This window comes from Capsicum annuum, chromosome 2 (genome assembly GCF_002878395.1).
Source record: "Capsicum annuum cultivar UCD-10X-F1 chromosome 2, UCD10Xv1.1, whole genome shotgun sequence".
NCBI lineage: Eukaryota > Viridiplantae > Streptophyta > Magnoliopsida > Solanales > Solanaceae > Capsicum > Capsicum annuum.
The window spans coordinates 147,242,984-147,314,900 of NC_061112.1; the positions used below are offsets into that span (position 1 = coordinate 147,242,984).

General features: G+C 33.9%; 7 protein-coding genes across 9 annotated transcripts in view; 3 read left to right on the forward strand and 4 right to left on the reverse strand.

Annotated features, from left to right (window-relative positions):
* The first annotated feature begins 843 nt into the window (after positions 1 to 843).
* Positions 844 to 6,743, forward strand: LOC107860368 (BTB/POZ domain-containing protein At3g50780). The gene is made up of 2 exons (XM_016705703.2): positions 844 to 2,374; positions 5,343 to 6,743. The coding sequence occupies exons 1-2, from the start codon at positions 1,739 to 1,741 to the stop codon at positions 6,315 to 6,317; spliced, it is 1,611 nt and encodes a 536-aa protein (XP_016561189.1). The 5' UTR covers positions 844 to 1,738; the 3' UTR covers positions 6,318 to 6,743.
* Positions 6,744 to 12,673: 5,930 nt separating this feature from the next.
* On the reverse strand, positions 12,674 to 19,915 carry LOC107860369 (BEL1-like homeodomain protein 4). Its single transcript, XM_016705704.2, has 5 exons — positions 19,408 to 19,915; positions 17,873 to 19,192; positions 16,909 to 17,291; positions 15,079 to 15,139; positions 12,674 to 13,536 (listed from the first exon to the last, which is right to left on the reverse strand). The coding sequence occupies exons 2-5, from the start codon at positions 19,145 to 19,147 to the stop codon at positions 12,982 to 12,984; spliced, it is 2,274 nt and encodes a 757-aa protein (XP_016561190.1). The 5' UTR covers positions 19,148 to 19,192; positions 19,408 to 19,915; the 3' UTR covers positions 12,674 to 12,981.
* A 29,338-nt stretch (positions 19,916 to 49,253) lies between these two features.
* On the forward strand, positions 49,254 to 54,650 carry LOC107860370 (protein DA1-related 1). Of its 3 annotated transcripts, none has more exons than XM_047407425.1 (12): positions 49,254 to 49,362; positions 50,261 to 50,532; positions 50,721 to 50,811; positions 51,212 to 51,368; positions 51,859 to 51,979; positions 52,083 to 52,166; positions 52,762 to 52,881; positions 53,077 to 53,289; positions 53,386 to 53,448; positions 53,536 to 53,651; positions 53,773 to 53,831; positions 53,921 to 54,650. In XM_047407425.1, the coding sequence occupies exons 2-12, from the start codon at positions 50,341 to 50,343 to the stop codon at positions 54,256 to 54,258; spliced, it is 1,554 nt and encodes a 517-aa protein (XP_047263381.1). In that variant the 5' UTR covers positions 49,254 to 49,362; positions 50,261 to 50,340; the 3' UTR covers positions 54,259 to 54,650. The 3 variants fall into 3 exon arrangements, with proteins under 3 accessions (XP_047263381.1, XP_016561191.2, XP_016561192.2); XM_016705705.2 differs by having other exon boundaries at positions 49,337 to 49,807; XM_016705706.2 differs by lacking the exon at positions 49,254 to 49,362 and adding an exon at positions 50,022 to 50,135.
* Positions 54,651 to 54,797: 147 nt separating this feature from the next.
* On the reverse strand, positions 54,798 to 58,354 carry LOC107861409 (protein LYK5-like). Its single transcript, XM_016706746.2, has one exon. The coding sequence runs from the start codon at positions 57,059 to 57,061 to the stop codon at positions 55,211 to 55,213; it is 1,851 nt and encodes a 616-aa protein (XP_016562232.2). The 5' UTR covers positions 57,062 to 58,354; the 3' UTR covers positions 54,798 to 55,210.
* A 177-nt stretch (positions 58,355 to 58,531) lies between these two features.
* Positions 58,532 to 61,395, reverse strand: LOC107860371 (lysM domain receptor-like kinase 4). The gene has a single exon (XM_016705708.2). It carries the CDS (start codon positions 60,638 to 60,640, stop codon positions 58,700 to 58,702), a length of 1,941 nt encoding a protein of 646 aa, XP_016561194.2. The 5' UTR covers positions 60,641 to 61,395; the 3' UTR covers positions 58,532 to 58,699.
* A 406-nt stretch (positions 61,396 to 61,801) lies between these two features.
* LOC107860372 (protein YeeZ) lies at positions 61,802 to 67,207 on the forward strand. Its single transcript, XM_016705709.2, has 8 exons — positions 61,802 to 62,490; positions 62,598 to 62,690; positions 63,886 to 63,964; positions 64,448 to 64,526; positions 65,867 to 65,906; positions 65,989 to 66,123; positions 66,276 to 66,413; positions 66,733 to 67,207. Exons 1-8 carry the CDS (start codon positions 62,279 to 62,281, stop codon positions 67,010 to 67,012), a joined length of 1,056 nt encoding a protein of 351 aa, XP_016561195.2. The 5' UTR covers positions 61,802 to 62,278; the 3' UTR covers positions 67,013 to 67,207.
* A 2,155-nt stretch (positions 67,208 to 69,362) lies between these two features.
* LOC107860374 (EIN3-binding F-box protein 1) overlaps positions 69,363 to 71,917 on the reverse strand; it is a 3,878-nt gene continuing 1,323 nt past the window's right edge. Inside the window, exon 2 of the mRNA XM_016705711.2 lies at positions 69,363 to 71,917. This exon is cut by the window's right edge and continues 140 nt beyond it. Coding sequence (XP_016561197.2) covers positions 70,073 to 71,917 — 1,845 coding nt within the window. The 3' untranslated portion in view covers positions 69,363 to 70,072.

Genomic DNA, 71,917 nt, shown 5'->3' on the forward strand with positions numbered 1-71,917 from the left:
TAAAATCTGAAAGGTTTTATTAATTTTAATTTTCCAAATTTACTTTTATTTTCATATTCTAAAATGTCACTTTTTAACAACTCTTTACCCAAACCTCGTATATGACATATTCAAACCACAAATTCAAATAATATTTTAGTATATTACACATAATTTTTATTTAAAATCATAAAATTTTAAAATCTTTATTATTTTCAAAAATTCGTCGGGTCAAATTAAGACAAACAAATTTCATCATTGAAGTATCACTTTCGACGTTTCTATATCAAATAATTATGAAAAGTTCCAATATTGTTATAACTGTTATAAGTCAATTTAAGTATATGACTAGTTTATAGATATTAAATTCAGTTAGGATTATTACATACGGTATTCCTCTTGTAACCTTTACTTTAGGAGATGCTTTGAGGTTAATCTTGTCATTTGATTATTTCATTGAACTTTAACTTTATTTGTTTGAAAATGATAGTAGTGATTTCCTTATCTCAAATTCTTGTTCTTTTCCTAAATAATTCAAGGAGAATCAATTCTGCTAAAACCCATAAAAGCAACAGGAACAATTCCCTTTTCTTTTTGAAAATAAAAATATACTCCTCATCCGTTTTAATTTATTTAAGCTATTTTAATTTAACATGAATTCAAAGAAACTAATTTCTTTTTTAAAGTTTCATAGTCTTAAATTAAATTAAAAATATAAATATATCAAAATATATTTAACTCTTTTTAGTGTTAAACATGTCACGTCAAAGTTTAAATTAACAGTTAGCTTTAAAAAAAAAGAAAATACAGGTAGTATTAAAAAACAAAGAAAGTAAAAGCAAGATTAGGATTTTGAGAAGACAACCCAAATGGCATGCCTGTCTTGTTGATCATTCTCAGTTGTAGAGAGACAAAGAGCTTTCCTTCTTACAGTGAGAGAGAGAAAAAGATAGTAAATTCTTTAGACCCACAAGGCACAGTCATAAAAACAGAAAGCTAAATAAAAGCAAACATCATTGAGACAAAGTGACGCAGCGCATAAACCATCATTTTCTTTTCTGGTTCTTGTTTTCTTTATTTTAAATAAATTCATTTGGACCCCAATTTTTTATATTCCCAAAAAAATAAAAAAAAATCTATTGAACATATAGGAGAAGCTCATCATGCCACTCTGTTAAATCTCTGCTTTGTTGGTTCCCTTGATGCTTGGCATCAAAGCTTCATTCAATCATTTTTAGTGGCTCTTCTTGCACTCTTAAATTCAAGATTTGGGGTTTCGAAAAAATTCCCAGTTAGCTCTTTCTGTTTGTAGGTGAGTCTTTGTTCTTTTCTGTATTTTCAAGAATTTGGGTGTTTCAAGAATCACTTTTTCTTGCTATTTAAGCTCTTTGGGAGTGGTGAGTTTCCTTTATACTGTTAAAGGTTTGATCTTTTTTTGTTTGTTGGCTTCTCGGTGAAAGAAAGATTGGAACTTTTTTTCTTTACTGTTAAAGTTTTGGAGTGCAATTGGTTTAGTAGCTAGCTTTTGTTAGGTAAAAGTGGGAAGTAAAGTTAGGTCTTTGATGTTTTGTCCTAATCAGGATATGTTTATTCTTATGATCAAAGAGTTTCTCAGTTCTGAATTGTTAACCTGATTTCAATTTCATCATCCATGATAATGTATAGTGGATGTTGAAGTTACTGTTTAGTGAGTCCACATTCTTGTTCCAATTGTAAATGCCATATATTGAATTAGTTATGCATTGAGTTTTGTTCAAGAATGTCTGAAATTAGAGTGACAAAGGTAGAACAAGGCCAAACCAAAATTAGGAATGTTCCAATTGCTGTGACCCCGGAGGGTTTCTGGTGTTGTCCTTCTCCCAATGTGTTTCAGAAGAGCCTCAAAACACAGAATACTTTAAATAAGCCTAGAACTCCTCTTCCTACAGCTCAAACCCCGGGTCAGAAGAAGCAAACTTCAGTAACTGAGAAAAGACCAGCTAGTGGTGCACCTAAATCGGGTACGGTTTCTGATGAAAAACGAGGTGTTAGTTCTGATACACCAGCTGTTACTGCATCGGTGCCTGCAGAGAGAACGCCTCGGTCAAAGACTGAAAATGTACCAAAGAAAGTGTCCATTGAGTTTGGTGAACCTGGAACTAGTGATCTCAGGGTGATCTTGCTAGGGAAGCAGGGTTTCACTGTGAAGTTGAATGTTCACAAGAATATTCTGGTAGAAAATAGCAAGTTTTTTGCTAATAAAATATCCGAACAACAGCCAGTTTTTCCTTGCATTGAAATTGATGATTGTGAGGATGTTGAGATATATGTTGAAACCATCGGCCTAATGTATTGCAAAGAATTGAAGCAGCGGTTGATCAAGCAAAGTGTTTCTCGCGTTCTGCGTATTATCAAGGTAATTTGAAAATCTTGGGATGGACTTCTCTTGTATATGTGTTTGACTGTTTCCTCTAGAACTGCTGCTTATATATTAGATAACTGCTTAATGTTTTGTAGATGGAAATAGTCAGTTCCCCATAAAGTTCTGTTTTCTTCCATTGTGTAAATGTAATTCAAATGTGCTAGGTTGCTGTATATAGCTGTAGCTCTTTGTATGTTTAGAGTGATAAATAAATTTATTGAAAGATGCTTAAAGATGAAGGCATAAACTGTTCAAAGCAATTCCTGTGTTTCATGTCTTGTTTCAGTTCAAACTATAGATGTGACCTACATATTAAATGGAAATATCAACTCTAGCTCGCTCATCAGTATATTCTATATACTGTAGAGATTTTAATATGTTAGCTAGTATATTATACTAGTAAGAATTTAGCATGCTGATGATTTCTAGAAGCATCCTTTTCAGTCACCAGCATAATGAAGTGCTAAAGATAATTGTAGACATTCCCTTTGGACAACAGTCGGAATATCTGGTGGACAAGTTAAACTTCAATGGAGAATTCCAACGCTTAAGTTTGTTACATAAATGAAAAAAAAAAAGGTAGAAGGAAAGCTTTAAGCTAAGTTCTCTCTCGCTCGCTCGCTTTCTAGAACTATGTCTTCCTGCCCGTGTGGGAGAGATATAGACTGCCCCATGCTCCCACAACTCCGTCATATGCATGGTACTCTGATCCTGTTTACTGATGCAGGATACCAATTTTTGTTTTGTAGTAAGTGTGACATGGTTGCACATTACATCCAGGTTCATTTATGAAGTCAGTATGAATTCCTTTTTCTCGGGCTAAGCTGATCAAACCTTTTATTGGTTGACCTAGAGAAGGCTTATGACAAATTCCAAGGGTGGTTCTTTGGAGATGCTTGGAGGCTAGAGGTGTACCTCTAGCTTATATTAAAGTGATATGGGATATTATAATGGAGCGAAGACCAGGGTGAGGATAGTGGGAGGTGGTTCGAAACACTTCCAATCATGATGGGATTACATCAGGGATCGACTCTTAGCCCATTCCTATTTGTCTTGGCGATGGATTAGTGCGACATATCCAAAGTGAAGTGCCTTGGTGGATGTTATCCCCAATGACACAGTGTTTATTGACGAGACTCGCGTTAGAGTTAACGTTAATTAGGTTTGGAGGCAAATCCTAGAGTCTAAAGGGTAGATGTTGAGTAGTCAAGACTGATTACTTGGAGTGTAGCCTCTAGTGGGAAAGTGAGGCTTGATACCCTGGACATCCCCAAGGGAGGATTTTCCAAGTATCTAGGGTCTTTAATTGGAAGTAATGGGCAGATTGACAGTGATGTCACTCATCATGTTGAGGTGGGATGGGCGAAGCAGAGACTCACTTCTTGGGTCATGTGTAACAAGAAGGTACCAACTAAACTTAAAAGATAAGATTTGTAGAGTGGTGGTTAGATTGACTATGTTTTATGGACCCGAGAGTTGCCAATCAAGAACTCTCATTTTCAGAAGATGAAAGTTGCGGAAATGTGGATGCTGAGGTGGATGTGTGGGCATACTAGATGAGATAATCTTATGAATGAAGGTATCCAAGACTAGGTGGGAGTGTCCTCCGTGGTGGACAAGATGAGGGAAGCGAGATTAAGATGGTTTGGACATGTGAAGAGGAGAAGCGTAGTTGCGCTTGCCAATGACATGACCTTAGATAGGAGGGTTTGAAGATCGCATATTAGCGTAGAAGGTTGGTCGGTAGTTCTCTCGCTTTTGTTTTGCGTAGCTAGGTGGTGCTATTGGTACTTACTCTCTGACCAATAGTATCAACACTATTCTCATAGTTTCTTGTTCGTCGCTTGTTGCTATCATTTGTGTTTCTTATGCTTCAGTTATCACGCTAGTTCATTTTTGTTATATTTCTTTCTTGTATGCTATGTACCGCTTTCCATTGCGCTATATTTCATTGTTGTTACTGCTTTATTTTCCGTATTCACTTTTTCAAACTACTTTGAGATGCTCTACTTGAGTCGACGGTCTATCGGAAACAACCTCTCTAGAACTTTATATGATAGGTGTAAGGTCTGTGTACACTCTACTGGGTATGTTTTGTTGTTGAGCCAGCTGAACTATGAAAGCCTTTTTCTCAGGGAGGTGGAGGGAGTGGTGTCCCTAATATGGGGTTCTTGCTTGTATGTGTGGTTAAAAATCAGTGATGGTTTTAGTAGGAAGGTCCTAAATAGCGTTGAAGACTCTTTTAAACACCCTCAAAAGTTTTCACAGAGATGTCCGAGTGTTCGGAAATATGGTTGACTAGTTTACTGTATAATGTGATGTTATATTTGATTGAGGTGAAGTTCTTGTATAAACTAACATCAGACAATTTGAATTGGAGTCATGTTACTATGATAGGCTATTAGCTATAAACATATAGACATCCAATTATCAACTACAGTTGAGGTGTATCAAATGCTGAGCTATTAATTATAATTAGATACAATAGGAAGGTCTTAATTAGTGTTAAAAACTCTCTTAATCTTCCTCAGAAAGCTCCCACAGAGATATGAGTGAGTTAGCGCATATCGTTGGTTTTTGTGGAATATGGACATACATTTGATTGAGCCGTTGTAGATGTTGCATGTTAATATTCACGTTTTAAATGGATTTTAATTGAACCAATAGTTTCATAAAAGGAATATTTTCTTCTCCTGCTATTTCATTAATGTTAATATTCACGTTTTAAATGGAGTTTAATTGAACCAATACCTTGTCCAGTGTTTGTAAACTTCTCTACAACACAATCCTTGAAGGATCAATATTTTAGTTTCTTGAATATTCATCTCTGAATTTGTTCACTGTCAAATTTATTTTGTATGCTAATCATCCTTATATCCTCGATTGTCATGGTAATTGGATATTCCTATGATGTTTTATCCTCGAAAAAGTAAACTATCCCTAAATCAGATCCGCACTGTAGGTAGCGGAACAACTTGGATTTAAATCATGCATGCAGTCATGTTTAGAGTATTTGGAAGCAGTACCATGGGTTGGAGAGGAAGAAGAGGAGAAAGTTGTTTCTTCAGTCCGACGGCTGCAGAGTGAGGGAATTGGAGTGATCCCTGTGTTAAAGAGGGTGTCATCTGATATTTCTAAGCCTCACAAGGACACATTCTCGCACATCCTAGAGCTGGTGCTCAAAAGTAATGAAGAGAGAGGCCGCCGGGAAATGAAATCTGTTGTATTGAAGCTCCTCAGGGAAAATAACTGTCTTCCAAGTTCCTCCGACTCAGTTGACAGTTATAATGAAATAATATATGGCTCGTGTAGAAGTTGCCTGGATTCAATGTTGATTCTGTTCAAACAAGCAGCTGAACCTGAGTTCAGTGGGAACTCTATTGATTCCAGAGATCCTGTAGTGAAGCAGATGGTTCTAGAGGCTGATAACCTCTCATGGATGCTTGAAATTTTAACTGACAGGCAAGCAGCAGATGAGTTTGCGGTGATGTGGGCTAGCCAGCAGGAACTGGCTTCTCTGCATACTAAGCTACCTATTGTGTCCCGCCACCACCTGAGCTGCATCACATCAAAGCTATTTGTAGGAATAGGAAAAGGGGAGCTTCTGCCATCAAAGGACACACGTAACCTCTTGTTACAGACCTGGTTACAGCCATTGATCAATGACTACAGCTGGTTGCAGCATGGATGCAGATCATTTGACCGTAAGGTAGTGGAGGAAGGAATTGGCAGGACAATCCTGACACTTCCTCTGGAGGAACAGCAGAGCATTTTACTTTCTTGGTTAGGCAGTTTCCTCAAGTCTGGTGATAATTGTCCAAATCTTCAAAGAGCATTTGAAGTCTGGTGGCGTCGGACTTTTGTCAGACCATATGCGGAGTCAGGAAATAGCCGCCCATTAAACCAAGTGATGACTCCAAAGGTAACGGAGCATTAGAAGTTCAACGTATCATGTAGAGGAAGCCGTTGAAGACCGATGTTTTGTCGGATTTAAGGAGGCTTCTGTAGTATGCAATCAAGGAAGCATGGGGGTGTAAACTCAATGGTCTTAATGGTGGCTTTGTCAAATCAAGGTATAAACTACTCATCCAGATAAGGTCGAACCGATTCCAAGAATTCCTATGTGAATCATGTAAATTTCGAGTATCATTTCAATTGTCCAATTTGGTGTGTTCGTGATTTGCAACAGATAATGTAATACAAGTTGGTCTTGTGAACTTATAGTTGGATCAAATTTTCTGACAGGGCCATGGCTAATGTAACATAATGTTTTAGCTTCCATCCGCTTGTCACTCATGTAGAGATGAATCTGTTATAAAATTTTACAAGTGATATGCAAGTTATGTAATAGTATTTTTTATAAGTATTTGGGTTCTTATATAGTAGTGACAGTTCAAGAATATGAAATCTTGAGTTGAGCATTTTGAAGGAACTGATATTTATTTATGAACTATATTTGAGTAAATCTACATTGAGTTTTTATTTCTAAAAGTATGGGATTTCATGCAAAATGGGATCCTTTTTGTTAGTTGTGAGATAAGGTTAAACAAATAATGAACGAATTGATCGGCAGTGCAATTCGTTAAATTAGTGAGGATACTACCATATAAAAACCATTAACATTTCGATAATGGATGATGTAATACGTACTGCTTAATTCCCATTGGGTGCTAAAACCTATGTGCATTTTAAGGATGAGGGGCCAAAATTTATTCAAACCTATGTAATCGGTCTGTACAATTGGTTCATGTTTTAATGGGCTTGAATTAAAGTACTTTGGGCTGATTCGGATTATGCGCAAGTTCATGTGTGAAAAATCAGCAGCCCACAATAAATGCATTTGTTATGTTCAATCTTGACCCCATCAAAATGCAGTGTCTTTGACTCGTAAAAATGTGTATTTTTGATGTTGATGTAGCGATAACGCATTCAACCATTTTATTTGTGTCATATTTTTCTTATCATGATGTGTAAGTTTGGATGGGTAAAATTAAGGGGGTTAGATCATGATCCATTGTTTGTTAATTAGTCTCCTAATTATAATGGAATTGTAAAAAAAATTGCAAAAGGAAAGAATCATTCTTTTTGAAACAAATGGAATAATTCATTTGTTCTCAAGCAAACTTTGGGTAAGATTTGATAATAACTGGCAATTTGTTGATTCAATCTTGAAGTCATGGATCTTTTGATGGCCGGTAATTGTTTTTTGCCCTCCTTGTTAGTACCAACTCCGCTAGGTATAAGGATGGGGTCTCCTACAAGTCGCATTACTAATTAGTGACCTGATTTTGGAGCAATCGAGATATCTTTTTTAGAAAACCCTTCCTAATTCTAATCCGCTCAAATTCAATCCGACTCGTACCCTAATTTTAATGAGGGTCCTCTTTAGTCAGTCAGTTAGCAGAAGTGGATATTGATTAAAAAGAAATATATAATTAATGTGCACTAGGAGTAAGAGTGAATGAAGGTGGTCCTTGCTAATAATTACACCTATTGGTGGATTGAAATCATGAAAGTTATCACTCATTGATTGCTTTAGTAATGTTTGCATTCAGAGCCATAGTGGTCCTTTTATAACATGTAGCTAGCTGCTATACTACAAATTTAAGTAGCTATGTCTCTTGTCACTATCAATATGCATGTGTTGTCTTAGCTGATCAATCCTCAGTAAGTTTTTCACAACATGAGTGTTCTTTTAACTACAAAACACTTGCATGGTGAAAATGATCGATTCATCATTTTCTAATAGTAGCACTAGTCATTGATCCATAGGAATTCTAGGAAAATGACAGCATTTAATTTTCTCCTAGTTCGCAGTGGCGGATGTATAATATAAATTATGTCTTAATAATACAAGGAAATAAGACCGTCTATTGTACTTTTGCAATTTGAATGAAAGAAAATCATCTTTCAGGTATATTACGTGTAAAATAAAGATACTTTGTAAAAAGTTTTATAACTAAAAGAAATTTTTTTTTATAAACGACTAGAAAGTAATTCTCCCGATTCAATGGTGAGAACTTAAAGATTGAGCTCGTCAAGTAATCAAAATTCTGAATTCGAACCTGCTAGCTCGTGGGCATATGTAGGCAAAATCAACCGTGCATCGATCATTTGAAAGTGACTATACAAAAATTACATAAAAGAAAACCAAAGGGCAACTGCCTAAATGGCCTCGTTTTAGCTCTTACTATTAGTGATTTGACCTATTCTAAGTTCTTACACATTGTTTACTACTATATAATTATCCCACGTATCTTGTGTAAGGACTTCCAAATATAGAAACTTATAATGATTTAAAACTATATTTCATCATTGTCACTTGTGAGTATGTTGCTAGATCAGCCAATAACAAAATAAAGAAGGTGAAACCTACATTGCGGGAATTAAGAAAAAATAACAGTGCAGTATATTAAAGCTTCCACTTTGCATGAGTTGGAGGAAGTTTCTGGAAGAGTCAAGATACTATTTCCACAGCTAGAATCCGTGACTTACTGCAAGGTTTAAAACTATCCGAAGCAAGACAGACCACAGGGGCGGGCCTACATTGTTTTTTGGGGTGCTCCGGCATCCAGTAAACTTGAGGCGGAATAGATATAATTACATAGAAAATATATAAAAATAGGTATAAAAGATATAAAAACACCCACTAAAACAAAAAGTTGGCTGGATGTATTGGCATTTAGATTGATCTTAAGGTTCTCCATTGGAAGGGGCATCCCGGGTTCGAACCTCGTTGTGGCAACTTTTTACTTTTTTCAGCTTTTTAATTTTTTCATCACCCACAATTCTTAAATTTTGGATCCGCCACCGACAGACCACCTCAACCAACATTGAATGGCTTTTGTCTTTAGAGAAAATGATCGGAAAAAGCCAACCACTCACAAGGAGGAAGAAATTGAAGTAGGTTTATTTGTGATTGTCTAGGACTGGGTTAACTCTTAAAAAGCCCAAACATAACCTTGTGTCACATGATCCAAAACTCCTTTAGCCTAACCTGATTAGTGGGGGCCCTTTGAACAGCACATCTTCTTTATTGGTACTAAAACAGTCCATAATTTAGCTCTTGCATTCAATCAGAATAGGGGTCCACCTTAGCCTAACTTTCAAGTGTGTTACAGAACTGCTGCTAGAGTAGCCTCTGCAGACAAATTTTTATTTTCAAAACACTATACATATTTGAAATTCGTACGTACCAACCAAATCGGCATTAATATTACTCTATTAATTGGTCGACACAAGCAGTGAGAATAGTAAATTAAGAAAGAGCAAGACAAAGAAACCATTCTGAGGGGTCACTCCAATTCATGACATTTCCTAATTACTCCCTCTATTACTTGTCAGCTGCCCCAAAAATACTAGTCAACACTCGATCGACATGAAACAAAACTCAAAATATCTCTCGAAATAAAAGTGTGTTCAATTTGTGCGTCTTAGTTTCCTTTTTAGTTTGTTCAAAGAGAGTATTGCTTTCAAAATTTAGTAACTACTTAATTTTATCTTTTCATCTGTCATGTTTATAAAGAACACGCCAATTGTTAATCACCGTATTGGATTAATCAAACTAAGCTACTACATAAAATAAAACTGAGTGAATATTGATCTCTTGGACATTCCATTATGGGCACTCCTCATGTATATTTTGCACAAACGGTAACATACTTTTACTGTTAAGAAACCTATCATGCCTATTTTAGGGTGAAAAATTCTAAATGTACATGTTATTTGTTATATACGCTGAAAGTTATTCTTTCATACATCAATTTCATATATCTGTCCAGCGATGAATTTCAGAATCAAGGATGTTTTAAATTTTGGATAATATAATCAATGCACGGTGGATTAGCTATAGGGTTAAAAGGTGCCTTTAGATCTACTAGCTTAAGATCCAAAAGACATCCGTACTACAAGTGTAAGAGACAAAATTCCAGCAGAACGTACGTTAATGCATCTGTATTTAAAGGAATCCTAAAAGATTTACTGTACATACATAAAGTTTGTGAAGGAAGTTAATTATCTGGAGACTGGACTAACACACAAAGAATTCAGATCTGAAGACTCAGCTGAGTTACGTTGTACTAGTATCTAAGCTAAATGAGAAATCATGCATCATACTACAATAAATGCAGTAAAGAAAGTGTAGATGCCAATACCAATTGCATTTTTATTACAAGAAAGTGACATTTCTTGAAATGGCCAGTAGATGGGGACACTCTTTGTATAAATAGACAAAATCTTCTCCCAAGCATTTTGAGTTTTACACTTGCTAGTTCATACTAATGAGTCTGACATATCACCTTATTGTAAGGACATGCAGAACTGCTCTGCAAAAAAAATTAAAATATAAATTACAAAAGAAAGATAAGGTTATTAGGTGAAGGGTGATTGTAGCTTTGTGTCTAATTCTGTTTGAATCTCAAGAAAAGGGGGAGAAGGTGGACAAAATAGGCAACTTAACCAACATCACCAAAATAGTGAGTTGCAGTTTGTAGTTGTTTCCCTTCGTTTTCATTTACCAAACATTACTGCACATGCAAATCAATTTTCTCTGTCTCAGTTTACGTGGCATCGTTTGACTTGTTATAAAGTCTAACACTGAAAGAAACAATTTATTTGTGTTCTAAAACAGATCTTAGACATTTGTACGACCGTGAATTATTTCATTAATGGTAACCAGAGAATTTTAAAGTTTAGTTGTTTCTAATTATAGAAAGATGACATTCTTTTTTGAGACGAGCGAACTATAAAGAAAAGTGTGTCAGATAAATTAAGATGGAGAGAGTAATAACTAGTATGAAATAAAGTGATTAATTACTGTAATACATTACTGCGACAGTTGGATACGTAGAGATGGCAACGGTGCGGTGCGGTGCGGGTGCGGTGCAGATTTTTTCTAAACTCGCAAGTTTTAAAACCGCATCGCATCACCTTTAAACCCGCATAAACCCGCCCCACATTCATACCCGCGCATAACCGCACCACACCGCCCCATGTTTTATTTTTTTCCTTTTTTTTGAAAAAATCATAACTCCATTGAAAATCATAATATTTTTAAATCTACAACTAGGAAATAATAACTAATTTCTATTATAGCACTTTTCACTAAAATTTGTCAAAAAGTATAACGTGTACAAGTAATGATCAAATAGCATATTTTTATTAAATGAATAGAGATGTTAAAAAAGTTACCATAAAATTATTTATTTGTAGTGTTATACATGTTATTTTAAGTATCATCAATTTTTAAAGTAAAGAATACATATAATTTTAGGTATATTCACGAGAACAATACTAATTTTTAGCTTTTTTTAATTTAAACCCGCATATACCCGCAACCCGCACCGCACCATTTAAAAAAAAAATTACTTTAACCCGCCCCGCACCCGCACCGCATAACTTAAAATTCACACTGCCCCACATAGATTAAAACTCGCACCGCACCGTACTCGCACCGCCCCATTGCCATCCCTATGGATATGTATTGATTTTGCTCACAACAGAAAAATGCCTTTTGATAATAATATTCTAAAATTGTAGAGATCATAGCAATTTGATCAGATAGATTGTTGCTTTCTATCACCATACACGGTAACAAAATAATAATTGAGGAATAATCTCTTGTATGAAAAGTTTTCTAGCTACCTTATGATTGCATTTTATGCGTTCCCTCATTTGTCCCCTTCTTTTCCCCATTGTAGGTCTGGACATATTTGGGGATACTTTGATTGACATATTTCCTAGCTTCCCAACCCCACAAACACAAAAAAGTCTTATTGTTACTAGGCGCTAAGCAAGAATTTTTTTTGATTAATTGATGTGTTTAAAGTGTTCTGCAGTTTGTAACCTTGGTAAATGACATATATGTACTTTTTCTAAATCTGTTCAGGTTCATATATATGTATAGTTGTATACGTATACAATGAGTTTATAATATGAAAAATATATGAGCTATTCGAGTCATGAATCATATTAATTAGTACTACATTAACATGTTACATGTGAAGACTATGTATCCATCAAGTCAATGTAAAAAATTAAATTAAAATATATAGACATGTCGTAGTTGGTTAGGTGCAACGAATAAATGAATTTCCAGTACGTTCACAACATTCTATTGCATTTTCAAATGCTAGTTAAATATTTTTTGTATAAATCTTTTCACGATAATGGAAAGGTTGACCAAAACTTAGAGCGGGAAGAATTTGAACAGTATGAGACTGACAAAGCTTTAACAGTATGAATTTTGCAAGCTTGTATGAGATTCCAAACCCAATAAATAAATAACCGAAAACATATGAAAATACTGTCTCATTGAGACTCTTTTTATTGTCCAAAATCAGCTTTCATGAAGGTACAAGACACTATAAGTACAAAGAAACAAAAAGCTGTTGGGAAAATTTAATAATGTCGTCGTACTACTACTTACTACAACTATACAATTACAGTAAATATCTCAAAGCACTTGCTAACATAAAGCTAATTATGGAATATTTATAACAAAAAGCAAGGCATAAATTATGATGAGCTCAAGCAAATTCAGTTTTTTAATTAATTTACTGTACTATGAGCATGAGGTAGCTAGTAATAAAGTGTATAAGTTATTAACCAAAGAAATGAGTATTCTCTGGTAAATTTCCTGCATGGCGTAACCCTAAGGTGAGTGACACGTCACCTGCGGTGGTCCCAAACCTTATCATGGTGGACCCCATATGATCATGAGTATTGGTGGTGGTTCCGTCGCCGCCGCCGCGACGGCACGCGGCGGCGTCGGGATCATGAATGTTGGTCGGAAAAGTAGCTTGGTTATGGGAGAAAGAATTGATTGGCACAAGTGAAGGGTCACTATCAGGGGCATTGATTAGGGATCTTTTGCTTGAGGTAACAGTTATAGCAGTGGCAGCTGTTGCTGTCTCTGCAGCACCTAGTGCTGTCGTAGTTGTAGGGGCTGCTGCTGTTGTTGTTATTGTTGTCATATTAGTAGAAGAAGAGTTACTCATGCTATTAGGCGTTTGGGTAATAATGTTATTGCCACTGTTTTGGCTTTGGCTCTTTTCATCACCAGCACCCTCTTCTTCTTCTTTGGCTTCTTGTTGATACATATCTTCTACCATAGGTTTCCACAACCGCACCCTGGCATTTATGAACCAGTTTGATACCTGAAATATTACCACATTCATATACTATTTCACCTTTATGACGTTTATTAAATTTGATATAACAAAAACTTTAGTACATGAAGGTTCAATTTGTTTACATAGTTTTGACCTGACATAGACTTTAAGCAATAAAATAAAATAAAAGGACTTTTGAATCATATGATCATAAACTAGAGAAATGTAGAATGTACTAAAATGATTTTTTTTGTAGTCTTAAACAGGTCATACGAAAATTTAGAATTAATGAGTTGTCAAAAAAGAAATAGGCAATCGTTTGAAACGGACTAAAAGAAAAAGTAAGATACAAATAAATTGAAATGGAGTTAGTATATATTATTGATATCGGGAAAGATGGCTCTAGAGTTCCGAAAGGTGATATACATTGAGACGGATGAAGTATATAATAATCATGTTAAAGGAATTTTACAAAATCATACCATTTGGATTCAATGCTAGTTAAATAGAAGGCAATTAAACTAATTATAAGCACCATAGAGTAAGAGTAGAATAAAGAAAATTTCTGAAGAAGCATGAAAAGCTCATTGATTTGATAGAAGTAAAGAATAGAACTATAGAAACGTTCAACATAGTTAATACTACCCCACAACTGTTGATTATATTAATCTTTGAGTGAATGAAATTGAACGTGTCAATAAATTGAGATCATTCATGTCCAACATTTTTCATTTTTTTGATATGAAGTTTTGTCTTAAAGGAAGAGGAATCCCATGAGATCTCTACGTATGGCATTTAATTAATAGGGAAAAGTTTGGTTGGGTTGGACATTCATCAGACATAAGAGGGAAAGAGGGACAATGGACAAAATTTAATGGGTCGTCGAAAAATATACTTTGCCTCTGCACTTACTATTCCAAAGATGGTCTTGTCTTTTACAAATCTAGAATTTATGTCTTTGTAGATCATTATATAAACGGAAAAAATAAATGTTCTTTGCTGAGCCCTAACTCCTAAGGGAAAAAAAGAAAAAAGAAAGCCTAAATAATGCATGCTATCACAAATAACTCCTCCTATTTTTCAGGCAATGTATATATACCCCATTGTAGTACTATTAATCTTTTAAATAGTACTATTATTTCTGTTAAATAAATCATACATTAACTTATTTCTTGAAACAAAAGCTGAAAATACTCCCCCCACTTCATTTCATGTGAAGGTGTTACTGTTTTGAAAGTTAAACAATTTTTTCTTTGAGTACAATTTCGTCACTCTCTTTTTAAATTTTTGGGATCATTAGCTAATTTTGGTATAGTTTTCAATATGAGAATTTTATTTTAACCAATAATCCCTAGTTAAAATCAACTATTTTCTCCCTTATAGGCTTATACTCTGAACCACTTCGGGCGGAGCAAATTTATGTTTAAGTACTTCACTCATATTTCTCAAAAAGTTTTAAGTACAACTACTTGTTAATAAATTTCATAGAAAAAAACATAAAGAGTAGCATATTATGCATATGCATATGCATATGAATAAGAAAGCTTGAAAGGGATAGGAGAGAGGATTTATATTAGATAAGCTAACCTGGTTTCTGGAGAGACCAGTCTGCCTTGCCAACAGATGTTTATCAGCATCGCTTGGATACCTGAGGAAAACCAACCACACACAAATAAAAGAAGAAGTCAGATTCATTACCAAAACTGTATAAAAAGATGACTATACTTTCTTTATCCGTAATTCTGAATTGACACTTTCTTTTTCATCTGCATGGGCGTGACAATCCAAGAACCACCAGTACCTCACACTGCCACTGTTCATGCCAGAAAAAACTGCATGCACTCATCTTTTTTCATTACATTCATTTCACTAGATACATAAATAGATTCTGTTTCTGTTTCATTTCACCAATAATATAATGTCGAGCACAACTCTCTATTTATGTGTCATTTCGTACTTTTTAGAGATTCAAATTATGTAAATTTTGATTAACACTTGATATGTACTTTTATTATATTGATGTAAATAAAAATGACAACTTATCGTGTTTTTCATATAGGTTTTGAATATCTATATTTTTATCTAGATTTAATGATTAGTTAAATTAACTCTCAGGAAGTGATAGTGCTACTCTCTCTAAATAGAAAAATACACCTTAATAAACTTTTACTTGTTAAAATATTAATAGCGTCGTTAAATAATTGACAAATGAAAACAGAAATCATTCTTTTTTGTATTAACTAAAAAGGAAAGTTTATCGTGTAAATTGAGACAAGAATCGGTAAACTGGGACAGAACAGTTCGCCAGTTGCTTTTATCATCATTATTGTTGCTACTATGCAATGTCAGCTTATAATGAATAGGTTCTTTTTCTTTTCCTTCTTGTTCAAATTCATGCCTATGTCAGCTCTAGTAGGGGCATTGGATCCAGGAGAAAGAGCTTGTACAACAACAACAACAACAAAAAAAAAAAGTAAAGAACATAAACATAAATTTTACTTTATACATCAAAGGACACTGAATTGAAATTCTTTTAACCCAGACACGACACTGCAAGGGAAAGAAAAAAGAAAAAGGAAAAGCTAAAAAAGATATGTTGGAAATGTGTCTTAGACTAATAAAAGTTGATTGATGGTTGTGAAGCTTCATTTTGTCTCTTCATAATTCCATAATAATGGGGCTTTGGACTTTTGTTTATACAGTAAAAATGTAAGAAGATTCGGATTCCATCGGTATTAGGAGTTAAGACTTGGGATTGTGAAAAAGGTTAGACTTTATTACTGTCAATGGAAAAATGTACGAGTAATTTAAAAGATTTCATATACTGTTACATTACCTAAAAGATACTTCTAATGTACCAAGTAATTTGCTATAAAAAGTGGATTAGTTACTTGAAAACTGCTTGCTACAACACTTTAAATACATAGGCAGTGAAAAAGTTTTTTTATACTTCCATAAAGAGACCTTTCTTATACTCCCTCCATCACAATTTATATGACATATTTTCGTTTTTCGAGAGTCGATTTGAGTAATTTGAAACTAAATTGCATTACTTCAATTAAACATTTCAAAATTAGATGTTCAATAACTATAAAGATAAATATTATAAATTGCAATCCTCCTCATGTTAATACGGTGAAAAAATGCCTTTAAAATATTGTCAAATCTTACATAGTTTGAATGACGAGAAGTGAAAAGTGTCACGTAAGTTGAAAGAAGTAACAACTCAATTTTTTTTCAATCTATCAAAGAAATTTAACTTGTAATAACAGACCATCTCTCATTTTCATGAGTAGATAAAACAATCTAATAATATAAAAAAATATTTTATTATTAATCAGTAATTTAGTATAGATAGCTTAGTCATAGCGTGATAAATGTAAGACATACATAGAGTAGGGAGATAGATGGACGTACGGATGTAGAAAATGCTCAAAAAGCCAAGCTCTTAAAATGTTGACAGAACGTTCAGGTAAGCCTCTTTGTGGTCTCCAAGCTTCTTGTTCCATCATTCCCATTTGGTGAAACGCCCTTTGTTGCCTCAAGCTTTGTTCAAGCATTTTAAGCCTAGGAGTTTCTCCTTTAGTCAATCCTGATGTGCCTGCATCTTTCTCACCTAACAACTCACAACTATGCTTCAATTGTGTTGCTATTGCATCTTTCAAGCACCGGAAATGCCTAGACATTGCCTTTTGTGCTAGTGATGTGTAGGGAATTGCTGCGCCGAAACCCATCACTAAATCAAATGAATTTACCACCATCTGCATTTGTTCGCAGTAATGATTGTACCTCCTGTCTACCTGCTTACAACAACAACAAGAAAAAAATTATGATGCAGACGTTACTTGAAGAAACAATAAGAAATTCAATATCTAATCAATATTAGTACCATTGAAATGATGGTTGATGTGAAGTGAAAATATATATACTCATTATATTTGTGTTTTTTAGCCTGCCACTGTGTACTTACTGAAGATCAAAATTATGGTCAAACTTAAACCAACCACGATTGACGTTAACGAGCTTTGTTTGCAATATTAGTCCGATGGTATCTTACTAGCTAATTAACATTACGACAATAATGGAACATATCACTTAATTGTTCTACTTGTTGGAAAATCTAAAAACGTCGAATTAGTACTCCTTAATTATTCAAATACTGATTTCTTAAACACAATGTAATCAAATGAAACAAACTCAATCTATGGAAATGACGAAATGTAATACGAAAGCCGGCCTTTTCTGGTCCTCCTTTATAAAATATTGACTCTACAAAAACATTGGCGTAAGATTTTTTTTGTTTAATTAACAGATTAAACAAACAACAATGATTGGCCATTGACCCCTAAGATAGAGAGAAGGAGAGAGATAAGATACGTGCCTCATCAAGCATAGATAAAAGTTTGACCTTCCTCCTCTGATGCTCAATTCTATCAGCAGCGGACAAAGGAGGGACATCTTTTGAAGAAGTTTCATTGTTACTGCCACCGCTGTTGCCGCCACTCGGATAGGAATTAGGGTTCGTGGCTGCTGCTTTGTTGTTATTCTTCTTGAATTTACCTCTCCCAACACTGCAGAATTCTTCAAGGAGTTCTTGGGCAGCTTTCGCGTACCTTGAGTTTCTCAACACATTGACAACTCCTAATGATGACCCATACCCAACATGGACTTGATGAATATTTGGACTTATTCCTGAGCCACCCATATTCAAATTCTTGTATCGGAATTGTCCGGAAGTACTAGGTCCTCCTTGATTGAAGAACAACATACCACCAGTTTCCCCACTCATCTGTAATTCCTCCGCCTTGTGCTGTAACGAAGATGACAAGGATAGAGAAAGACCTTGACTTTCTGCGACGTTTACTCCTCCAATTTCATTCGGGTTATTGAGATGATGTGTTGCTGTGGCGGCACTTGCTCCGGTACTCCCCCATGTCATGAATTGACCGAAGGATCCTTCGGCCGGATTGGGAAACCCTTGGAGTGTTGAAGTAGATGATGGGTTGGGTAACAACATGTGAAGCCTTGAAGAAGTTGAATTAGGATCCGGAGATGGCGAAGGTGACCTTGGTTGTGGATTCATTAGGAAGAGTTGCATGGACTCCGCCGCATTAGGAGTATGATTTTTTGCATATCCCAATTGTTGACTTGCACCTCCACCCACTAACATCCCTTGTCGGTTCCCGAACCACTCGTTTCCCATGGCCGCAGCATGAATCTGCTGCGGCCGTGGATTCAGGTTTGGGTTCGGTTGTCTAAAATTCGGATTGAATTGAGTTTCAATTAATTCCGTTGCGTTGGGTGCAGCTGCTCCAGGAGGGAAATTAAACATTTCAGATAACATTCCAGCGGTCTCATAAACTGCTGGGAGACCACTAGTTTCTTCTTCAAATGATTGAGGTTCGAATCCTTGCACTCGCAATTTATCTCGACGGATCTGTTGACCGGCCATGTGTTGCTGCTGCTGTTGCTGCTGCTGCTGGTGGTGCTGTTCCCTCTCGAACCCATTAGGGAAACTGAAGAGACTGTGATGATGATAGTCTTGGGACATAGAATTGAGGTTTTCCGAGACTTGATGAATTACTGGATATTGATGACCCTTTGAATTATGAGATGTAACGCAAGGACTAGTTGTTAGTTGTGTTGCTATTCCCATGGCAACGTTGTGTTCCTCTTCATCATATCTTTTCTCTTCATGTATCTATCATGGATCGGACACGAAATAGTTAAAATCAGTTTATACTCATTAAAATAATACATCATGGGATACAATTATTGTCAGGAGATTGAAAAAAAGATAATTAAGTGTGACAAAGAGTAAGGGATGTGAGGGGAGAGAAAAAGAGTTTTTCTTTCTTTTCTTTTCTTAAAAAAAGTGATTTCATCAATCAGCTTTATTCATGTAGGCGCACAAACCTCATAAGAATTTAGCAGGAGGTCGGAAAAGGGGTGCAAAGGGTTACTCAGATATCGTTTTCTCTTCGTGGGATTTGAAAGCCAAAGCTGTGTTGACAGTCTCTCTCTCTCTATTTTCTCTGTGCTTTCTGTTGTTTCTGAGGCTGTCTTTTCTCTATCTCTCTCTTTCTCTCCTCTTCTTTTTTTTTTTTTTTTTTTGTTTTTTTAATCTCTTTGCAGTGAGTGCTGTCCCTGCAATCGCCTTCTGGAAAGAGAATCAAACTAGCTTGCTAACAATAACACATAAAATATAGTATTTTAAAAAAGAAGATGGAGTTCTTTCAACTGTATATATATTGTGGTTTTATTTGTGTTTGATATATGAACATCACACATATCTGTGTTTGTCTCCTCTCTGTGTGGGAAAGAGAGATAGAGAGAAAGACATAAGGGGAGAAAATAGAGAAGAGGTCGCTGTTCTCTTTTTTCACTCAACTAATTTTATATTCCATTAAGTGTCTACCAGTACTTGTTTCCAATTTATTTCTTTGCTTGACAAATAAACTTTAAACTAACTGGAGAAAGATATAAAATACCTGAATTACTTGGTGACATTTTAAATTGACAGATACACCCTCCTAGCTGGTACTCCCAATATAATACTGTCCCTATTAATTGTTCAAATTACTAAAAACATATCCTTAATTATTTATAAATTTGTAAAATTAAGATTAAATTAATATAATTTATGATTTCTAAAGGGCTGTGCAAAAGGAGAAAGTGGACAATTAATATGTGATCAACTATAATATGCTAACCAAACTTTCAGGAATAAATTCACAGTGAGTAGTAAGAAATAATTAAACAAGACGTAAAAATATATTTACAGTACGTAAACAGAAGGATTCTCACAGTTTACTCATCATTTTTCCAAGTTAATCAAATGTACCATACCATGATACCAACTTGTTTTGACATGATGAGGAATCGTATTAACAACTTTTGCACAGAAGATACAATTAAATTGCGTGCTTTTTATTTTAAACTTTATTCATTTTGTTTCCTAATCATGATTGCAACATCTGGATAATAACGTTAATGATTAGTTTAATGATTCATCACGAGAACTCTTACAATTTAAGTAAATAAACTTTAATTTGCCGAGGGTACAATTTTCTTTTAAAAGTTTGAAACTAAGGTAGGTTAAATTGACATCTCAACGTCATTTCATTAAATGTTAATCTATCATTATCAAAACTTTGTTCACTCAATCGATCCCTCAATTTTCAGCTAATATAGTGTTTAATTGTCAATCTTTATAGCTATTGGAAACCAAATACAATATTTTGAATTTATAATAAAAAAGGATAAGGGGAGCAGTGAGTCATCCCAATGACAATTTCTTATTGCAGTAAAGAATAGAAAAAAGTATTTGGTTGAGTTTAGTGTTTAGATGACAATTGTGCCCCTTATAGCATTGCCTGCATGACAGTAGTGGCATACTAGTATAGTTGATAGGGTCATACCAGTCACTTTCTGGACTACCTAGCTATTTCTTTTTTCTATGTTGCTTTCTTTGCTTTTTCCTCCCTTTTAATTATCTCTTCTCTCCTGAACTATTGAACACCCCAAAGAGTGAGTTAATAGTTTATTAGTGGCGGAGTCAAAAATTTAAGTAAAGGGATCACAAAAAACATATTATGTCAAAAAGGATTCTATAACTTGTAGATGCACTGAAAATATTAATTGTAAAAATTTTTCTACAAAGGAGTTCAAGTGAATTATCTTACTCCACTCTTCCTCCGTTGGGTTTTATGCGCAAAGAATAATGTAAAAAATATTTACTATTATGGTGACCAAAAAAAAAAAGATGACTTAATCCTGAGATAATTTACAAGTAAAATATTATGACAAAAGTAGTTACAAGTCCTCTATTTTCAATTTGTTTTTCTTCTTTTAACTTGATATGAAGCTTAAAAAAAAAAAAAAAACATTTAAAATTTTTTTTTTAAATTTTATGATGTTAAATTAAAGATATGTCAGATATACTATTAAAATAATATTTAATCTTTTGATTGTGTTGATGCACATTTTAATATTAAATGATTATACTAAAATGCACTAATGTAAAATGTCAAAATGTGGCTGCTGCACAAAGGAGGCATTTTGTTCATTTTATACTTCCAATGATAATTTAATTTGTGGTATATTACACCATCATATTGTTAGAATAAAATACTTGCATTGTCAACAAGCGAGAGAGACATTCATTTTAAACGGACAAAAAAAAGTAAGCAATTAGTGGAAAATTATTACGGAGGGACTAATATGCATAAAAGTAGTAGTAATAAACTTGTTATTATCTATTGTACTTGTATTAATAGTGTCATTGGCAATGTATATAACTAGAAGAATTAAATTGGAAGAAAATTAGAGAGAGACCTAGAAGAATTAAAGCCTTAAAGGTGGCACATGCAAAAGGGAGTTAGTTTACAAAGTGTAAATGGTGTGGAGAGCTGAAAGCCACTCATAACTGACTCATGTTTGGCACTGATCAAAGACTACTACTACTATCACTATATATATACAGTATGTTTTACCTGCTTTATTAGTCACTTTCTTCATTTCTCCCATCGTTTTTTTTTATTATTATTATTCGCTTGCTCTAGTGTGGATATTGTATTTTAATCTTTGATTGTAACCTACACATATATACAGTACATGATTTCCCTTTCAAGGGTACGTACCTATAGAGAGAGAGAGAGAAGATTGCTGATCACAACAGCACCTTCCTAATGTGCCAATATACATATACTTTTCTTGAAAAAAACTAGGAGAAATGAGCTAAATAACATGATGAGTATGTTGGAAGTAATTATAGTAAACTTGAGTTTCTTATATTTGCAAATATTATGTATATTTGAAAGTGCTTTATAGGTGATTCTTAGAACTTCAAGACTCATTCATATTTCAATTGTTGCAATACTAACTTGTACAACACGGTTGGAACTGTAGAAACAACATTTAACAGGTTGTTTTGATAGCGCACAAAGCACCATTATATTTATGACAAGCAAATACATGCTTTTCTATAGTTTGAAAATAATTTAACTTTTAGTTTTTTCACTACCAGAAATTCGTATTTTTCCAACTGAAAATTTTCGACTGAAATAAGTAGTTGGTCCGACTACTTCAGTCGGAAATCTTATTTTTAATTTTTATTTTTTACAAAATATTTTTTCAATACTATTTGTGACAAAAATAGTCAGAATATTTGGCGGCAAATTCCGTAAAATATATATTCCGACTACAGTAGTCGAAATTATAAATAATTTAATAAATTATTTATTTGAATAAATTATTACATATATGTTTCCGGCTACTATAGTCGGAAATGCTAATAAATAAATAAAATTAATAATTAATTTAATATATATCCGACTACTGTAGTCAGAAATATAAATAATTAAATAAATATAATACTAAATATATAATCAGTCCCTTATATGGAAATTAAATAATTATTTAAATAATTATTAGATATATATTTTCGACTACTGTAGTCGGAAATACTAACAACTAAACAAAATTAATAATTAATTAAGTATATATCCGATCACTGTAGTCGGAAACATAAATAATTGAATAAATTGAATAATTAAATATATTTAACTTTTACCCGATTGTAGTAATCGGAAGATTATTTTTAATTATTAAAGTATTAAACTGCCTCTTTCAATTAGGGGAAAGTGCCTCTTTCAATTAAGGTAAAGTGCCTCTCTCTTTCTCCCTCTCCATCGAAATCATTGAAGCTCCGGCGGCGGCGGTATGATCTGTCTCTCCCTCTCTCTCTTTCTCTCTCTCTCTCACACACACACTCACCATATTTAGATATCACCGCTGTAGATGGAGCCGAGTAGGCTACTGCCTTTACAACTGTATTTAACTCCATTATTGTTGAGTTCAACAAATGTACCCATTCCGGTAACTACCATTCTATGCAAAACTAAAAAAGATAAATTAGATTTACAAAGGGACAATGGAGTTGTACAGATTCTACAGTTCAAAATCAAAAGTAAATTTGAGGAAACTAAGGCCTATGATTCTTAAGAGAATTGAAAATTGGGCTAAAAATTATCCAGTTAAATCTATGGTTCCCGTTGCTCAAGAAGTATTTAAGGCTCGAACTATTCTTTATCATGGCATTTCTGCTTTAATGCAACGTTTTCCTACTTGGGCATGCAAGTAATTTCCACCCCCTTTTCCTTTTTTTTTTTTTTTGAATTATGTTTATTCGTGATATGGATACAAGTTTTGTGAATATATTGGTGTTAAAGTTGTGATCTTTATTGGATATTATAGGTGATTTTAGATGTAGGGTAGTTCTTTTACGTGTTAAGGGGTCGTTTGGTACGTGGGATAACGTATAATAATCTTGGGATTAAATTTATGTTTGGTGAGGGGTATTAGCTTATCACCATTTGTACTAAAAAGGTGGGATTACTATTTAGAAGTTGGGATAAGATAGTCCTATGGGATATTTCTACTTATCCCATCCCGTATATTAAACGATCCGTTATTGTGCAAGCTTTTACAGAGAATGGTAGTTTTGCATAGCATGGGACTACACTGGGTATGTTGTTATTGTTGTTGTTGTTAATCACCTAATGTAAATTTGCTGGATACCTGTCAACCTAATTCGCTTATGGTGATATTAGAATCCATTGCATTCAAATGAAATTTTATATAAATAACACAAATCAGATTCCTCGAGGATTTGGAAGAATCTTTAAATTCTGGACATACTCCAATATTATTAATGTGAGAAGAGACAAACAAAAACACAAACCATAAGAGTGGCACATAACAAAACTACCAACTACTTATATAGTAAACATGTCAAAACAAAGAAAGGAGATGCTATATATAACTTGGAGAAATCTTTAAGAATGGAACTTTAATCAACAACAAACATGTAACTTAAGCATAGTTCTATGGTATCGCTATAAGTTATCTGTCAGTGTTTAGTGTCTTGAAAAGTACTCGTTTGACTCCCTTAGGAATATGTAAGGATTGCATAACATCCGCTGAATAAAAGAAAACAAAAGTATGATCATATATAGCCAATAAACTTATGCAAACATCTCATCTATCACTCAAATCTCAGAAAATATTTCTTCCTCATAGTAATTATACATATCATATAGTATGCAAGGTAAAGACAGGAAAACTTTTAGCTCCTCAATTTCTAGTCAACTGATATGCTGGCAAATCGACAACTGTGTAAGATAATAAGATGGAATAATTGATTCAAAAATAGGAGAGTTTATCATCCTAGGGACATTCGGTATCAGAGAGAGGGGGGGATTTTTCCAGTTAAGTTCTTGTCTCTCAGAACATCACCTAGCAATGCAGGACCTGTTAAAGCAAGTGAAAGACATGATAATGCGTGAATTGTAATACTGCCTGTAAAAGGATAAAAACAATAACACACACTGCCCATTCTTGTCATGATAATGAAATACAACACATTTTCAAGTTGAAAGCAACTCAACGGATCAAAGAACACTTGTATGAGGCCCGAAGAAACTTGGAAAAACCTAGTTGGCTGAATCCTAATATGTGGGTTCAGTTCTTGGAAAAATGGGAGACTCCTAAATATAGGGCAAGGAGGGAATGGGCAAAGGCAAATAGAGCATCTCTAATGGGTGGCTCGTTGCACACTGGAGGTTCGATGAGTTTCGCTACCCATCGACAAAGACTGGTAATATTACCTTAAATTTCTGATTTATTCGGTTTAGTTCAATGTTATAAACCATGACATAGTGAAGCCGAGTTGGGCTATTTCGATTCACTATTGTTGTTATCTTTTTATTGTTGTTTGTCTTAAAGTCTAGTGAAGCCATGTGTGGCCTATTTCAATTTACTAGCATTGTTGACATCTTTTTGCTTTTGTTGTTGTTCATCTTGAAGTCTAGTGAAGCCGTGTGTGGCCTATTTCGATTCACTAGCATTGTTGACATCTTGTTGCTTTTGTTGTTGTTCATCTTAAAGCCTAGTGGAGCCGTGTGTGGCCTATTTCGATTCACTAACATTGTTGACATCTTGTTACTGTTGTTGTTGTTTGTTTCTTTTGTTGTGAACTTAATCTTGTATCACACTGCCTGATTGTTTTAGAAAGTAAGAAGACGAGAATTAGTCTACATGGGAAGGGTGCCTAACTCCCTAGCGTGATTAAAGGGGTCAAGAATTTCTTTTGTTCAGTGACCAAAGTCATTACTATCCTTTTCATGTCTCCTTTGTTGATTTTAGCTTCCAAAGCTATATTGCATGGGTTTGGAACCCTTAGAGAGTCATTGATAGTTTTAGCATCCACTGATACATTCGTTCTGAGAATATGAATACTAGTAACATATCGCAAACACATGTACAAGTTAGCAGCTGTATGGAGTAATCAGTACAATAATGTACAAACACCTTGAATACAACACATCACAAAAACTAATGGTACATCATGTATATTTGAAATTAGGACGACCATAAGGCAGAAACACCCGGCTCACACTTTTTTTATCACAAAAACCTTGTTGCTTCTACTGCTTTCTATCTAAACTGAAAAAAGTTCTCCTTTAGCCACTCCTCTTTCAGGTTTGACCCTTTTAATCTTCATCTTCTTCTTTTTGATTTCCATTTTGCTATACAAGATATTATGATCAGCTGCTGATTTCACAGTTGGATCTTGATATCTTTTTGTAGTAGATTTCATGTAATAAACTTGTTTCTATTTCTATTTTGTTCGGACTGAATAATCATCTATATTTTGTTGGGAGTCTAGTTGTTTGACTTGCTTATCTTGTACCCTTGTTGTTAATTTTTACTCTTCATTTCTTATCCATGTTCTTAGGCTACAACAAGATTGCTTTCTTTTTTTCTTTCTGTATATAAATGTTTTTAGTTTTTTTGGGGAGGGGGGTTGATGATCTGAAGGTGATTGTCCTTAAAAAATACACTTGATTTGAGAGGAGTCTTTTTACACTTATCAAAAAAAAGAGGAAGAAGAAAAATGGGTCTTTTATATTTATTAAGCTTGGTTAAGATAAAGCAACAAAATAAGAAAAAGAGGCATCTTTTGTGATATCCTAAGTCTTAACAAGGTAAACGAATGATTGAATGTTTCAAGATGATGTTTGTAGCTTGTGAATGTTTACTTTTTAACTTATCTTGGAGCTAGAACTAGAAAATTTCATATGTTTAAGTTCTAGGTAAGTGGTGATAAGTCTTCATGGGAAGTAGATTGTATAAATGATAGTAATACTTTATAAAGGAAATACTGGTTGGAAACTCCAGTGAATGCCGCCTTCTATTGAAAAATAATTAGAGTTTCTAACTTATAGCTTCTTATATATTGTATAAAGACTTGAAAATTGATGCAGGAGTTCCAATTTAACTTATAGCTTCTTATATAGTGTATAATATCTTTGGCACATTTCTGTTGAATGTATTAGCAACTTTGGGGCATTGACTCCCTATCTAGCTGTAGACCCCTTCCAAACTATCTATTTATAGCTTAAATAATTGAAAAGAATCCACCTAAACTATTACTTTTGTTGGATTTAAGTATTTTTGAATCATAGACTCCATGATCTATTATTAGTCTTAAGATATTTTGGTCTATGCTGCCCGAATTTGTCTTCATACTTGCATTATCTCTTTTTCTAAAATTTTGCTGGAATATGAAAATGGGGGAAAAGAGGGTCCTTTTATTAATGTCTATGAAGATACGCATAGAAAGAAAAACAAGGACGGTACAAGAGGAGATTGGGTCGAACCGCGTGCTAAGAATGCATATGTAAGATAATAACTTTTACATACATTGTTTTATTATTACTCAACATTGCTTATTTACATACTCACAAATAATTTTTCTTTCAGGAGGAATTTCAAAAAAGCATAGAAGAGTGGCATCAAACCCAACCTACTTCAGAGGATGGTACCATGGTCCAATCATCACCTGAAGAGCTGAATAATATGTGGACAACTGTGGTAGATGGTCCAAAGAAAGGTAGAACCTACGGGACAGGGATTCTCCAATCCTCGAGTAGTCCTTCGTTGTTTCCCAGTTCCTCTTCTACTTTACAAACTATGGAAGAAAATGGAAGCGATGAAGAAGCAAATTGTGGAATTGACGCGGAAATGTGCAGCTAACGATGCTAAGTTTGCTAAATTTGATAAATTGGAGGAATTGGTTAAGAAGCACATGCCGCAAGTATTTCAGCACGAGGAAGATAATGAATCTGATGATAATTAGATTGTAGTTATTGTTCTTGTTTTTTGTTGTGACATTTAGATGTTTAAACTATTTGATTTGATATTTGTTTTGGATGGTTTAAGGTGGTTGCATTTATAAATTTTTGTCGTGTTTGATCCAATTGTGAAAAATACATTAGTTATGTTGTTTATAATCTGAAAGCAGTGTAAGCTAATGCAATATAATAATTATTTAATTATTTATTAAATAATAATTATTATTAAATAGTTATTTAATAATTTTCCGACTACAGTGGTTGGAATAATTAAAATTGTTAAATAATTATTTATAAAATTTCCGACTACATTAGTCGGAATAATTATAATTATTAAATATTTATTTATTAAATTTCTGACAACATTATTCGGAATAATTACATTATGAAATAATTATTTATTAAATTTCCGATCACAGTGGTCGGGATAATTATAATTATTAAATATTTATTTATTAAATTTTCGACTGCAGTAGTCGAAATAATTATATTATTAAATAATTATTTATTAAATTTCCGATCACAGTAGTCGAAATAATTATACTTATTAAATATTAATTTATTAAATTTCCGACTATAGTCGTCGGAATAATTAAAATTATTAAATAATTTTTTATTAAATTTTTGACTACAGTAGTCGGAATAGTTATAATTATTAAATAAATATTTATTAAATGTCCGACTACATTTCCGACAAGCCATATTCCGACTACCATCAAGTAGTCGGAAAGTAATCGGAACTATCTTATTTTTCGACCACATTCCGACTACATTGGCCGTCAGAAATTTATTGTGTTTTCTGTAGTGAATTCGTTTTATGACTAATGTGTGCATTTTATTTAATTTACCATCACAAATTTCAGAAATATTTTTTTCTTTATTAGGTCTCATGCCCGCTAGGTCTATTGAAAGCAACCTCTCTACGTCTTCGGAGATAGGGGTATGGACTGCATACATTTTACCGTCTCCAGACCTCACTAGGTTGAAATTCATTGAGTATGTTGTTGTTGTTATTAAGTCTCATGCCCAACACGACATATATTTAAGTACTGAACTTTGAGCTATCTCAACAAAAAAATAATTAATTATGAGGATCACCAAAATCAAATAAGAATTACAATACATTATTTTCTCAACTAATTAACATGAGATCGACATTTTAACAGTGGAATTGAACCTCAACAAGATAACAGACAGTAGATGATGCAGACAAAAATATAGTATATATTTAATATTGATTAATGTCTCTTGTTTGAAAGAAGCCATATTGATGGAATAAAATGAAAACTTCAAAAATGACAAATGTAACATAACAACTTTATCTCAGAAAACTCGGTAGTGAGCAGAAAGGTCCCAGAAGTGAGTCTTTCACTACGAGAATTGAAATTTAATCATACTTTTATTCAAATATCAAACATCGAGCGAAAAAATCTAAAAAAAAAGAAAAAGACAAAGGGGGGAGCTGGAGAGGTGAAACTTAGCAAGATGAATAAGAGGATTGATGGTTGACAGGCTAACTTTCACCAATCTTTGGTGAACTTTAGGGTGATGTCACGTGAATCTCACACTTGCTCCTCTTCACACGCTTCAACCTATTTAATTGATGATAGGACCACTTCAACCTTCATCATTCAAAAATCCAATTTAACTTTTATTTTCCATATATTGAAAAAAGAAAAGAGGCTTATCAAGAAAATAATAATTTTAAAAAGGTGAAGGAGGAGTATTGAGAAATGTTGAATCAAATTTCAAAAGCTACCAAGTGATGAATAATTTTATTCTATTATTTGGATAGACCAAGTTTTGGTCTATATATAAGCACCTTAATTAGTCTCGCTTCCATATTTCTAATTGAGTCTACCAGAATTCACGTGTTAAAGCATCACATATTTGTTATTTTATGTGAGCATGCAAAAGCTAAAAAGTTTTTATATGTCGGTTGGTTTGATTTAATTAGCTTATTTATGAAAATAGTAGGTCTAACAGACCCATAAATTCGATCTAACACGACCTGAATTATTTGTAGATGGAGGAACATAGTCAGAATTCATTGTTATTTATATCGTCATCTATATATAAAGGCTTGATAAAGTTTGCAACTGAATCATTCAGATTCTTTTGATTAGATGCAATGGTAATTCATAAATAAGAAAGATTAAGTGCTAGACTAGGTAAACAAAACCTAATGGCTTAAACTAATTTAGGAAACTATAACAATGATGTTTTCTTTTTACAATAATTGACGATGGTGGAGTTTGAAAGCTATAAATTATAATTGACAAGCAAGAGCTTTAATTTGCAACTTCTTTTATCGTGGCCCCCTTTCCCACCATATAAAATCTGAAACTAGGTTTTGATTCCACGTTATAAATATGGTGGATCAATTTATATTGCTTATAACTGGGAAATTTCGACTAATTTTATGGGAAATTAATATTTGTCTCTTTAGAGATGGGTCAATTAAAAGAAAAACAAATTGTCTTTACATATTTATACCATATTACCAGTGGCGGATGTACATGCATTCCAGGGGTTCCTCCGAACCCCTTCGTCGAAAAATTATACTATTTTTACATGGTAAATTTTTTTTTTTTATGTATCAATAGTAGAGGCTGAACCCCCTTCGACTGGTTCGTATATGTACTACTGAACCCCTTCACTAAAAATCCTGGATCCGCCCCCGCATATTACATGTAACTATGTAAGAATATTACTATTGAAATGTATTAATAAAAATCATCTTCAACTTCTCCAATTAGTTGTTTTTTGTGGCTATAATATTCGCAATGTTTTGAACAGTAGGTATGTGTCATATTGATCGCACCCAATTACCTAGTCGTGTGTAACCCGAAATCAGATAAAATGTGTGAACTATCAAGCAAATTGTAATTTATATATTGTTGAACAAAAAAAAGTTGAATGATTCAGTGCATTTTTCAAATGTGAGTTTTCTATCTGAATTATCAATGCATCTTAATGATCTGACTAATGCATTGAATATGAATGATCACAGTATTGAATCATTTGCTTTAGGTGCGGTTTTCACCTTTCACTCTTTTGAGTTAATGGCTAAAATACACCTAAAGTATTTTCATTTTTGTCTTGAGTTTCACACCTAAACTATTAAATATGTGAGTTTTCTACCTAAACTAGCTAGCAAAACACACCTAAACTATTAAATGCATGTGTGAGTTTTCTACCTAAAGTAGCTAGCAAAACACACCTAATTATTTGCCGATGGACTAACATAATCAGTTAATTGTCATAATAATGAAGTTTGCATCGAATCATTAAGATTATTTTACATTAGATGATCACATACTTCAACATGGTATCCCAGCAAGCAGAGCTCAACTACCATTGCAGGTGAAGTAACAATTATTGTGTAGAACTCAACATGCATAGGTAAGAAATGAAAAGAAAGAAAGAAATTGAAAGTGAGTTTTTCGTACGAGGAAGCGTCAACTCCATTTCCTGTAACAATCTCTTTGCCTTATGGAGAAATGATGATAAAAGAGAATGATGCAAAGCAACAGAATCAAAAAGGACCATATATAATGCGGAACTCTCCCACTCTTACCACCCCAACCCCCCAAAAAACCCACTTCACCTCTGTAGAAATTTAAAATTTGTAGGAATTTTCAAGAATAATTCAAATTCTGTTAGAGTTCTAGGAGGTTACTTTACCCTAAATCTCTCCTATTTAAAGGGTAACATATTCCTTGAAATAGGCATCTTGAATATCTCATAAACTGATGGGTATTCGTAAAAAGATCAGGATCTCCTATTTCTCACAAAATCATGGGATATTCATAAAGAGATCATCCTATGTTCGAGAAATACGCCACTAACAAATCGAGAGAAGAATCAAGGGAAGAATAGATTTGTAACCACCGTGTTTGAGAAAATCGGGAGAAAAATCAAGGAGTAACAGATTTACAACCACCTCGTTTATCAATAAAATTATTGTGTTTTATTTATGATTGGAGTTTATTTTCCATGAATTAAATTATATTAAAAACAACCTCAGGTTACAATCCTTTTTTATTATAACATGTTAAATTACACTGATTTATAAACGTTAAATTCTAAATAGGTAGACAAAGAGTTGGAAAATTGGGGTGGTTCTTTTGTCCTTTTGGCATCAATGAAATCCTCCTTTTCCTTTAAGTGATGCTCTATCTTTTCATTCCCCCCTTTTGAGAATATAATTATACGAAAGCTTTATTTATCACTAGCAGTGACCACGTTTCCACTGGAAGCAAGTTTCCTTGATAATTTTAAGTGGACTTGTTATTAAAAGTCACCTTCATGACATTGACATTGTGGGTTCAACTTCCCCTTTCTATCTTCAAAACCTAAACATTATAAAAAGCAATATAAATTTTGTAAATCTTTGAATTTATTGCACACACAATTTCTTTTTCTTTCTTTCTTGTCCCATAGAGTATTCTGATGCCATTGACTGATCGGAGCCTTTTGATGGATCACAACTTTTGATGAGGTAGCATATATATATATTATTAAATATACATTGCGGTCCAAAATTTTATCAACTTTAATTTAATTTACTCCTTTTACTTTTGTGGTACAGACACTATTGAGACATGAATTTTGGACCTGAAAATTGAACTTGGTCTTGGATTCACACATGCACTTATCTTTATGTAACTTTCTTCAAGTGCTTGATGCAAAATTATTCATGCAAGTTAGCGATCTATTTAGAGATATCCGACATCACATGAGAAATCAATAAAAAAAACTTTTTGGATATATTGGAAAATTTCAAATACACCTTTGTTGGTTAAACTCTTGAATAATGATCGTGTGCGTATGTTTACTTCTTTTTCCAAATTTTGTTCGTATCAGATACTAAAGGAAGTATTGATTTGAAATTATTTAATCAGTTTGCAAACAAGAACACAGACGGAAAGATTAATAAAGGGAGGTTCTTGAGTGAAAGTGACTGTGATTTTCATACCTAGGTCCTATGATGATAGGATCAATATTGTCATGATGTCACTAGCAAAAATGTTTTTGTCGTAGCTCTGAATTTTATCTTTAGTGTGAATGGTACACTAACAAGTCACCTCACTTTCCCCAAAGGTGATTTTGGACCTTTTCAATATAATTCAAGAACCATACAATAGTATATAGGCTCATTAAAATATGGCCTCGCCTATATATAACAACGACCATTTAAAACCTGTCAATTGGGCTATCGTAATTATTGTCCAACAGAATATTGCTTTTAGTTAATTTCTTAGAAGCTAGTTCTTCAAAGGCTTCTGGTATTTTCTTTTTCAGTACAAATTGAATATTGTGCAGTTGCATCTTAATAAAATTCTTCATCCCACTTCTTGGTAAATACTAAATAGTGGGACATAAAGGTGGAGGTTCTTGTAATTCCTTATGAATATTTTCATTTTAATTTTATCAACCAAAGATTCGAAATACAAATTTGTGAAAAAATCATCTTTCATCTTACCATGAAACCACATTTGTAATCCGAACCTTGGTTAATAAACAAAGGAGAATCTTTATAATAATAATAATATTAACGGACCCTTGAATAGTCACCAAAAAATATAAGTGAATATAAAAATAAGATCACATGAAAAACGAAATTCTAGTAGTTTAATCAATTGTTAAAAGAAAAACAAAAAAATAACTACAGTACACAAATATATTAAAGAACATAACATTTTACCTAATGATGTAAAACAACCTAACAAACAAGATTTCCAATTGGGATCTCTGTAGATTCTATATGCATGTATGCTCTTCTAAGCAACCTAGAGAGAAACCAATCCAATATATAAAGCCAGAGTTTAATAAACAATATTTTACTTAAGCTCAAAGTTTATGACAACAGCCCCACCAAACATGAGATATATATTGGAGTTTTAATTTATTCAGCTTGTTCTTCCATTGGTCCAAAAAGTTGAAATCTAACCCTGTTTTTGATGACTTTGTATTATGAGGAAAATCATTACAATTACGTCAGATATTTATATGTTGTACATTTAGAAGGTGCCATTCATGTCATATATACATAACCAGTACATAACCAATCACCTTTGGTACACCCAAGGAGTAGGCAAGTTTTATATATATTATATGCTGGTAATATTGTTGGACCAAGTAAAATCATGAACTGGCAATTAAAAAATTTGCAACTCGAGTACCACTATGTCTTCCTAAGCTTCATTGGCCGGTCAATGAATTTTACAAAATCTTTTCTTTTACGAATAAAGTAAATTTAACTAGAGTTTGATCATACATTTCAAACATCTATATATTTGGTCATAAAGCTTTATAAGATTTTAAAAATTTAATCTTTAAATATTTTCTAAAAATAAAATTTGATAAGTAAAATGCTCGTCCACCACGTACAACTTTAAAACCTCAAATATTCTAGTTTCAACTGTAAAATGTATAGTTAAACTGAGACTGAGTCATCTTTTGGAAACTTGCTATCAATCTTGAGCAGTAGAATTGTCCCTACACTGTAGCTATCATTTTTTATATTTTTTTGGAGGTGAAAATGTTGGTTGGGGTTGAAAATTAAAAAGGGACAGAAAAGCAGGACATAGTTTGATATCAATAATAATTGAACAGTTAAAATTAGGAAACAGAAAGGGGTGAATTGTAGCACACATACATTGCATAAGAACAAGTATTACAGAAGAGAAGAAGCTATAACAATAATTACGTAAAAAAGAAGAAGGAAAAAAAAAAAAAAGCAAAGAGGGAGTAGCTAGGGTCTTTCTCAATATGAGTCACTTTCTCATCTGATGATTACATTAAATAAAAGACCAACATTCTCATGGTATGCCTCCCTTTGTCTTCTCGATTAAATTAATTTTCAGCTTTTTTCCCCCTTTGTTCCCACCCTGTAAACTTCATTGATAGTATAGATATAACTATATACATTCACCTCAAAAAATTAAAGGAAAAAAAAAAAAAAAAAAGAAAGATAAACACAAGAAAAAGGTAAGAGAGGGCAGCATTAATGAATTAAGTGAAAATAAATGGAGTTATGGACCCCATTATAGAAAAGGACATAAAATTATTGAAAGTTGGAAAAGGCCAAAGGAAAAGGAGGGAATGGGAGTGACAGATTCACTTCTTTTCCTTTGCTTTTCTCGAACTCTTTTTTTCTATTTCCAAATAATTGAAATCCCTTCCCTCTTAATCAAATATTTTTATTCTAATTTCATAAATAAAAGTGTCAGGTGTTTCAACGTTAATGAACGCAACGTGACATCATGTTCTAAACTAATTAACTCAATAAATTTTGAATATTACAAATAGCTGCGTATAAGAAAAGATTTGAGACATTTTTCTATTGTGGGATTTTGGGGGGCCTATAATCCAACAAGATGTAAATGGTGGTCCTAAAGGGGGTCCACGTGGCCAGGCCGGCAGAGCCACGTGGGAGATGTGGTCCATGTGGGTCATGAGGTGTCAACTATTCGACACGTATACTGTAGAAAATGTGACAGACTGTTGAAGGAAGGTTGAGCATGGGGGGTTGCCATATATTAACCGGCACACACTGAATCAACACCTAACACACATATTTGTTCTATCTTTCAATTTAATTTTACAAACCCAAATTTTGAACGTATCGAAAGTAGTCTCTTTACTTTTAAAAGATAAAATAAAAAATATATATATATATATATGATTGCAGCCACAGTATTATTGCCAGACTTTACAATTATAAGATTACACCGAGTATCATAGGGGAAAAGTATGAAACAAACACTTAACGGACATTCTGCCATGAGATATGTATGGTATGGATAGCCACAGAGAAGAGGAGTCTATGAGCTCCAAACAGTCTTTCTCACAAGATTTGGTTCATGCATTAGAATCAACCACTCAAGATTTTTAATTATGGGAATATTAGCTTGATATATGAGTGATAAAATTTGACTATTGTTGCATTGGTTAGGTAACTTCCCCCACTCCCTACCCATTACATTTATTTTCATGATGTTGATTTGAAACTTTATGATGGGTTGCTTCATTATAGAGGAACCTCTGAATGTCAACTTTTTCTATAACAACCGAGAGGAGGAAGATATTTATTGATGGTGTAGTTTGGTAAGTAGGATAAAGATAATAATTCGAGGATACATTTAGAATTAGTTTTATTCTCATGTTTAGTTGGAGATATTAGCTAATTATTAGTTGAATTACTATCTCAACTAAAAGGTATGATAAAATAATTTCATACGACATCTCAATTCAGAGAATATTCTTGATTATCTCATCCGGCAATATGAAATGACTTTTTAGACTTAAAAGAGTTGAAGTTGAAGACTCCATGCTAGTACCAAGAATCTATAGTCCCGGCCCAACAAGGGATTGCCGAAATACTGCCGATGGCCCGTACAATTAAGTGCAAGTATCACACCTCGGATCATTTGCACGTTTGTCCTTATTTTGTGTAGTCTTTAATTTATGTTCCTCATATCAAGAAATTTTTTTGCTACGCATAAATTTTTATTCTCATGCCATAATTTTCATCACGTTATGTCTGGATATGACTTGAGTTTCTAAAGAACTTGTGACTCACTAGATATAAATCTTTTGCCTAAACGTCAAAACTTAAAGAACCGTTTATTTGAGGAGTGGAAATTAAAGACCTGACTATTTTGAGGAATAATTTGCAACTTTATGGCGTATATGCGATAGAAATATTTTGGGCCTTCTGAGAGCAATTGCTTTCACATATGTTCCTGTTTTTGAGGTTATCAAGCTTCTTTTTCGTCAAATTAAAAAATATAAATAACATAAATATCAAACCTTTTAAAAGTAATTACACTCTCTTCTACTTTTTTAATTACTTTACTCTCTCTCCCTATTAATATACATAATATAGTCAACATATATATAGCATTCTGTGTATATGTTAAAATTTTTGTAATATGTTTGTCACACCCCTTTTTCGCCCCAAGGGCTCGAGGTCTAAGGATTTTTTCAATTAAAGTGACGGTTTTGAAAGAGATTATTTTATTTACAGAGTCGCCACTTGGAATTGAGTTATGGTGTTCCAAGTCACTTTTTTGAATCCCTAATCAAAAGGATATGACTCTTTTATTGGTCCGTGAAAACAGAAGACCAGGTAAGGAATTCTGTTGACCGAGGGGAAGGTATGAGGCATCCCTCGAGTCCCGTGGTTCTAGCACGGTCACTTTTATTGACTTATCTTGACTTAAACTATTTTGATAACTTATGTTTATAGGCCTTAATTCGCTCATTTTAATATCTAATATGTCTATATATATCTTATATTAAATAAATCGGTGAAAAGTTAAATTTGGAAAAATATTTGTCAAGGTGCATTATTGCATCCTTGAATTTTAAATGTCTCGAAAAGACGCGTACGCCGCATTCTTAACTGAGAAGAATATTTTGAACGTGCCTAAAGCTTATCTAGCGTTAAAAAATATTTGTTTCATCTCTTACAAACTCGAGATAATTTTATCTATTTATATTCTCTTTTTCGCTCTTTATTTTTATTATTATTATTTTTTTTACAACAAATCTTAGATTATTCCACAACTCGCCTCGCTCCCTTAATGAATTTAAACATGAACATTCAAACATTAAAGTAAGAAACAAGAAAGTCAAATAATCGGTAACTTAAAGGCCTAAAATAGCATGCTATCAATCATATTTTTGTTAGTTCCATATCAACTAATTTACCAAGTCACGAAATGCTTATATATGATATCATCAAATAATTTACTAGAAATATAAATACGTTTTAAATTCTATTTTATGCGGTATTAAATCTAACAACTCGTTACATGATTAACCCATTTGATTCTCTAATACTTTGACTTCTAATAAAAAATAGTTAATGTTAATATAAAAGTAGAATACTTATTCTTTCGCCTGGATCTACACTCATCACACCCTTATTTATTTAATTATTATTATCATTATTAAGTCAATCCCACAATATTTATCAAATAAATACTACACCTGCACAGTTAATATTATACATACAAATAAATTTTCATTTTTCACTAATTCCATGCAATCCTTGATACCTACTAATACTACTTATGCATCATTTTCATGCAATCCATACTACTATTTATACACCAATACTTAACAGGTTCTAAAACTATACATAGAAAGAAAATGTTACTGTGACAAAACATGCACACATATACATTATGAAAACGAGAAAGTTTTAACTAACAGAACACTCACGCATGCACTGCAAAACGATAAGAATGAAGAATCGAATAAAAATAATAATAATAATAAAAAATTAATTAAACTTTTAAGAACTACTTTGAATCAACTAAATACATCATTAAATTTTAAACACTGATTATTAATGACATGTCATCAAATCTGTTGCAATATCTAAGCATACAACATATATTAACTACATTGAAATGCTCTCGGATATATATGAATATGATAAAATGAAGTTTATGTCGGTATGAAATTATTTAAACAATTTCACTCAAACTCTGATTCATGATAAAACTTATAATATAATAGTACAGAATTAAATAGGAACCTGTGTAGCAAATTAAACCAAGTATAAAAACACCGTCTTCGAAAGCTCGAACGAAACCCCAAACTCAACTTCGTTGTTTTTTTTTTTCTTTCTATTTTACTCTTAGTTTTTTTCTTTTGATTTTTGCTTTTCCACAAAATGTTATTTTCTTTCTTTTGCTTCTCGTGTGTTTGTGTTCACCTTTTTTATTGTTGTTCTCTTTCTCGTATGTCTGTATCCGTGTGTTGTAGTGTGTATATATATAGGGGTGTGATTTGGGAGGTTGAGGGAGTTGGAGTAAAATTAGGGGGTGGTTGGGGTAGGTTAGGATAGGATAAGATTTTTTTTATTAAATATAATAATAATAACAAAATAGATAAATAAAATAATAATAATAATAACTAATTAATTTTTATATTAAATAAAATACAATAAAAGTTTTAAAAATAGCTAAAAATAAATATAATTAAGATAGTACTAAAACTACTAACTTATTTATTTAAAAAGAAACATATTTTTTTAAATTTTTGTATTATTTTTTAAAAATTGAAATAAAATAAAAGAATATATTAAAATTAACTTCATTTAGTTATTTATCTTTTAACCAAAATTTATTAAAAATAAAATCGAATCAAATATAAATATTTAATACCAAAAAATGTATATATTACACTCGGGGAGGGTCAAAGATCACGTGTGTGTGTGTATATATATATATATATAAAATCTTAACAGCCCTGAACCTTTAGGAGTCTTGAGGCTGAATTTTGTACGACATATATTTCACTAACTACGCACACCTGATTCTCATCTTAATGAGATACGTAGGCAGTCCTTCATGGATTTAGTGATCTTACAAAAAAATAAATTAAACTTTGATACATTAATTTTTACCATAATTAAAATAGTGTTAAGGTGGTTGGTTTGTGGCTAAGTTGACTTCTCATCCATACAACTCCAGGTCTAAAGAAAAGGCGAGATAACCCACAAAAAATGATATATGATCTGAGATGAGGTGGTGTAGACTGTTAGAAATGAGGAATAAGAAGAAATGGCTAGGAAGGTGAAAGTTTGAAGCAAAATGTGAGAAACATACAAGTACTTAGAGAGAAAAAGAGAGGTTTTTAACGAGAATTTGTACATGTTTCATGATGTTTACTTGCCTCTAAAGTCCCAAACACCAATGTTAGACATGTAAGAGGGTCATGATGGTCCTTTGACTTATCTAAAAAGGTTATGAAATCAATTAAGTAGAGTAGGGGAAAAGAGAAAATGCTGACGACTTATTTTGGAGAGAGTTTGAGGTGATAATTCAAAATAATTGAGTTAAAAAAAAAAGATGATGTAAAAGTGATTGTGGAGACTCCATTAAGGCCGATGTGCAATTCAATGGCTAAAATATTAAGTTCGGTAATTTAGAAGTCAATCTGTTCCCCGCGAGGAAGGATTTTTGGTAGTCTATTTTGTTTTCTTTCTACTACCCGAATTATTTTAGGATTTGATTGGGATCTATCTTATTTTATTATCATTTTCATTCAAATCCTTCTATCTTTCTGTCAACAAATGTGTGTCCTTTTTATTTTTTATTATATATTATTTGGTTGTCTTTCATTTCTTTAGAGAGCTCTTTCTATGGTGATTCTAGTGATGTGATATGCATGTTGAATTCACAGACTAATCTTTAAATCTAATCTAATCCTGAAACATTTGACCAAGAAGACAAGATTTTTTTTTTTTTTTTAAAAAAAACATATAAGAAAATAAGTAAGTGTTCAGGTATTTAGGGACATAGTTACAGCCTCACTTGAATGTATTGAGGCAATCATTTTGTGAATCAAAAAATAACTTGATCATTGATTAGAAGATTCAATTTGAGGACTTTGAATGGGGTCGATTAGAGAATTTATAATATCTACTATCAGGAAAAGCAAAAGGAGGTTAGTTTCAAAAGGGCATGAGTCATCCATCGAGAGAAAAGTACAATATAAGTGGACATGTATATTTCACAAGCTTAAAAGAAGTGGCGCACGTGCATGAGCTTAGTCATGATCAATGTTGAAAAAGATGCGTATGATCTTCATTTTCTACTCTCAGATTACATATTATGTACTTGTGTTTTTAAGGATTGATATGACAAAGGCATTTCATTCTGCTACCCAAATGTTGTGTCATCCTTTGTTACCCCTTTTGAGCTTTAGTCTTATTTTCTTCCGTACCCTTCTTTTGAAATCAAAATAGAATTTAAAGAAGTTAAAAAAAAAGTGTCAAATAAAATGGAGTCAGAAAAAATATCAAAACGAAAAAATTAGAGTTGGAAAAGTTCTCGAAAAGAGAAGAATCAAAGAAAAGAAAAACAAGAGAGCCAAAGTTTGATTCAAAAAAAAAGAGCATCAAGCAGAAGAACAAGCTGTCCTGAACAACGTTTGACCTGATTCTTGTTATGACAAGATATTTAGGCAGCCCTACTCTGGGGTTCGGTCCAATCAAAAGAAAATTCAAGTTACCCAGAATGAAATAAACTGGGGCAAAAATTTATTTTCTTAAAAGAGTTGATTCCAAAAGTTGTGTATTTTTACCTAATGTTGTATAAATTTTGAGCCCATGCCGACCTTTCTTTCTATCTCATTCCAAAAGACAAGGTACAATCAAAGAAATACCTTCAGATCAGTCTTTGAGAATGTCAAGGCTAAACATGTTCTAGGTGCATGATATTTCATATTTTGAGTGTTATTTTCTAAAAAAAAATAAAAAAATGAGAGAGTCTTATTAGTGAAAACCCTTTTGGGCATCATAAGGAGACCGTGAGTTGTGAGATCAATAAAAATGAGAGCTTTATTGGTAAAAGTCTTCATGGGCACCATAAGGCGATAATGAGTTGAAAAAAAAAGACAAAGTGGGAGCGGCTTGTTGGCGAAAATCCATCGAAGTGTCGCTAACCTAAGAAGGATTATAATCCAGAGGGAACAAGTTCAAGAATGACTCCCTTTCAAATTCAACGAGTGGGCAAAAAGTGATAGTGATTAGTTTGGATAGATCAGGTTGTTTAATTCAAAATGCATGTCATAATCACTAGAATCAAATGCCACACCCAGATAAAATTTTCTTTTTGAAATTTTTTTTAAGAAGAGATGTCTATTGTCCTTTCCTATTCTTTTTATTATTTATTTATTTATTTATTTATTTATTTATTTTCTATTTTAATTTTTAATTTTTAATTTTTGTGTCTTTGTGGTCAAAAGAAAATCACTATCATCATCTTTCATGTATTTTTTTTAGTCAAAATTTTGTCAAGATAAGTGAGGAAGGACTTCAAAACTTGCTACCAACTCCTTTAGTTGTGCAAAGCAGGACAAAAGATTAATACACAAAGATGACATGTTTCAAAAATAAAGTAAAGTATTCGAGAATGCTTGTCATCCGACAGTTTTTGGACTCATAAAAGTATAAAAGGTGTATTTGAAGCTGAATGCCGAGGCATCATGCAAGAGAAATATAATTTGAGTCATAGTGTTTTAGTAGTCAAAATTTGAGGTCAATACTACAACAAGTCAACAATACCTATCAATGATTTGCAATGGAGCTGAGCATGACAAGTACAAGAAATCGTCTCAATAGCCAAATGCCACAAATCAACCACCGTATTTTTAAATTAAATTAAAAAGTTTTTCTTTATATGAAACAAAAACATGTGTTACTTTCATATCAAAGGTTTCAAAGCTTAACTATTAAAAGCTGCAATTTATCACTTCTGCAAATGCAAGAGGCAGTACTGTTCCACAGATTTGGTAATCAATAATGGTAAAAACTCATCATTTTAACCCCTAGGAGACGCACTTCCTAGTCCGAATAATTCAAGATTCATTTGTTAGGTGATGCACTTCCTAACTTGAACTATCACTCCTAGAAGACACACATTCTAGTTGAGTCATTTCATTTGACCCCTAGGATACGCACTTCCTAGTCTGAATAAGTTAGTTTTTCATTTGTTAGGTGAAACACTTCCTAACTTGAACATTTACTCCTAGAAGACGCACTTTCTAGTCGAGTCATTTCATTTGACCCCTAGGAGACGCACTTCCTAGTTTGAATAAGTCAGTTTTTAATTTGTTAGGTAACACACTTTCGAACTTGAACCTTCACTTCTAGAAGACACACTTTCTAGTCAAGTCAAGTCATGTCACTTTCTTTGTATGAAAACTCTTCGAGATATCAAACAAAGAGGGAAAAAATATAGACACGTGAATTTTGACCCTCCCCGAGTGTAATATATATATTTTTCGGTATTAAATATTTATATTTGATCCGATATTATTTTAATTATTATTTTAAATAAATTTTTAGTCAAAAGATAAATAACTAAATGAAGTTAATTTTAGGATATTATTTTATTTTATTCCAATTTTAAAAAAAATAATACAAAAATTTAAAAAAGTATGTTTCTTTTTAAATAAATAAGTTAGTAGTTTTAGTACTATCTTAATCATATTTATTTTTGTCTATTTTTAAAACTTTTATTGTATTTTCATAAATATAAAAATTATTTATTTATTATTATATTATTTTTATTGTTATTATTATTATTTTATTTATTTATTTATTTTGTTATTATTATTATTATTATATTTTAAAAAAATAAAATCTTATCCTATTCTAACCTACCCCAACCACCCCCTAATTTTACTCCAACTCCCTCAACCTCCCAAATCACACCCCTATATATATACACACTACAACACACGGATACAAATATACGAGAAAGAGAACAACAATAAAAAAGGTGAACACAAACACACGAGAAGGAAAAGAAAGAAAATAACATTTTGTGGAAAAGCAAAAATCAAAAGAAAAAACTAAGAGTAAAACAGAAAGAAAAAAAAAAGCAACGAAGTTGATTTTGGGGTTCCGTTCGAGCTTTCGAAAATGGTGTTTTTATACTTGGTTTAATTTGCTATACAGGTTCCTATTCAATTCTGTACTATTATATTATAAGTTTTATCATGAATCGGAGTTTGAGTGATATTGTTTAAATGATTTCATACCGACGTAAACTTCATTTTATCATATTCATATATATCCGAGAGCATTTCAATGTAGTTAATATATGTTGTATGCTTAGATATTGCGACAGATTTGACGATATGTCATTAATAATCAATGTTTAAAATTTAATGATGTATTTAGTTGATTCAAAGTAGTTCTTAAAAGTTTAATTAATTTTTTCATTATTATTATTTTTATTCGATTCTTCATTCTTATCATTTTACAGTGCATGCGTGATTGTTTTGTTAGTTAAAACTTTTTCGTTTTCATAATGTATATGTGTGCATGTTTTGTCAGAGTAACATTTTCTTTCTATGTATATTTTTAGAACCTGTTAAATATTGGTGTATAAATAGTAGTATGAATTGCTTGAAAATGATGTATAAGTAGAATTAGTAGGTATGCAAGGATTGCATGGAATTAGTAAAAATGAAAATTTATTTGTATGTATAATATTGACTGTGCAAGTGTAGTATTTATTTGATAAATATTGTGGGATTGACTTAATAATGATAATAATAATTAAATAAATAAGGATGTGATGAGTGTAGATCGAGGCTAAAGAATAAGTATTCTACTTTTATATTAGCATTAACTATTTTTTATTAGAAGTCAAAGTATTAGAGAATCAAATGGGTTAATCATGTAAAGAGTTGTTAGATTTAATACCGCACAAAAATAGGATTTAAAACGTATCCATATTTCTAGTAAATTATTTGATGATATCATATATAAGCATTTCGTGACTTGGTAAATTAGTTGACTGACATGGAACTAACAAAAATATGATTGATAGCATGCTATTTTAGGCCTTTAAGTTACCGACTATTTGACTTTCTTGTTTCTAACTTTAATGTTTGAATGTTCATGTTTAAATTCATTAAGGGAGAGAGGCGAGTTGCGGAATAATCCAAGATTTGTTGTAAAAGTAATAATAATAATAATAAAAATAAAGAGCGAAAAAGAGAATATAAATAGATAAAATTATCTCGAGTTTGTAAGAGATGAAACAAATATTTTTTAACGCTAGATAAGTTTTAGGCACGTTTTTTTTAACGCTAGATAAGCTTTAGGCACGTTCAAAATATTCTTCTCAGTTAAGATGCGGCGTACGCGTCTTTTCGAGACATTTAAAATTCAAGGATGCAATGATGCACCTTGACAAATATTTTTCCAAATTTAACTTTTCACCGATTTATTTAATATAAGATATATATAGACATATTAGATATTAAAATGAGCGAATTAAGGCCTATAAACATAAATTATCAAAATAGTTTAAGTCAAGATAAGTCAATAAAAACGACCGTACTAAAATCACGGGACTCGAGGGATGTATCACACCTTCCCCTCGATCAACAACATTTTTTACCCGATTTTCTGTTTTCGCAGACCAATAAAAGAGTCATATCCTTTTGATTAGGGATTCAAAAAGGTAACTTTGAACACCATAACTCAATTCCAAGTGGCGACTCTGTAAATAAAATAATTTCTTTTCAAAACCGTCATTTTAATTGAAAAAACCCTTGACCTCGAGCCCTTCGGGCGAAAATAGGGTGTGACAATGTTTAGGGAGTTGGAGTTTTTTGTAATATTGAAAACATAAGTTGTGTATTTGTGTAATTTTTAGAATTGAAAAAGCAAATTCTACTGGACCCTGTGTGACGGGCTACTATCCTACTATTCTCTGATAATGGGCCAAGGAAAATCCACAACCCATTACTAAGCCCTTTACTTTCGAACATTACCTGAATCATCAACCGGCCCACCAAGCAGAAGTGTTTCACAAAATTTTCCTCGTTGACTATATTAATCCGGAAATCATATCTATGGATATGTAGAATTAATGTGTCGTTATCATCCATTTCACATTATTCAAGCTAATTAGCTTTTTTTTTTTATTGTACTTTCTATTTGTTTTTTTTTTAATTTTTCCGGTTGTATATCAAGTATAAACTCATCAGTAAGCCCCATATCGCATGCTGACAGAATATGATTGATCATGGATTAAAGTAAACACTAAAATTTGAAAAATAATATTTGTGGTTGTTAGGCTCACCAAAATTAATGGTTCTAAAGAAAGTGCATTATTTAGCATTAGGTATCGATGGGCAGGTAATGAAAAGGACTCTTTCATTTCTTTTTCTAGTCTAGTAACATAAAGAGTTGCATACGTACATACTAAAGAACAACTAATTCCATGTCATTTAGAGCATTATTATAACAATTTTTTTAATTGTGAACCCATGATTGTAGTTATTTTATTTGGATTCGTTAATTAAGTGTCATCTTTGACCTTTAGAAACTCAGCCTGCTTTCCCATTACTTTCTTTTTCCTTTTGGAGTTTGGACTACCAAGTACCAACTACTTCCTTTTTGGAAGTCGTGTTTGATGAACTGCCATTTATAGTACTTACTATAGCAAGTTCATCAGCGAATGGATTAAAGATTATTGATTCGACTTTTGGAAATTGGAAAATTTCGGATAGTGAATATTTTCTTTTTTAACAAACCATATGAGGCACGAATTCTCAATAGTCAAGCATGGAATTATTGAATGTCGCTTAGTTGTTAAAGCATATTCGGTTGCTAAAATCATTTTCCTTGCTATGATAATAGATACTTAAATTTGGACCACTGGATAATGTTCAAGTGAAAAAAAATATATATTAAAACTTGAACTTCATGTATGTATATTTCACTTTCTAGATTAAGAAGATCAAATCATGACGTACATATATACATGTGTCTGTTTAAGATATGATTGCAGTTTTCACATGGAGGTACGTTGAAATTAGAGGAGCTAGGAAAATTAACTGATTAATTAATTTCAGTGCAAGTTTTGTACTTTGTGTTGATATAACCCCATGAAAAGCCAACCATATAATATTAAGTTTGAAATTTCAACGTCACTACCAACAAACTTATTGTGCCACGGGCCCTGGCTGGAAGTGAGGGCGGCTTTATGTATTGTTTAAAATTAAGAACTTGTTTGGCTGAGTACCGAATCTTCATGAAATTATACTAATTATGCTATTGTTATTATTTCGTTAAGCCGTAAAAAATAACTTATTTTAAGAAATATATTTATTATGTGGTGTACTACATGATTATCGTTGGAGAATCAAAGGGATTTGGTTGAATAATAATGATGATTTGGGTTGATAATCCTAATAGACCGTCGGTGAATGAGTCCAGAAATTAATTGTAGGGGTATAAGTTAGATGGGATGCATTCTAAATAGAATACACATATTATGTTTGACAAAACTTACATACTACGTATAAAATAGTTGTGGAGAATTTCAATATTACTGCTAATATGTTTTTGGAGTAATATAGCATTTTATTTTCGCAAACAAATTGTAATTATAGCGATACTTCACATCCGTAGGCTGATTGATCATTCATTTCTACTTGGACGGCTTTTAATTTACTCTCTCCATCTCAAAATATTTATCGTTTTTACTAAAAGTATATGTCACAAAATATTTATCATCTCAGAAGTTTAAAACAATAGTAATTATTGTTTTCCTTCTTTACCTTGATTATAATTGTTTTTGAAGATTACAAGCACCTAAGTTATGACACTTAGATAGAGTAGTTAATGTTTTCTTACTAGACGTTGGATTATCTAATTAAGTGGAAAAAAGAAGTGCAAATTGAGTTGAGTTTACTCTTCCACCTATAAGACATCATTGATTTCGCGAGATCCAAAATAATTTATCTGCAACTGCACTCTATATATATTCATTCAATTAAATCGTTTTGTAATACAATTTTTTTCTTTCTTTTCTAGTGCAACATTTTTCAAATAGAAATATTACATTACTCTGGTTTAAAAGGTTTTAATTAAAGAATTGATCATCAAGTGTAAGAAAGTACAATGAATAAATTAAAAATGTCAGCTGAGGATTGAAACAGTATACCATATTGTTAATTTTACATGCTTTATTGTTGGGGGTAAATTGGAACAAGCAAAAACTTTAAGCAAGTCTATTAAAATGGGAATGAGAGAGTACCACTTGAAATTATTTATGGTCATTACTCGTAAAATTTAAGCTATTGAGAGTCATTGTTTTGATCCCTAACTCCCAACAAAAGAAAAAAAAAAAAGTAAATTCAAACAACATATTTCCTTAAATAGATAATTTAATTTTCCAAAAATTCATACTACCAATTATAAGAAGTGCACATGAACACGTAATCATTTCCGTAAATAGTAAATAGTTGTATCGTAAGGTGGCAACACGAACTAATACTTTGACATCACATAAATATAAGTCGGTTCCCTATGAATAAATAGGGGAGCTATAAGAAGATTTGGATGGTTATTTAACTTTAAGTAATTGATTATTATAGTCATTTAATTTTGTTTAGGTATCTATTTAATGACGCAACGATTGTAATTTTTGGAAAAATATTTTTAAAAATTAAAATCACTATCCTTTTTTTAAAAAGGTTCTCTCATAGAGGTAAAGATAATTCAAAAATTATTTTACGTGGTAATTAGAAAATTTGAATTATTTTATTAAAACTCTTGAGTTTGTCACATAGATAGAAGGTAAGTATTTATTAAATTGAGGTAAATTATGTGAACACTGTTGTTACTAAAAATGATAACCTTCTAACTACTAGTACTTCCTTAGGGGTCGTTTGGTTGGGAAATTGTTATCTTGGAATAACTAATGTCGGAATTAATTATCCTGAGATTACCCGGAATAGCTTATTCTACCATGTATATGGGATAAGTTATCTCATCACTATGGTGTAAATGGTGGGATAAGTTATCCCAACTATTGATTAATCCCTCCAACCAAACATGGAATAAATTGATCTTTATATTTTATTCCAAAATTATTTATCCCTTGGATTACTTATACCTCGCACCAAACGACACCTTAGTCTCATATGATTTGACACATTTGCCTTTTACGTAATTTCTAAAAAGAAATTAATAAGAGATGTAAATTAATTAATATGATTTTATTAAATGCATATTAATTATTATCATTATCTAATGGAGTTAATTACTCTTACACTAAATTACTAAGGATAAAATTGAAAAGAAATATTTAATTATTTTTTAATTTTTTAAATATGTAAATTATTTTTAGATAAATCTTTTAACATATATATCAAAATGGAGGAGTTTTCCAACTAATTAAACAGAAATAAAACTGATAGAGTTGTTAAAAAGACAATTTGATCCATTAAAGCTTCCATGTTATGATCTGAAGAAAGGTTGAACCAGGTAAATCTATTTTAACTTATACTAACAACTTTATCAGTAACCAACTTATTAGTAAGTGTTACGTGCAACATGGAGAAGTAATCAAGTGGCAGTAAGGAACTGTATGTTTTTAAGTCAGAAGAGAACAGGTGAAATGCCTTTTTATAGTAGAGTAAAATAAAACTTGGAAAAGCCAAATTGATATTATAGGAGTAGTAGTACAAAGTAGACAGTCACTTGGTGTCAGAAGTTTTAAGCAAAGTTACAATAAGGCATCCACTTTGAGATTGGGATATTCATTTGGCCACATGTCAATTTTATGAGCTCTGATTTGTACTTCCCACCTGCCACACATCCTTTAACTCCCACTCAAAAATCTTCACTTTGGATTAAACAAAAAACATAATATTGGTAGTAATTTCCTTCTTTTTCATTTTTATTACCAGAAAAGCACAGCAAAAAATAAAAATGTATGAAGGGTCAAACACATACAAAAAATATTTCCATATTTTGAGTGTTATATTTAATTATTTTAGGTGAGTGAGTTTTTATTAATTATTTATCAAAACATATCATTATTTCACATAGGAAAACATGTGTTTAGTGATAATTCATGTAGACACGGTAATAATTCAACTATGAAACTTTTGGAAATGGAAATAGTTTAGATGTGTTCTTGACTATTGGATAATATAGCAGGACTTAATCAAGTCCACTTGAAGAAAAAGGCCAAAAGAATGAACAGTAAGTATGGAAGATGACCCCCCAAAATGGTCTTCTCTTTCTTTGATGACGCAGAAAGTTTAACAGTTAATGAGTTTTTGACATATTGTGGACTGATGATACCAAATCAATGGAGCTAAGGTCCCACCTCCAAGAAAAGCACAAATTTTTTTTCCAATTTTGAAATAAAGAAACTTTTCTCATACCCCCCTTATTCAATTTTCCCCCATCTAATTACTATTTCTTTGATAAAGTTTCAAACTTTTTTATTTTCTTGGCCTATTTTTTGCTTAGAATTCAATTCCTTTTGTTTGGTTTCTCCTTTTGGTGTCTACTTTTTATCTTTATTTCACACTTCCACCAGAATGTTCCTCTGAACGTGCCAAGAAGAGTTGCCCATTTCTTCTTTTGTAATTTTCCCAAGTTTTTATTCTTCTATGGAATGATGATTGTGGGGATATTGGTATCTTTAGTGTCATCTCCAATTCTTGGGGCATGACCTACCATCAAACTGAATTTGATAATTTGTCTGCTCCTTATTCATCAGATTCCTTCAACTTGTGCTGATTCTTTTAACTATTTGCAAGTGAGACTTCGAGAACCATAACGACTTTTTTTGTTCCTTGTACAACTTTTTGTATGAATTTTCTGTTTTTTCTTAACTTTGATCGTAGTAATTCATTTGGTTTTCTTTGGTCTGGTAAATTAGGCCTCAAATGAATAGTCGGTTGTCTTTGTGACGGTTGGTGGGTGGTCATTATTTTGCTGTTGTGAGTTTTCATGGGGCAACTTATTTATTATGAGTTACTATTGCAATATACTATGCTGATGTTACAATTCTCAGGAATTTTTTTTTTCTCTTTTGTTATTTTGTTGATCTTCCATTCGACCAATTTGTAGATGACTTTCTATTTGTATGTGCAGTTTCATCTCTTCCTATAGTTCATGTTAGTTTTGCTACTTATAGGATCAGTTTGCGATTGCTAGCAGATACGGATGATACTTGTTATCTAATAAATATCCTTGTTCGGCTTTGCAGGTGTTTATTGCACATACACCAGTATCGGATTCATATAGCCAACTCCAACTTGTTTGGGATTGAGACTTAGTTATTGTATTATGGGCTGGCTAGAAAAGATATTTGGAGGTTCCACACACAGGATCTCTGGTGGACAATACCATGGGGGGTATGAGGGTGGGCAATATCACGGTGGCTACAACGGAGGGCAATATCATTCGGGGCATGAAGGAGAGCAATATCATGGAGGGTATGAGGACAGTACTATTTGGGATGGACCAACTACATCAGTGGTAATCAGTGATTCAATTGCTAATTGCGTTATTTCCTCAAAATGTACTAGGCTTTCTAACAGTTGCTTGGTGCAGGACAAACTGAGCATTTTCACAAGCTATGTTGCTGAGAAAATGCTCTGAAAGTTCTAGCTTTTGTTTTAGTCTTTCCCTTGCTAACCGGATATGATAATACGGACTGAGTGTAGGATGCATTGTCAGATTTTGATAATGAAGAAATCGATCGTGCCATTGCGCTTTCTCTAGCTGAAGAGGATCAGAAAGGGAAAAAAGTAATTGGTAAGTAGCATAACTAGGAATTTATATGGATTTCTCCAACCGATAAATTCTTCATTGTCTTCATTATAGAATTGTATGCTATATTTGAAGAATTTGGATAAGACTTACCTTATTGAGATGGTTGTGTTTGCATAAATCTGCAGCTCTTTTCCTAAGTTTTTTTAAATTCTTTTTGAGAATATGTGTGGTTATAAATGTAGAATCAATCAGAAAAAATGATGTTTTGTCAAGCATGGTCAGACATAATAGAACTTATATTGTTGTTCTTTTATCGGGATTTGTGTATTTAGAGGTTATACAGCATCTAGGCTAATGTATAGTAATTTTTTTATGCGATTCTAGGTTATTTGTGCTTAACTGTTAATCATGTTTTCCCTAATCTTCTACAACTACCTAATAGAGAGTGAACCCAACTTGGAGGAAGACGAGGCGCTTGCCAAGGCTCTTCAGGAAAGTTTGAATGTGGAGTTACCGCCATCACCACCACCACCACCACCTCGATATGATTATGGAAGTCTTTTTCCACCAGTCTCATACTCGTTTCCATATGGGTATAGGTAACACCTCTTCTATTCTTCTGAAGCAAAATTATTCCGACTAATTTCTCTGTAATTGAATTTTAAAAGAAAATTTCTTATCATCTCCTTTGTAGCTTATAAATCAATATTTCTGCTTCAATCTTTATGTGGCATCATGGATGAGACTGATGCTCTAAACAGCAAAGAAGGATGGAATAGGCAGAATTGTACCTTGACTTCCTAACGTAAATTTTATTTTCACAAAATCAAAGAATTGATTTCTCAAATCATAGATCAAATTAGATGATTTGATACTTGTAATCTCATCCGCATTGTTTGTTTCTCTTGCATTTAAACATAGTAAAGAGCTCCAGCAGGTCCGTCATGTTTTTTGCGAATAAATCTGGATGTGCCACATACTCATTTGTTCATTTTGGCACCATAAGACTTTTCAAATCATCGTGTTGCTTGAGCAGCACTATTTTCTTTCAGATTAGCGTTTATATGTACTGATGTGTCTTGAGTGTAGGATCTGTGCCGGTTGCAATGCTGAAATTGGACATGGGAGGTATTTAAGTTGCATGGGAACTGTTTGGCATCCAGAATGTTTCCGTTGCCATGGTTGCAATCGACCAATTTCTGACTATGAGGTCTAAATGTAGTCAAATTTACTTCAATAGGTTCTTATACCATGGTACGTTCAGTTACCTTGACTTGTTGAATATAAAAGCAATTCATTTCTTGTCTTTGCAGTTTTCGATGTCAGATAACCGTCCATACCATAAATCATGCTACAAGGAACAGCATCACCCAAAATGTGATGTGTGCAAGAACTTTGTAAGTGTTCATTCCTATCCAAATTTGCTCTTTCCATATCCGTAATTCTTTTGGAACTTCTCACCATCATCACTCTCTTGCAATATCAAGATATACTACTTCAGCTCAGATATAGAGAGCGGCTTTTCTAGATTCTCACAATCCTTTGTTTCATGTTGTATGTCTTATTTCCATTAATGCACTTAGCGAGCATCTTCAATGTCTCACTTCATATTTTAGGTTGTTGCGGCTGCTACACTTTAGCTAAACCATTGCAATTTCATTTTTTTGTTGCATTCAAGCAGTCTACTAATTGTGGTCAAAGATCAGTGAAAGAAAAGAAAGCAAAGCAACTAGAACTATTGTTCTTTTATGTGGCTAAAGTAAATTTGAGCCCTTAATCTAATTTTCGATCGACTCCAGTAATCCTCAGGGAGATGCATTATGAATTCAATATGCATCAGTGGCTGTCAGGAATTTATTCATTTATGTTTAGATAGACATCTTATTATTGTGGCATTGCACCGTGAACTTTACTGCATCCAACAGCTTCATTGTCTGGTAAAATATGACTAACCATATTTTTTGTATTTTGCCTTTATTTTTATGTGCTTAGATTCCAACAAATCCGGCTGGTCTAATTGAATATAGGGCTCATCCTTTCTGGCTTCAGAAGTATTGCCCATCGCATGAAACTGATGGGACTCCTCGTTGTTGCAGCTGTGAAAGAATGGAGGTTAGCCGCTAGTATTCTATTGCGACATTTCTTTTTGGCTTTTGACATGGTTTTTAAGGGTGTAAAGTGCATATTTATCTTTAAAGATCAGCAGAACGAATAGGAATATTGTAAAACCCGAATATATGTCAACCCCTACATTCTTTCATGTTCTTGTTCTTGTTGAATAATGTTAGGATTTCTTATTTTTTGTAGCCCGTAGATGCCAGATATCTGATACTTGATGATGGTAGGAAGCTGTGTCTCGAGTGCTTGGACTCTTCAATAATGGACACTCATGAATGTCAACCCCTTTATCTTGAGATACAAGAATTTTATGAAGGTTTAAATATGAAAGTAGAGCAGCAAATCCCTTTGCTTCTAGTTGAAAGACAAGCATTAAACGAAGCGATGGAAGGAGAAAAGAATGTGAGAGTTCTGCTCAAATTATATATTTCTTAAGACACTATACAGTCACAGGCCGAGAGAGCTGTTACCGAACTTCTTTCATTGTTTTTTTGATAGGGTCATTACCACATGCCTGAGACTCGAGGACTCTGCCTGTCCGAAGAACAGACTATTAGCACTGTATGAGTCTTCCCATATTCTGCATTTTCCTTAATGTCCATATACTGTTCAAAATGAAATATGTCTTGATCCAAACAAACATTTCAGATTTCAAGGCGACCACGGATTGGTGGTTATCGGATTTTAGATATGTTTACTGAGCCTTACAGGTTGATTCGACAATGTGAAGTGACAGCTATTCTAATCTTATATGGTCTTCCTAGGTAATTAATGTCACACTTGCTTTCATGCTCAATAGAATGGTCTAAAATCATACCTCATAAGAAAATTTCTACTTCACTCTATCCGAAGACAAATTTACTCAATAACTCAAGATTTTTTCAGGTTATTGACTGGTTCAATTCTGGCTCATGAAATGATGCATGCATGGCTGCGGCTTAAAGGTGGATCTTTTAGTTTGATAACACTTGAATGTGATATCCTTTTATATATTCAAGATTCTGAAGATAATTTTCCATTTGAATGATTATAGGTTATCCGAGTTTAAGTCCAGAAGTGGAAGAAGGTATCTGCCAAGTTTTAGCTCACTTGTGGTTGGACTCCGAAATTATAGCTGGTTCTGGTAGTACTTCAACTTCTGCATCTTCTTCTGCATCCTCATCTTCCTCTTCATCACCATCTACTTCATCAAAGAAAGGGAAACGTTCTGACTTTGAGAAGAAACTGGGTGATTTTTTTAAGCACCAGATTGAATCGGATACCTCAGCAGCTTATGGGGATGGATTCAGAGAAGGTAATAAAGCAGTGCTCAAGTATGGCCTCAAGACAACACTTGATCACATACGGCTTACAGGAACCTTCCCATGTTAAAATTCAGTCATTCTGAGCATTTCCACTTCAACGCGGATATTCAAAACGAACCTTCTATACTAGTTTTGTAGGACCAAATAGCACATACAATTATAATCATAACACAATAATGAAAAGGTAAAGAGTATAAGCAGCAATAAGATGCAGATACGTTTGATACCACTTGTGTCTACTTCAAGTTGTATACTTTTTGTTCATATAAAGGAAATCCAAGCATAGTGTTGCACAAATATATACCTCCCCCCTAGGGCGCTTCATTTTTTCTTGGAGAAGAGGAAGATTGATCTTTGAGGCCTAATTGACTCCATGTATGTATGGAGCAGAACCAATTATGTAGTATGGTGTTATATCGTATTTGCCTCCTCCTGCAATTATATGGCGGTATTATCTTATTTTTCATCTTATTCAGAGAATTTTTTTTGATTGAGTTGGTTCTTCACCATAGCTCAACTGTGTGAGGTGGTACATAGCTTGTTCTAAGTTAGATGAAAAGTGGAGGATTGCATTAGGATACTGGTCATAGTAAAAATAGTTTCAACTATAATGAATCACTAAATTCATTGGATTGAGCAAAGCGGATGTTCATGTACGACAAGAGAGAATCATACAAACAAAACTACAGAAACATATAAAATGCAATTGAAACGATGAGTTATCTCCACAATATACTGCACATTGCAGTCCTCCGCGTCTAGTTGTTCCCTGCATTTTTCTTGCAGCTGAAACTGTTGATGTTGTATATTCTGTTGAATCACATCCATCAAGAAATAATATTTTGGATTTAGAGGCCACAGAGAGGGGGAAACAAAGGGCAAAGGGAAAGGGAAAAAAATGAACACTATAGAGGCCACAGCTAAGTCTTAAATTTACATTAAAGAAACAAAAGGTCACTGCTGGGACCTGTCTGAACATATAACATATGATGACTTATTCATGTTGTCCTCAAGTTTCTCTAATTTTGTACATCCGATTGAATTTTGATTAAGGTAGATTTTATTTCTGCTGCACTTGGTCTACTTTCAGGTTCTGCAGTCAAGCATGCTACACATAGTTTCACCAATCGAAGAACGAGATCAGTTTGTTGAATTATGTAACCAAGAGGGTGCATAACTTGTAGCCTTGGATCTGTGAGTTCTTGAATTTTAGATTCTTTATCCATACTTTCAAGCACCGTCTCTGATAAGAATACTTCTTTTCCATCCTGCTCGAAAACAGCCCCTTTTCCTGTAATTATCTCCAACAAAACGATTCCAAATGCATAGATATCTATCTTGGGAGTAACCTGACCAGTTTCGATGTACTCTGGTGCCATGTAGCCATTTCTTCCGTCGACGAATTTCATAGATGAACTTCCTTGTCCTTCATTGTCAGCTGGTTTCGCCAGGCTAAAATTTGAAATCTTGGCTCTTAGATGTCTGTTAAGCAAGATATTGTTACTACTAATGTTATTGTGCACATAAGCTGGAGCTGTGAAGTTCTGAATATAATCTAGACCATCGGCGATATCTAAGGCAATACGAATTCTGCAGTTCCAGCTCTGAGCCCCTGTGTTATCATCCTTGCAAAGCCATTCTTTTAAAGATCCATTTTCCATGAACTCAAAAACAATATAGGATAGTTGATGATGCTTGCATACACCAGTGAGGCTAAGTAAATTGAAATGGTTGATCTTTGCATGGAATTTAACCTCCTTTGATATGTCTGTTCTCATCTCCTTGATGGCCAGTAGTTTTCCTCGAAGGACCCCTTTATAAACACAATTACTAAGCCTTTTTCGCGAGCTGAAGTTTTCAGTTGCAGCCACCAGTTCTTCAAATTCGTAGACTTTAATCATTTGATCCCCACCAATTATACTTTCCAGGACATTTTCTGGTAAATTCCATTTCTGTTTCCGTTCTCTTCCTCTCTCAAGCACTTCACCTCTTTTGTTTTCCTTTTTATGCTTTAAGACAATGAACAAGATAAGACAGAGGACTGCAAGGGAAACACCAGCTCCTGCCCCAATAAAAAAACTGCTGTATGATATTTTGTGCCTAGAAGGGTAAAAGATTTCAATGTGTGCGCTCTTAATAGTCCTTGTTTGGGAGCTTGAAGGATCTTTTAGTAGAGGAATCAGTAGTGTTGTGAAAGGATAAAGAACTGAATTTTCAGATAATCCATTTGCATATGCTGTACTTTGACTACTGACACTGAACTGCGCGCTAATGCTAGAAACGTTGTCCCCCCAAGTAACCAAATGAGTCACCAGATATTTCACACCATTTCTTGATTGATCCCTTGTAGGACAGGCACATCTGAGTGGTACCCGCAAATTTAGACCTGAAAACAGATCCAGTGCATCGTATATATTTTCATGTACAAGAGCACTGCAAGTAGACAACCCCTGATACGTGCGGTTTGCAATGAGAAAATAGGTATCGTATTTGCTTGCTATAACATAAGAGGTGTCAGCCTGATAGTACTGACCTGAGCATGAACAATTTACTGGAACTATAACTTCTTGGTTCTGATCCAAGATATTAGACCTTGAGATATTGTTGATGTGGGCAATCTCATCAGGGTCCGAAGATAGGAGTTTTGAGATGGAGGAAACTGAATTATAAGGAGACTGTGATCTAAAAATCAAGAATGCACGACAGGAGAACTTTTCACCATTGCAAGAATAGAGAAAAGAAGCAGTAGTTCCTGTTTCATTGGGTTCTTTACAACTCATGACAGTATTGCCTGAATAATTTTGTTGGGCATAGCCCTTAGAAGCTAAAATTGTGAAAATTATGAAAAAGATAAGCGGAAAATCACTCATGGTATGCTATTTGCTCAGGGTCACCCAATGGCAGCTGAGAAAGTTGAGTTCGTGCCCTTATGGGTGCTGTAATACAAGTGAAAACATAAAATATTCTTCAATGTGAAGTCAAACATCATATGTCATTGACAATATGAAGCCACCACATTGATGCAGACCACTTATGAATTGAAGCAATATTCTAGTTAAATGACCTTTTCATTCAACAACTCTTGCAGCCTTCCACATTTAACAGCTATTAAACAATTAGCATATGAGGGAAGTTTTAAACTGGTGATTTATGGAATATTGTCTATGTATGTATTGTATCATCAAATTTTGACCATGCTAGATGAGCGGGTCTACTCTGTAATATCTGTTTTATACAGTCTTGCAAGAAACTAAGATGCAATCACTTATAAATGTGCCGGCCAAAATAAATCGAGGAATAAATTATTTATCCTGAAAATTGAAATCATTATATGCCACTAGTAACTATTTTACTAAACCAAACTAAGATAGCAGAGTGTAACTTGATCACTACTTAATATAAACAGCAACAACTCCTACTATGCTCAAATCTATGCAAGTTGGATCGGCTATTTGAATCCTCATTGTCCATATGCTGCATTTAACCGGATCTTACTCCAAAATGATCACAACTTAAGATACTAGTCATAAATCATTCGATTACAAGAAGCTTGAATACACATTAATCACGCTATCTCACAGGTATTTGCTTTCTATTCAAGAGTCAAAAAACCCCAATAATATAATAACCCCTGGGCTGCTGTCCTTTTTGAACAAGTTAACTTAGACTAAATTAAACAAGTAGCCAGCCGGCCTTGCCTTCACTTTTCTCCCAGATATGTATTTAATCATTGGGTTTGAATCCTACAAGTCAATGTTTCCACTTTTAGCATCTCCTCGAACACATACATATGCCATCATCATCATGTGCAAAAGCCTTCATATACTTTATGGTTCTTGACCATCGAATTCTAGAACTCAAAGATGATCTTATTAATAATTAGTTTTCAGACGGCTGGACTAGTTCAATTTGGCATCAGTGGGAACATACATGTATATTCCTTCAATCAGTTAGTTTTTCTTTATACTTAATTGAATTAGTTGAATCTACAGCTTCAACATGGCTTTATACACCAGACTATATAGCACACGGTGACTTGTTAACCTGTTGTGTTCACAAGTTGTATAGCTACCAACAATATGAGATGCAAAAGACGAAAGACGGGGCCAGTGATCAATTTTCACTATAAGGTAAAGCCAGCAAGTTGCTGTCTTGATCTATGATTCAAGGTAGGTTTAGTCCTGTTGTTTACCAGTTACCAGGATCTTTATTATGTATGAAGTCGCTTTGTTTTGTTAGGTTAAAGACAGGACCTGTTTACCTTGGAACATTTCTGGAACATGAGGAAGACTACATGCATTACACAAAGCAAGAAAGAACATAAGAGAACACAAGGTAGCTTGATTGAAATCTTAAAACTGATTTTTATGTAGGGTAAATGGTACAGTGGCTCTTCAAAGTTCATAAACAAGGTAATAAAATTATGCACATAATAAATCATTCTAGATGTGGGAGGAGGAAAAACCAAAAAGTAAAATACACAAAAAGAAAACCTTACAATCATTGATCTAGGGCAATCTATGTGGTGACCCTGAAGTGCTAAATGACTTTTCCCAAGAGTGTGTGGCTGTCATAATTCTTGAAAGAGATTGCACAATCTCATCCGTACTAGCGCGATGTGAAGGATCTTTCATTATGCAGTTATTGATTAATCTGGCCATGGCAATGGCAAGTTCTGCAGGATACTTTCCTTGCAGAGAAGGGTCAATGAAGTTGCTCAAATTCTCCTTTGCATCTTCGTCATGAAGCACCGGGATCAACACCTCAGCCAAGTTTGTACTTGAACCTTCATATAAAGCAGAAACTTCTTTCCCAGTGAGAATCTCCAGCAACAAAACTCCAAATGCATAGACATCCAGCTTTGGGGAGATTAGCCCATTCTCCAAATACTCAGGTGCCATGTAACCTTGTGTCCCAACTATGTGCCTCGTCAATGCAAACTCGCCTTCTTGTCCATCTGCTGACCTTGCTAAACCAAAGTTAGCAATCTTGGCCCTTAAATCACCATCAAGAAGAATATTACTACCGTTTAAATCCTTGTGAACATGAGGAGGGGATGTGTAGCTGTGGAGATAGTTAAGCCCTGTGGCAACATCAAGAGAAATCTGTACTCTCTGTGTCCAACTAAGTGACTTCTGATCACCATTGTGGTGGCATATCCAATCACTTAATGGTCCATTGGAAGCATATTCATATACAAGATACCAGTGACCATCATGAAAACAAATTCCCGAGAGACTAATAAGATTAAAATGGTTGATTTTGGTCAACAAATTAATTTCCTTTGATACATCACCACTCATTTTCTTTATAGCAGCAAAATCCCCATTGATCCTGCCCCGATAAACAGATCCCTTAATCAAACATGTAGGACTGAAATTATCTGTGGCTGCTTTGACCTCTTCAAATTTGTAAACCTTAACAGATTGAGCTATGCTGGATAAACTTTCCAATAACTCCTCCGATTCTTCTTCAATTTTCTTATTCGACGGTTTCTCAACTGCTTCAAAGCTTTCTGAAGCAAACTGTGGATCAGCTTTCTTTTGCCTTTTCCTGAAGCACAAGAAGAAAATAACCACCCCGAGAAGAGACAAACCGACAAGTCCTCCAACAACACCAGCCACAACATATAGCCAAGTTTTCTTGGAGTTATTATCTGATACAGGAACAACAGGTGGTGTTGCTGTTGTCGAAGGAGGCGGTGGGGGAGCCGGTCCTGCAACTTGGGAACTCGAAGGTTGATTCAATAGAGGAACCAATAGAGTAGTATTCGCAAGGATAGTAGGAGCATTTTCTGATAGTGGTGTATTGGCAGCAAGAGTTTCCCTAAAGTCCACCCCAAATTTATCACTAATGAATGCAACAAATTCCCCAGAAGCAACCAAATAAGTAAGCAGATATTTTGTACCATCATCAGTTTGGTTTTTCGTAGGGCAAGCGCATCGAAGAGGAACATTAATTCTTGAACCAATAACAAGATTATTAGCTTGATCATTGTTCTCAGCATTGATAGCATGACAAGTCGACAATCCTTGGAGGGTACTCATTGCAATAGTTAAGAAAGTATCATCCTTCCTAATAACATAAGATGTATTTGACTGATAAAACTGACCTGAACAAGAACAAGTAACAGGAACAAGAACCATTTGGTTGGTGTCAAAGGTAGCATTTCGAGAAACTGAATTGAGCTGAGAGAGCTGTAAAGGGTCAGCACCCAGTAGAGAAGAGATTGAGGATACAGTATTGAAAGGGGGTTGAGATCTGAAGGTCAAATAAGATTGGCAGGTACGGTTAACGCCATTGCAGAAGTAACCAAAAGCAGAAGTGGAGTTATCCTGGGAGCTGCAGGCATTTGTTCCTGCTCCAAAGTAAGGTTGTTGTGCAAGAATTGAAACAGAGGAAAAAGCAAGAATAATGGTAAAACCACAAATGATACAAGAATAATTCATTTTCAGCTAAGGAAAACAATTACAAAGAGGAGTTGTTTGTATAAGTATAGCATAATAATGTCTAAGAGGATTGGAGGTTGGAGCTATTAATTGGAAGAAGAAGAAAAATTCAACGTAAATGCGTGTAGGAATATTATGTGAAAAAAGAAGAGAAGGTTTATGGTAAAAGTCAAACAAGAATAATTGATCAACAGGGATTATGAGTAGTATTATTTAATCATGAATAATTTGGTGGGTTGACCCTTCAAGATTTAATAAGTATTATGTTTATTGCCAGACCCATCGCTATTGGACGTGTATTGTTAAATATACAGGCGAATATATATAAGTACAAACAACTAAGCATTGCATTTGGACATTTAGAAAAACAGGAGAATGATTAAACATGCATTGTCATTTATTCAATTTAAAAAATCCCGTGATCTCTGTTGGTATTTATTAATCTCATAAAGTTGGATGTTCAAGTCACTCTGAAAGTAACTAAATGGAAAATCACTTCTAATTAGTAGGTAAGGTTGATGGAGTTTATCTGAATCTTTTTTTGAAAAATTATTTTGTTTGTATTTGATCAAAAGAATTTTTTTATTTGTTGAAACTCTCTTTCAATTCTTCATATGTTCATTTTATTATATTTTGAACCCCTTAAAAAAAAAGTTTCCGCTTTTAATACCGTACAATAGGAATAGGGATGAAGGGAAACAAAAAAGAGGAAAGATTCAAGAGTTGGGCAACAGTAGAAAGAAATGGAGCAGTTGGTATTGATAGGAACAGCACACACAGAATTTCCTTAAATTTCTTAAGAAAGCGTGTGGATTTATGGGTAACTGCAGAACAAAGTTGACCGAAGCATAAGTATCTAATTGGAGCACCAAAAGAACCTAACATTCATAAAAGCAGCTCTTGCGTGGAGATTTTGTCCTATGCTTATAGTAATATGACTCATTCAATCTTTTGGACCACTATTAGAAAAATGTTTTGAACAAGTTGCTTGGCAACACTGTATCGAGGTAAGTTTTTTATATACTCTATTCTCTTCGAATTTTATTTTGTAAAATTATATCGAGTATGTTATTGTTGTTGTAATACTTTTTGTATAAAGTTTTTGCACAAAAAAAAAATATTTGAAATTTATGATTTAATATGCTCAAATATTTGTGAAGTTACAAATTATTTCGTTTTATGAAAAATGAAAAATGTTTAAATTAGATTCGTAATCAGATTCCTAAGGCCATGCCATTCTTTTTTAATTGATTCAAAAGGATGAATGTTACATAAATTAAAGTATACATAACATAAATACCAATTCTTTTGGAAGTAATGATACTCTCTTCCACTTTTTTAATTACTTTACTCTCTCTCCCTATTAATATACATAACATAGCCGACATATAAATAACATTCTGTATATATATTGGGATTTTTGTAATATATTTAGGGAGTTGGAATTTTTTGTAATATTGAAAATGTATATTTGTGTAGTTTTTAGTAAATTAAAACCCAGGAAAAATAATGTTTTATTACCTTTGGTTGGTTGTTTATTTGAAGAAGGGGAAAAACTGAGACTTTTTATACTTGGGCTTTCGATTTGGGCCAGTGTATCGTATTAGCCCAAACTACCCGAACACTGAGCTATCTGAAATGGAGATTTGCCGGTTACCAAGTAAACCGGCGGTACCGGGTCGAACCGCCGGAAGATACTCTATCAAACGCCCAGCGTTCTCCCCCTATATTAAATGCAGAGTAGATGACGAACCGAAAACTAAAAACCCAAATTCGAAAGATCGAATGTTCATTTTGGGCATGGGTTTCGTAGGAAAGTTCCTGGCTGCAGATTTGAAGAAGCATGGATGGTGAATAAACATTATTCTTTTAATACTTTTCCCCCTTTACATGCTAGCTAATGTATTGCAGATTGACCAATTTTATTATAGTATAATAATATTTGTTTATTGCGTAGGCAAGTTACAGGAACTTGTACTAGTACGTCTCGGAAGAAGAAGTTAGAGGAAATTGGGTTCAATGCTCACATATTTGACGCCAATGAACCACTGTGAGTTTTCCAGACATCTCTCTTATTTAGTAGCTTCAAATTTTGTGTGAAGTTGAATATGGAGCAACTCCTCTGGCTGCTAGTGTTCATTTCTGAATGCAAGCATACGTTTCATGCTTGTTTGAGGAGTAATAACAATGAGATTTCCCAGTATTAATAAAAAAAGGGCAGCCAGGTGCACTGAAGTCCCGCTATACGCAGGGTCCAGGGATATCATGTTAAAAATAGCTAGGATTTCCAGAAGAAGATGCCATAAGTATAACAACAATATACCCAGTAAAATCCACAAGTGAGGTCTGGGCCCAGTAAAATCCACAAGTGAGGTCTGGGATGGTGAAGTGCGCAAACCTCACCACTACCTTGGGGGGCGGGGGTGGTGGTGGTAAGAGAGGTTGTTTCCGGAAGACCCTCGGCTCAAGTGTAGCAAATTCAGGTTCAAAGAAGAGGAGAACAGTAAAGAAAATATGACAACTAACAATGGATTTTACTGGGTATGTTGTTGTACTTTCAAAAGAATATCGAAAATCTAGTAGCTGAAGCAGCTACTTTCGAAGTAACAGAAAGAAAAGCAACACACTGGGGATAAGTGACTGCCTTGGCATTTTGCTGTACATAACAAATACTGCTGGACACTAGTCCATTTCTAAGATGTCCAGAAATTATAATGAAAATCAGCAGGAGAACAGTTGAATAATGAAAGACTAAGAAAAAGAGACAAATCATGTGGCTTTATTTAACTAGGTAAGAGAATTTAAATTATGGATGGTTACTGTTTAGACTTCTAATTGGTGGAAAATCAGAAGATGTGAAACAAAGACTTCAATGGCCAAAGAACTCCTAAGCCTATTACTGGTTTTCATTTTTGTGTCAACTCCATTTGTTTAGCAAAATATACATTATAGAGTACTTACATGAACGAAGCGGATAGTAATTTTGTTTTATTAAGGAGCAAATGAAGTCTCTGTCGATTCAGTTCTTTTTTCACTGTTTTTGTAATAGTTACTTTCATCTAAATAAGGTCAGAGTTTGGTCTTTTTTTCTTATATCTCGACTAACGTGTCCATTGATTTCTGGTCTAGGACGTAAGTGTTAGGATCACATATCTAAGCCTCCATATTTCTAGGTGGTTTTATAGAAGAAACACTCTTCCGATCTTTGCCCCTGTTCTGATAAGTATTTCTGCTCTATCTTTCAGACACGAAGTCTTTGATATCATGAAATTCCACTCACATCTTCTAATCTCTGTCCCTCCAGTTTTAGGTGTTGGTGATCCGGTAATTTACACGATATTACGCTGCTGTTACAGTAAGCATTATGTCATGCATATGTTGTGTTAATTGTAGAGACTTCCTATGCGAACTTTTTTATTGTTGATGTTAATTTTAGACGTTCCTAACAACCTTTCTCTGTCTCGATATGGAAATGAACTATGATATAAAGACCAAAAACAAAGTAGAGAAGTTAATTATTGTTTTCCTTAAAATTTTTATGTTTCTTTACGTGTTAGAAGTCTCCTTCTTAGAGATAGTTCTTCTATTATGCTCAATAGTTGCTAGCAATATCATTCCATTGAGATTGTTTGCTTTTTGAATCTAACTATAAGGTAAAATTCATGCACAAAAGCCATAAACTTGGGACTTTCACTGTAACTGTAGATTCTGGGATGGAGCTGTATGATATCATGAAAAACTTTTAGAGAATTTTTTAATTTACCTTCTACTTGCTTGAATGTCTAGTAGTAGTTGTGCGTATTGCAGGTGCTTCAGCATAAAGAATTGCTAAAAGAAATATTAACGGATGGTAACCTCCAGTGGCTTGGTTACTTGTCATCAACAAGTATGTCTTTTTTTCACCAGCGCAGAGAAAAACTTTGCATTTGTGTTGTTTTAGATTTCCTATTTTGACTTTACACAATTATTAAGATGAACTGAAAGTCCTTGCTCTCAAGATTTATGTACCAAGGTACTGGTTTCATTCCTTTTTCTTCTACATCTTCCTCTTTTTTCCCCTAATAGAAAGGAGAAAATAGTTCTGACAAGTAAAAACATATGTTAAGGCAACTTTACTTTCTATAATAAAAACTATATCTGTAAAATGAAAGGACTTCCTCAGCCGTTTGTTGAACAAAGAAAGTTCATGTTTCTCTTTCTCTCTTCCCCATGGAGAGATTAGTTTGTCCATTCAGGTGTAAAATGAGCAACGCTTGAAAACAAGAAAATTTAAAAAGGCTATCTCAATTGCTTTTTGTCGATTGTGGCAGCCAATTACAGCTGAGTTCTTATTGCCTCTTCGCTAACGTCCATATGCATACTCCTTTACTGATCTATGTTGTTAGCTGCTTATAGAAATATTGCATACAACTAAGAATAATAAAAAAGTGACTTATATGGATCAGGGTGTTTATCATATTTTGATAAGTATATCTACACCTGGTGGCGGAGCCAAAATTTTTACTAAGGGGTTCAAAATCGAAAAAAGTAAGCACACGAACTAACCGAAGGGGGTTCAACATCAACCATATATACATAAAAATAATTTTAATCATATATAAATAGCATAATTTTTAATCGAAGGGGGTTCGGATGACCCCCTAACCACAAGGTGACTCCGCCACTGTCTACACCTATTTCTATGAAGAACATAAAATAAGGAGATCAGTAATATAGTACCTTCCTTTTTTATTAGGTAAAAGTATTTTCATTCATAAAAATGGCTGATATATACTACCTCCAACCCAATAAACTAAACTTGATTTGTCCGGCAACTTTATTATAGCAAAATCTTTTAGTAGGCTATTACATTAAGGTTGGTATAATAAAAGTGGTTTAACAGAACCGTATGAACAATTGAAATAATCAGTATGAAGAATATCCAATCAAGTTAGAAATAACTTGACTTAGTGTAAGTTTGTCCTGTTAATCTAAATTGTTGGAGGGAGAATTTTTCTAATTAAGGAAAGAGCACAAGTTTCTTGGGATGCTCTAAAAAGTAAACTAGGTCAGCTTGTTGAGTTGGAAGGAGTATAAGTAATACTTATTGTTTATATTCTGAAAAGAAAATAAATATCTTAGTTGTTCACACTGCTATATGGGAAAACTATTTCTTTAGAAAGACCATATTCACAAAGTACTATTGATATTGATCCTGAGAATTTTGCTTTCCTTTTGGACTAATAGGTGTTTATGGCAACTGTGGTGGTGCATGGGTTGATGAAGAGTAAGTCGACATTAACCAAGCATTTAAATCTCTTTGGTGCATTGAAAATAGTCATCCTAGATTTTTGTGTTATCATATTCAGGTATCAACCAAGCCCGACGACTGAATTGGCAAAAGCAAGGTTAGCTGCTGAGGAAGAATGGTTACAGCTGGCTTGTGATGTAAGGGTCACTGCCCAAATATTTAGACTGGGTGGTATATATGGTCCTGGTAGAAGGTTGTGATGACTATACATAGCTCATAACTTGTTTACACAATGTGGACATTGCAATTGTATTTTTTCCAGATATGTTACATGTAGCACTTAGTCTAATGAATCACACTTTGATGTTGTTGCTCACCGGCTTATTTTACTAATGTTTTATGCAGTGCTGTGGACACCATTCTCAGGCAAGAGCCTCTGTCAAAAGGTCAGAAGATGAGATTTTCTAGGCATTATACATCCCGTATTCACGTTGCTGACATCTGCCAGGCTCTTAAGGCCAGCATACAGAGACCGTCTCCTGGGTACACATTCAATAACTCTACTCTTGGTCAATCCAATTAGATTGTCTCAAAATAGTAAGATTTATGTTGATAAAGCTATTTTTTCTCCCTTACTTTTTCTGAGTTAAATTTTTTTCTAGTTCTGTATTAATCTATTAAATTTTGCCTCTGAAGTTGGTAGTATTTTCATTGGTGTAGCCTTTTGTATTTGCTTCTGCTCCAGTGATCTCTATGTGCAATAACTTCCAAGTCATTTTGATAGGGCAACTCTTTGGCTTTCTAGTTAATTAGCTTCTTAGCTTCATCTTTAATCAATTGATCGTCTGGTTTGTCATTTCAGGAAGATATACAACGTAGTTGATGACGACCCTGCTCCTAGGGAGCAGGTATTTAAGTTCGCCAAGAATTTGGTTGAGAAGAAATGGCCAGGCCACTTAAACTCCAACAACTCTGCTGAAGATGCAGACTCTCTAATTCTGCAGGGGATTTCAAGGGGAGAGAAGCGAGTCTCCAATAAACGCATTAAAACAGAACTGGACGTGACACTGCTTTACCCTACATATGAATCTGGATTACAGAGCATCATTAAGTGCATGCAAAATCCATTTTACGAAAGTTGATTAGGTCCCTGTGTGCAATGGCTCCATCTTTCAGACAGGGAGTTAAGTTTCCCAATATATCCATTTGTATGTGTCGTTTACTGATGTCAAAGGATGAAAAGATTGAGCTATTAGGATGACTACATACATGGAGTAATATTGTAGACTTGATGAAGCTCTGAATCTGATATTCATTCAAAGAGAATATTTGCAACACTTGTTATCCTTATTACTTTTTCAAGTACAAATACAAATACAAATGTACAGATGATAGCACGCATTTAGTAAAGACCATGTGACATTCACGATGGTCTCTCCTTTATCTTTTCTTTCTAAAGGCTAATTTGGACTTTTAAGTAAACATAAAATTTTCATTACTCGTGAAAATTATTAAAATTGCCTCAATTTTTTTTTAGTGCAATCTTATCAGATAAACAAAAGTTCATAGTAATGTATAATACACTATCAATAAATTATTTTGTTTTAAAAGAAAAACATTGAGTGAACTTTAGTCTAATAAAAAATAAAATTAAGCATGTGTTGTAATATACGAATATTTTTTAGTATTATCCTCCCACATAGAACGAACAATCTCTTCACGTTGCACATGCATTTTCTATCAAAAATAAATGATCGACAAATATGGTTTGTTAGATATAAAATAATATTTTCTAAAATAAATTATAAAAGTTTATGAATTTAATTAATATTTTAAAAAATTAAAAGCATCATATGAAATTCTAGGCTGCTAAATTTGTACAGACTAGATGTTGGAACTTGGGAATTCAAGAGGCGTAGAGATTGGAATGCTTTTCAGTTTCCACTTACCCAATTTATACATGGTGACAGGTTGGTTCCATACGGCTTCGGTGTTGAGGAAAAGGACACATACACATTCAATTGACCCAAACGTATATCCAGGAGCCAAAGGTCAGATTCATTCTGCAGCCAAATCCATCGACAGCCCCCAAAATTTGCCACGATCTTTCATTTTAGTACCTTAATCAAACGTTGTTCACTTTTAGTACCTCAAGTAGCCATAACGTGTGTCATTTTGACACCTTTTACTGATTCAGCAAAGAGAGTATATCACACTCGCTTTTGAGCACGTGACAGGGGTATTTTCATTTTTTTTCATTTTTCTTCACTCTTTCAATCCATTAACTTTCCCACATCATTATATACCCCCCAATTATTTTTAAAAAAATTCAAAATTGTCTTTTCTTCTTCAAGCTTAACCTCCATTGAGTTTTTCATGGATGATAAACATGTCTCCTCATTCTCTTTGCGAGTGTGATTAGTTTAAGAAACATCCCCCACACACACACACACCCACACACCCTCAAACCAACCAACGAAATCTCTTCTCCAAATACCCATCGCCCCACCCCACCTACGAATCATTCTCTAAAACACCTCAGGCCTCTTCCATTTTTGTACACCATTAATAATATTATTTTTTTTCAAGCAAAGAATAGTGTCAAGCATTAATAATTGACAAAAATGGTGGAATTTCTTTTAAAAAATATAAGCTTAAAATTCAAAAAAATGGTAGAGAAATTTTCTTGATTTCCCCTTTTTTTCCTGTTAATTCAATCAAAGAAGAGAAACCATTTTAAGAAGGGAGCCCATTTTAAGAAACAAGAATGGTTAAAATTAACGAAAGAAAAAATGAAACATTTTATAGCTTATGCCTGAATGGAGATGTACGTTCTTGTGAAGCTTGTGTTTAAAAATGACATTTTATAGCTTGTGTCTAAAATTCGTGAAGCTTTTAATGCGTATCTGTCAATCTTAGAGAATGGGGAGCTATGTTTATCATCCTTAGAAAATTTAATCTCCATTAATGGAGGTTAAGAAGGTTGCGTGGGAAAGACGTTGGGGGATTTAAAAAAAACATGTCATTAATTTATTGAAAATAAATATGATGTGGCAATTTAAATAAGTTGACACAAATCAATTGGCCATTTTATCCACGCCGGCAGCGAGTGAGATACACTCACCAGTGCTGATATCGAAAGATGCCAAAATGACACTTTATAACTACTTAAGGTGTAAAAAATGAACGACGTCCAATTTTCAACGTATATCCAGGAGCCAAAGGTCAGATGCATTCTGCACTACCCAATTTCCAAGGAACATTGACAGTCCCAAACTACATTTTAGTTCCTCCTTTCTTCGTCCCAGGTTGAATCTTTAAACCTTTTCTTTTTGATCAATAACAGGCATATTTTCCCTTAATACTAGAGAGTCAGTCCATTGTTGGGGGGTGGGGAGGGAGTAAAGGGCACATTATAATCATTGGATTCAAGACCAAAGAAACTTGGTAAACCAGAATAAAAATGCCAATTTCTAGAGATCAACACAGCTATACAACCTAATTTTTTTTCTTTTTTATTTATTTAATCAAGGCATAATACAAACTAACATTTCCACAAGTAAAAAGAGGTTGCATGGGGAGTTCATGAACAAGAAAGGCCTGCAAAAATAAAGGCTTGGTAAAAAGAAAAAACAACCCCAAAGGGTTGTCATGGCAGAAACTTGCTGCCATGGCCAAAGCCCATGAAAGCGAGGCACTAAACTTAGAACTCCCCACAAGCAACCAGAAGAACAAGACACAATCTCAACCCAACCATCACGAGCTGAACACAAAGGTTCAACGTCGTGTAAGACTTGGAAAAACTAGAATGCACACACATGAAAAAGACTACGACAGCATGGAAAAGCTTCTGCCGTTGCAAGATTTGGAAATCTAGGCAACGATAGAAGCTAAAAACTAGTGGCAACAAGGACTACAACCAGACGTGAATCTTTTAATCCAAAACCAAGCATCTGTATTCTCAAGGAAGTACGGCTGGAAGAACAGGAAAAATTCCCAAAAAACAGCATCCGCAAAGAAGCTGTAAAAAAGAGAGCCAGCCACATCCCTGGAAAAAGGAGCCGAGGTAGTGGAATATTAGAAGACCCAAGATCATGGACCAAAAAACTTTATGCCAAGGCTAAAAAGTTAAATTCTTTTCTACGACCCATCTTCAAAGGCCATCAACTTGTACGCGGCACTGATTCATCATCCCCCTCTACTTAAGAAAGGATATCACACCTCCAGAGTTGTTCTAACAGCAGATCAACACTGTTGCTACTGACCCCATTGCAGTGCTGGATGTTTAAGCCCATAAGTGTCTGCCCCAACTTTTGCAGGAAGGGTACACTTTTGTCTGAAAGTAGAGAGCAACCCGACAGTGAGAGGATCCGCAAATTAAGCTGTGCTGCACTGGCCAAAGATGCAATACCAGAATCAGTGATTCCACACTTCGAAATATCAAGTTCACTGAGAAACCAGCAGTTGTTGGAAATTGCAAACAAGGTTGCATCAGTAACATATCGACAACCATCAACATTCAGAAACTCAAGACTTCCCCCATGCAACTCAGTTAGGGCTGAAACTGATCTGTCTGTAACATTGGCACATCCACTTAGATTCAGCTTGACCAACCCAGCTTCACAGTTCTGCACAAGAGGGAAAAGACCCTCATCAGTTACTCCAAGAAGGCCACTCAGCTCCAGATGAGTCAGTTTGGGGCACAGCCTACCCACTATGGCCAGGGTAGCATTACCAACTCCAGGGCAGTTGCGAATAGACAAAGACTGCAGCGAGTTGCAAGGCAGTACTGGCGGAAATCGATAGGCTAACTCTTTAACACCAAAGCAGTTCACCAAGGACAGAGCCTTCAACATCGTACCACAGTTCAAAAGAACACCAAAAAACCCAGCCTGGGTGATCCTGTGGCACTCTTCTAATTGGAGGCTCTCCAGTGCGCCTGAACTTTTGGCAAAAGCAACCAGTCCATTATCTGACAGGACTGTACATTTTCGGAGGCAAAACAGCTTTAGGTTTGGACAGCCTTTACCAAGAGCTTCAAGCCCTACATCAGTAACTCCATGGCAAGCAGTAATTGCAAGCGACCTCAGCTTCTGCAAACCTTGGCCATTGCCCATGACCCAGAATCCTCTCTCATTTATGTTTTGAAGACCAATTAGGGCTATCTCAGTCACTGCAATGCCATAATGCCCAATAACAGCAAGGGAGATGTCGCTGATGTTCAGTGCGTGGAGTTTCACCTTGGTCAAAACATGACCAGCCGATGAAAAGAGACTTGCAATTCCTTGATCCCCGATGAGAGGGCAGTTTTTGAGAGAGACAAACTTCAGCTTGGGGCAAAGACGACCAACGGCTTGAAGACTTCCATTCCCAATCTTTGAACAAGATTCCACCGTTAGAGAGGTCAGATTAGGACAACTTTTTGCAATAGCCATCAAAGACTCATCAGTAATTGCAGGGCAATGGCAGAGATCAAGCTTTTCTAACAGATGACATCCCTGAGCGATCTCGGATAAACCTTCATCACTAACTGAAGATACATTCCACAGAGAAAGTGCCCTGAGAGAAGGGCAACCTCGAGCAATAGCCTTGAGGCCAGTATCAGTCACACCACAGGTTGGGTTGCTTCCCCGAATAGAAAGCTTCCCTAACCCTCCGTGGCTTGCAGTTCCAACAGCAATAGCAGCAAGTCTGACATCTGTTGCTTTCTTTCCATCAAGGCACCTGGAAAGATGACCCTCTCCTTTAATATCTTGAGCTTCAGCCTCATCGACTTCTACACCATTAGGGGCCACAACTTCTCCCTTCTTAGTACAGTCCAGGGGCTTAACAGGGGCGCTTTCGATAGATCTTTCCTCGGTCTCCGAAATTGGACTGGGATCTGAGACCAAAGTTTCATCCCCGCGGATGCTGCTTAAAAGCATAAGCCAGCGCTTGGAAACACAAGCACAGGCACTCCTCTCTTTGCCATCAGAAAGGCGCCTGAGTACCTCAAAAAGGCATTCATCAGGTAGGACGTCAATGGAAGGCAACTTCTTCTGCTTTTC

Excerpts from the sequence above, each read along its gene's own strand:
- LOC107860368 (XM_016705703.2), top strand. The coding sequence starts at position 1,739 with ATGTCTGAAATTAGAGTGACAAAGGTAGAACAAGGCCAAACCAAAATT. Across the intron at positions 2,375-5,342 it reads GCGTTCTGCGTATTATCAAG|GTAGCGGAACAACTTGGATT; the intron begins GTAATTTGAAAA and ends TCCGCACTGTAG.
- LOC107860369 (XM_016705704.2), bottom strand. The coding sequence starts at position 19,147 with ATGGGAATAGCAACACAACTAACAACTAGTCCTTGCGTTACATCTCAT. Across the intron at positions 15,140-16,908 it reads TTTGAGCATTTTCTACATCC|GTATCCAAGCGATGCTGATA; the intron begins GTACGTCCATCT and ends GGTTTTCCTCAG. Across the intron at positions 13,537-15,078 it reads CTGGTCTCTCCAGAAACCAG|GTATCAAACTGGTTCATAAA; the intron begins GTTAGCTTATCT and ends GTAATATTTCAG.
- LOC107860370 (XM_047407425.1), top strand. The coding sequence starts at position 50,341 with ATGGGCTGGCTAGAAAAGATATTTGGAGGTTCCACACACAGGATCTCT. Across the intron at positions 53,290-53,385 it reads CGATGGAAGGAGAAAAGAAT|GGTCATTACCACATGCCTGA; the intron begins GTGAGAGTTCTG and ends TTTTTTTGATAG. Across the intron at positions 53,449-53,535 it reads AAGAACAGACTATTAGCACT|ATTTCAAGGCGACCACGGAT; the intron begins GTATGAGTCTTC and ends CAAACATTTCAG.
- LOC107861409 (XM_016706746.2), bottom strand. The coding sequence starts at position 57,061 with ATGAGTGATTTTCCGCTTATCTTTTTCATAATTTTCACAATTTTAGCT.
- LOC107860371 (XM_016705708.2), bottom strand. The coding sequence starts at position 60,640 with ATGAATTATTCTTGTATCATTTGTGGTTTTACCATTATTCTTGCTTTT.
- LOC107860372 (XM_016705709.2), top strand. The coding sequence starts at position 62,279 with ATGGAGATTTGCCGGTTACCAAGTAAACCGGCGGTACCGGGTCGAACC. Across the intron at positions 63,965-64,447 it reads TTTTAGGTGTTGGTGATCCG|GTGCTTCAGCATAAAGAATT; the intron begins GTAATTTACACG and ends TGCGTATTGCAG. Across the intron at positions 66,414-66,732 it reads ATACAGAGACCGTCTCCTGG|GAAGATATACAACGTAGTTG; the intron begins GTACACATTCAA and ends TTGTCATTTCAG.